General features: G+C 41.1%; 1 protein-coding gene and 1 long non-coding RNA gene across 5 annotated transcripts; one reads left to right on the top strand and one right to left on the bottom strand.

The window, feature by feature from the left end:
• Window positions 1-2,604: 2,604 nt before the first annotated feature.
• On the bottom strand, window positions 2,605-57,718 carry LOC130867326 (uncharacterized). 4 transcript variants are annotated; one of them, XR_009056456.1, is made up of 11 exons: window positions 57,552-57,718; window positions 50,899-51,078; window positions 50,621-50,711; window positions 41,823-41,924; window positions 40,781-40,852; window positions 39,744-39,920; window positions 38,997-39,096; window positions 32,619-32,699; window positions 6,374-6,435; window positions 4,201-4,393; window positions 2,605-3,690 (listed from the first exon to the last, which is right to left on the bottom strand). It is a non-coding gene; the product is annotated as an uncharacterized LOC130867326 (long non-coding RNA). The 4 variants fall into 4 exon arrangements; XR_009056454.1 differs by having other exon boundaries at window positions 6,314-6,435; XR_009056455.1 differs by lacking the exon at window positions 50,899-51,078 and having other exon boundaries at window positions 6,314-6,435.
• An 8,158-nt stretch (window positions 57,719-65,876) lies between these two features.
• Zcchc13 (zinc finger CCHC-type containing 13) lies at window positions 65,877-66,389 on the top strand. The gene has a single exon (XM_057759176.1). It carries the CDS (start codon window positions 65,877-65,879, stop codon window positions 66,387-66,389), a length of 513 nt encoding a protein of 170 aa, XP_057615159.1.
• The last annotated feature ends 5,700 nt before the right edge of the window (window positions 66,390-72,089 follow it).

Raw genomic sequence — 72,089 nt, forward strand, 5'->3', positions numbered from 1 at the left:
ACAGACAAAAGTTTTCTTCAAAGTTGCTTTCAGGCCTGCTGCTTCCAGCAAATGCTGTTACACACACACAGACACACACACACACACACAGTCTCTTTCTCTCTCTGCGTGCAGTATGAAGATCAGGATGCAAGCTCTTAGCTACTACTCCAGTGCCATACCTGTAATGCTTTTCGTTTATTTATTTATTTATTTATTTATTTATTTATTTATTTATTTATTTTTGGTTTTTCGGGACAGGGTTTCTCTGTGGTTTTGGAGCCTGTCCTGGAACTAGCTCTTATAGACCAGGCTGGTCTCGAACTCACAGAGATCTGCCTGCCTCTGCCTCCCAAGTGCTGGGATTAAAGGCGTGTGCCTTTAATAGCCTATGGACATATCCACCTTATATGAAATATTCAATAAGGAAAACCACCTTTTGAATCATTTTTTTTTTTTTTGGTTTTTCGAGACAGGGTTTCTCTGTGGTTTTGGAGCCTGTCCTGTCTGTAGACCAGGCTGGTCTCGAACTCACAGAGATCCGCCTGCCTCTACCTCCCAAGTGCTGGGATTAAAGGCGTGCGCCACCACAGCCCAGCTCACCTTTTGAATCATAAATGAAACCACTATAACAACATAACTAAAAGGTTTTTCTCTGGCAATATCTAACTCAATTTGAAACGAATAGCAGAAGCCAGGTATTGGTGGTGAATACTTTTAATCACAGCGGAGGGCAAGTGGTTCTCTGTCTTTGAAGCAGCCTGGTCTACAGAGTTCCAGGAAAGCCATGGCTACATAGAGAAGCTCCGTCTTGAATACCCTCAAAACCCAAGGGGGGTGGGGGTGGGCGGGCATCAATAGCATAATACACTACAAAGCATCCTATGGGAGAAATTAGAAAATATTTGACTGAATAAAAGGAAAATTTAAGACATAAGTACGTATAACCATGGCAGTCCTTGGAAAACAACTAGTTATAATAGAAAATGAAAGTTTTCCAAAGGATTATATCTTACAATTACTTAAAAGTGCCAGTGCTATCTCGGGGGCAAAGACACTTGCTCTCCAAGACTGACGATCTGTGCCGGATCTCTAGAACTCAAAGTGGAGGCTAAGGCAGAAGGCCTACCGTGAATTACAGAAGAGCATGGATTACACAGTGAGACCATGCCTGAAAACAAAACAGAACCTTGCATGACTTTATTTTTCACTTGGGAGATAGAAGGCAGACCTCTAAGTAGTTAGAGACCAAATTAGTCTACATAGCATGTTCTGGGCCAGCCAAAGCTACGAGGAGAAAAAAATTAAATACAACAAAAACAAAAGACAAATTTAAAGAAAGAAATGAAACTCCAAACAAGCAGACAAAATGACATTAAAAACTATAGCATCAGGCGTCAGAGATACAGCTAGCTCAATTGGTAGAGTATTGGCTTAGCATCAGTGGAATGCTGGGTCTGCTCTCCAGGACTGAATAAACCCATTCTCGTGAGACAGGGGTATTCCCAGCACTAGGGAGATAGAGGCAAAAGGACCAGAAGTGCAGAAGGACCAGAAGTCCTTGCCTGGGATATTTGAATAGAGGTAAGTAATGGCTGCACAGATGCAATCTGAAGCAAATTCCAACACTTCAGCGGAAGACAAGAGCTACGGCCTAGTTAGAGCAATGCGGAATAAATGCTTACATATACACTGTGGAGGCTACTGTCTGTCAAAGAAAGAGCTGACTAAGGGACTTTTGTTTTTCTTTTTTAATTTGTGTTTTGGTTCCTGAGATAGGGGCTTCACTGAAAACCAGCTCTGGCTGTCCTGGAACTGCTGACCCTGAACTCACAGTGCCTCCCAAGTCAAATTATTGCTTAGGCGGCCTAATTAGTTCCAATGACCTTTGTCACACCAAATGGAATCTACTTGAGGGAATCAGGTCATATAGATTACAACTGGCTCCAGAGAGCGGGAAAAATTACTTTGAGGTAAAATTGAGATTGGATCAAAATATCAGAGATGTTCTGAATAGGACGACACAGATAATGCATACAATGGCACACAATGACCAGGTTGTAGGTGAACAGATGCGAATATATCTACTGAACGGGAGCTAGAGATGGAACTCAGAAAGCCAGGTAATACTCTACAACCATGGCACAAGCCCATCCTTATGTCATGTGTACTAATATGAAGAAGATATTAGGCCACAACAATTGGAGCATGGTGCATACAGAGCAAGTTCCACAATAGCCAGGACTACAGAGAAACCCTGTCTCCAAAACCAAACAAACCAACAAGAATAGATTTATAGTCACATGCCTGAACTGTCTCGTATGAAACTTTGCTTAAGAATTCTTACAAGCACACACACACACTCATATAGGCAGAGACACAGAGAAACCCTGACTTGAAAGAAAAACAACACAGGAAAAAGTAGAAGAAATCTTATATGCTGGGATAGTGCCAGGAAAGACTGCAAAGTTAGAGAAAAACCCTGTCAAAAAAAAAAAAAAAAGAAAAAAAAAAAAGGAACCCTTACACAATGAGGACTTTTGGGCCATCAGCCGTTATTTATTGATTTTGACTTTGAAGTTAAAGGTTAATTCAATGAATTTAATGTAATTTTTTTTTCCCTGAGACAAGGTTTCTCTGCTTAACAGTTGCAGCTGTTTCCTCAGGGTATCCCCAAAACTACCAGAGGCCACAATTCGCAGGAAAAAATATATCCACATTCCCAAAATATGGGTTATGGATGTTTATTATTTTTTAATGGCAGGTGGATGGTCAGCAAAAAGGATGAACAAAGGAGATTATAATGGGAGATTTTGTTCTAAAAAAAAAAAAAAGAGAGGGCACAAAAATGATAATAGAGTCTACTTTAATCCAAGTATTTTCTGTTGGTATGACTTTGGCCAGCTAGGACAACCAGGCATACAGAGAAACACAGTCTTGAAAAAACTTACAAAAAGGTTATATTCTAATGGGTTATAGAAATATTCACATTTATTCACTACGAGTAGGGTTATGATTTGTGCAACTGTAATGTGAATAATTAAAAAGCACCTTTATGAAGTCTTCAAATAAACAAATTCCATGGTAGAAGTTAATTTTCAGGAAAATATGATTACAATGTTACATGCTTTAAAAAAATTCACCAGGCCGGGCGATGGTGGCGCACGCCTTTAATCCCAGCACTCGGGAGGCAGAGGTAGGCAGATCTCTGTGAGTTCGAGACCAGCCTGGTCTACAAGAGCTAGTTCCAGGACAGGCTCCAAAGCCACAGAGAAACCCTGTCTCGAAAAACAAAAAAAACAAAAACAAAACAAAACAAAACAAAAAAAATTCACCAGGCCCAAAAAGTAGAGTAATATGGTAATGTCTAAATAAATCCATATCCTATGTAGACTTTATATTGTATTTATCAAAGAACATGACATAGAAATATACTTTTAAATTCTGAAATGATAAAACACCAGAATAAAAATAGAGTAAAACGTATACTGTTATAAAATTCTATTTTACACATTACTTTTCTAAAGAATGGATGGTAAATAGACTCAGATGTTATGACCAGTTATTTCCAGGAAGAAGAAAAAAGAAAAAGCCCAGTCCAATAGAGACAAGTAGTTTTTTCAATGGTCTTCACCCAATATGCCACATTGTTGTCCTCTGGGTGTTGCTTCTCTTGTTCCTTCAGGTACTGCACCCACTGATGAGCGACACCTGCCAATGTGATAAAATGTCATCATGACACCAAATTCAAATGGTCCAGTGAGCTGATAGTGGGAAGAATCCTCAAACCCACAGAGTAATGTGAAACTCGGAGTTCCTGTCCCCTAAACCTCTTCTATAATCCGTCTCCAAAGCAGCAGCTCCTTATATCGTGTCTCTCCCATCACATCATGCATTAGATCCCAGTCTGACATTTATGGCTATGGCAGCTCTGAGGACAAGGTCCCCACATTCTACTTTTTCACTTAGTTAATTAGCCCTTCTTATGCTATCTCCTGTCCTTGAGACTTATAAATCTGGACCCGATTCAACTGAAACTATGGTGTTTGCCAACTGGGTAAGCAGAAATCTCCAAAGAAGCAGTGACATTTAAAATGACACAAGACAAAGATATGTATGAAGCTTCATTATGTGCTCCGCAGAAGAGATATTATTCATTCCCTTTTCCTTCATCACTTTCTCCCTAGGGGACCCTAGTAGTTGCCTTCTAAATTCACTCACAAATATCAGTCTTTTCCCATTGGTAAGAGCTTGGTGGTCCCATATCTGCATAATGTCAAGCATTTGTTCTTTGGACAACCTTCCTCTATATTCTCTTTGTGCGCCACTCCTGCTATTACATCCCGAGAGCATCCTGGATTCCATGCCAACATTCAGCCTCTTTACTCACAATGTCGGTTTCACTGATCCGTTTCTGAACAGGGAAAGGAAGAGAGATTGCTGAAACATATCACGGTGGGGTAACAGAAAGGGGGTGTAAAGAACAAAAATTCTGTTAGGACACGTAAGCTTGACTCAAGGTTACCTTGTGAATTTATTGGGAAAATATTTGAAAGTCACATGTTGTCCATATCTATGACCTATTCCACCTATCCCCAAGACAGAAGAATTAAGCAAGACTCCTAAAGTACAATATTGACTCCTGCAATCTTTGCCCCCAAACAAATTCTAGGTAGTATCTGATGACCAAGCCAAAAGGGAGAGATCAGAGACTGTCGTTTATTGTTGGGTAATGCTTCTCCAGTTGCCAAAATGACATCAGCTGGCTGGTGCCACAGTAATGAACACGAGCATTCAGCAGTGAAGCGGTGACTATGGGAATATTCAGCTTTCATTAGTGAACTGAAAAAGAATTATAAACAGAATCTGCAGCTACGTTCCCCACATCTTTCACATACTTTCTTCTGATACTAGAACCTGGGGATTTTTTACTATGAGTGGTGTATGTAAGTAGTCAATCACACTATAAGGATTTACTATGTAAAGACAGGAATGGTTCACATGCACAAACCAGGAAAAAAGGTTGGTATGTAACTGAAAAAATCCACTTCTTTTCGGGATGGGCTTGTTGTCCTTTTTCCTCTACCTTAAAACAAGGGGTAATTATAAAGCAGGTTTGCGTCTTTGAGGAACTAGTCAGGAGAACAGTGATCATTAAATCTCTGTTAAAATACGATAACACCGAAGAATAGCCATGGATCCTATCCTCAGCAAATAATATTCAAAACAAAAATGAGGCCGGGCGGTGGTGGCGCACGCCTTTAATCCCAGCACTCGGGAGGCAGAGGCAGGCGGATCTCTGTGAGTTCGAGACCAGCCTGGTCTACAAGAGCTAGTTCCAGGACAGGCTCCAAAACCACAGAGAAACCCTGTCTCAAAAAACCAAAAAAAAAAAAAAAAAAGAAAAATGAGATAGGTGGGGTACATTGTGCTCCTGTTACAGGACAGCCAGGGATAAAGAGTGAAACCCTGTGTCCAAGAAAGAGACTTACATGCTGCTTCACAGACAGAGTCTACTCCTGGCCTCAGATCCGTCCAGGGACCACTTAAAACATGTGCTACTCTTGTTAACTTCCCTCTCCTCAACTAAGGAAACCAAATGGTATTCTGCCACAAGACTCGAAAGTCCTGTATTTACTTCCACAGTTTGGTGATTCGTGCCCTACATTCTCCTGCCAACCGTATACTCTAGCATTTGTGCCTGAAGAGACCTTTTCTAAAACTTCTGTCCCGAATCCATACTTTGCAGTTCCCCTTTCAGCAGCTTCACCTCCATAACTGTGTCAGTGGTCAGCGGCCTAGTCACAGTCCATCTCTGAATTTTCACGATTGCCAAGTTGTCTTCTTTTCTTAATAGCTCTGCATCAGTGAAGAGGGAGGTTCTTTCACATAAAATTACTATGTACTAACAAGATGCAGGTTTTACCCTTTGTTGTAGCTCGAAAGAGCACTGTTCCCATAGGCTCATGAGTTTGAACACAGGTAGTGGTACCAGTTGAGGCCTTACTGTTTCCCCAAGCCGGACTACATGGCACACTGCCTGCCGTGGAATGTATGTATGTTTGTATGTGTGTGTGTGTGTGTGTGTGTGTGTGTGCGCGCTTCTGGAGCTGAGAGCAACAAATAAACCCTGTTCTCGAATTTGCATTTGGACATGACATTTTGTTCACAGCCTTAGAAAAGTAACTAGTAAAGGGTGTTGAAGAGGTTGATTAAGGTGTATTCCCTTTCTAATACATTAACAGATTTCACAAGGGATAATAGAGATCAAGTATATAAGAAGGAAAGGAAATATGAGCTCTGGAGTGTGTAGACAGGAAATGTGGAAGCATACCTAGTAATGCAGTTGAGGGGAGAGCTGGACAAGGATGAAAATGAAGAAATCACTACCAACCATAATAGCAGACACCAGAATGCAAGGATGAAGCTTTGACTCAATGATCATTGTGGTCCAACCTAGGGAGTAATTGGTAGCAATTATAGTAACAACATCAGCAATCCAACATCCACAAGCAGCCAATTCCAAACACAGGCATAGAAACGAAATGTTTCATAGGAAACACATTATCAAATATGACATTTAAGGCACTTGGGCTTCTATTTTCCCTTTTATACCCTCAGCATAGATAAGATATGGCTATAGAACGCTTTTCATAAAACAGTCATGAAAAGGTAAAATACAATCACTATAACAGTCCTCATCCTACGACAGGATTCAGAAGGAAGTACGTTGAATAGACCTTGCGCGCTGTAGGCACTGGAGGCAAATGGCAGGAAGAAGCTGAGTCAATGGAGAACACAAAGCAGGCGCCCAATTAATGTCTGTTGATGATTCATTTTTTCATTCAACAAACATTTAATGAGGCCTACAATGTGCACCAGATTAGCCAGTGTGAATACAAAGACGAATACGACACCATCCTTTCCCTGATAGATGAGAGCCATAGACACGGACAATGATAATACAACCTGCTAAGTGCTAGAACACTTAGCAGGTTGTATTATATTCACCCGAGTAGGATTTCTTCAGAGGAGCACCACTCCAGGTTGCTGCTGGATCCTTGAAGTCCTCCTGAGCACGAATGTGTGCTGTTGTTCCTTTCTCTCATGCGTTGACTGTCCCCAAAACTAACAATTAAAGCTTTAATTTAGAATGCCTGATATAATTTACATATATTTTCATGGAAACACTAAAAATTAAACACAGTATGATGGAACAAAGGTTCGGCGTGTTGGACAATAGGCATTAAATAACACATGTACTAAGCGGTTGAAGTTAGGTTTCAAAAATGCTGTGACTATTTCCAAAGCATCCTTTTCTGTGTTTATACAACAGCCTTTATATAAGTGTAACAAAATTCAACAGGTTTTAACTTAAAATAAAGAGTAAAGGCAATATATTACTAATCAGAATACGGATGAAAAATTCATCTAGTTTCCAATATGTACTATAAGAAAAAAATGTGATTTCATACCAGTATATCACTGAAAACAGTTTTTCTCCTAACATCCTGACAATTCAGAACACATAGTGCTATTTATCTTTTCATGGTCCACATAGTAACTGTAACTGACATAGCTTTTGGCATATTTCTGACTGGTTAATACCTCTAATATTCTAAGCAGTCCGATCTACTGGGAAAAAACAGGAAGCAGTCTAAGAACAGCAGGCTAGCTAATGCCAAGACCTAAACCCCAGAGAGCTCAGAGATTCCACTCTGAAATCCTCCCCTGAAGCACTCCAAGTTCATGATTAATACAGGCTTCGGGAAAAGGCCACCTACTACTTCCACGGCTCACAAAGATAATTAGCATACATCTGAAGTGGAAAACATGTCTGGGGGTATTTTGTTTGAGAAGGGCTCTTGTTATGAAACCCAGAATGGCCTCACAGTCAGTGTAATTTTTCTCTGTAAGCATCTCCAGTGCTGGGATTATATGCATATGACTACATGCCAGGCCAGTCAACACTGACTATTTAATTCTTTTACACATTTGTGGTTTGACAGAAAAGCAATAGACAATGCTTTATTGGCAATGGAGCCAATAAAGAAGACTAATTAATTTATTCCTTCAAAATCCTCCATATTTTACTTAAAACAAAAATAAAAATCTAGAGAAAAGGCTGAGAGTGAAAGCAGAGCGGTCAGGATGAGAATGATGAGGAACATCACATTTCACTGTCTCCCTGAGAGTCAACACTGGTTGTGGCTCTTTCCATGAACTCAACGCATTCTGTTGAAGTAGGAGTAGGGGTTTGAAGAAGGGGGTGTACATTTTTCAGTTTACTTTTCTTGCTTGTCTCCTCTAATTTTCTAGTAAGAACCCTCTAGCTGACCTTTTATCAAATACCACAACTTTTTTTATTTTTTAAATTTATTTATTATGTATATAGTGTTCTAGGCACCAGATTTCATTATAGATGGGTGTGAACCATCATGTGGTTGCTGGGAATTGAACTCAGGACCTCCAGAACAACAGTCAGTTCTCTTAAATTCTTCTTCTTTTTTTTTTTTGTTTTGGTTTTTCGAGACAGGGTTTCTCTGTGGTTTTGGAGCCTGTCCTGGAACTAGCTCTTGTAGACCAGGCTGGCCTCGAACTCACAGAGATCCGCCTGCCTCTGCCTCCCGAGTGCTGGGATTAAAGGCGTGCGCCACCACTGCCCGGCAGTTCTCTTAACTTCTGAGCCATCTCTCCAGCCCACAAATACCACAGCTTTTGACCTTAACTATTTGTAACTACCACCAAAATCATCACAAGCATCCCTTTATGGAAAGGCTCATAATAGAAAACAAATTCTACAACATTCAAGCCAAAGCCCTGCTCTTAACAGCAGTTATAGCCTAATGTTGCAAAGTCCATGTCCATGCTTTTGACAGAAAATCTTTCTCCATTGTTTGCCTCTGAATCTCTCTCTCTTTTTTTTTTTTTTTTTTTTTTTTGGTTTTTCGAGACAGGGTTTCTCTGTGGCTTTGGAGCCTGTCCTGGAACTAGCTCTGTAGACCAGGCTGGTCTCGAACTCACAGAGATCCGCCTGCCTCTGCCTCCCGAGTGCTAGGATTAAAGGCGTGCGCCACCACCGCCCGGTTCTGAATCTCATTTTTGTACACCTTTTTCCATTAAGAGTATATATACAAAATTGCATTATTCTTGAATGCTAATAAATGAGTAAACTATAGAGAAATGTATTAAGCTCAACATGGCAAAGATAGCTAAGAGAGGAGTCAGAAGGAGTGGGGGGCAGAGACAGAGACAGTGGGAGGAAACCAGAGACTCTCCCAACCCAATGAAGTGTTTTTTAATGAATTTTAGTTGAGGGTTCAGATTGCCTACTTGAACTAGAAGCTGACAACATGACTTAAAGAAAACAGACATCTCTCTGAGCTGAATAGTAGCTCCCATAGTTCTAGACAATGTCTAAAGCCCGACTCTCATTCATATCGTGAAGAAAACACACGTGCCTCCTAAAAGCAGCTAGCACTGAATCCTGTTAAGACTGTCTGCAGGGGAAAAGAAAAGGTTAACCATGGACAAAAAAGCCTGACTGGGAATACAACAGATAGTTTAAAACTTCTCAGTTGTTTGAATACCTGGCTTGATAATATTTTATCTAAGCTATTAGTGATTGATGGTTTACTTGAAACCCCCATTTAAGAGGTCACATTGCTCTGCCAAGCACTCTCTCAATTGGGAACTGCAGCTGGCTGCTTAAGGCCTTGCCATTGGAATCTTGTTTACTTGTTTTTGTTTTCTTCAAGATGGGATTTCTCGGTAGCACTGTCTATCCTGGAACTCCCTCTGTAGACAAGGGTAGAGATGTGCCCGCCTCTGCCTCTTGAGTTCTGTATTAAAGGTATGCACACCACTGTCCAGCTTCTGTTGTACATTTTTGCGTAGAAAACTTGTTGTTATGCTTCTGTCTCACTCAATAAATCCAGTGAAAACAAAATTGGAGACATTGTTTCCCTAAGCTGTACAAAATGCTAGACTACATAGTGAGACAACAACACAACAACAAAAAAGAAAAAAGAAATAAAAAAGAAAACCCTACAAATAGAAGAGTATATCATGTCTGTTTTTGATAAAAGGTATTACAAACAAACAGAAAAACCACTTAGCAGTACACTGAAACTGTTTAATATACACAGCTTCCTGGACTAAGTAGACAACATATTGTTTAGCATTACACCATTACACATTCTGTCCAGAAAAATATACCTGTTACCATTCAGCATTCCCTTGAACTTTGGTCACTCAATGCCTGATCTCCTGCCAATTATGGAGTTGTCTAAAATCCAGAAGTCATATGCCTGGAATTAAATAAAGCTTCCCTTCTGTATGAAGCTTGTCTATCTCACATTTCATTCCCATAAGATTAATTCTTCCCTACCCTTACCGGGATTGGTAGTAAAGAAGACCAACACCCTTACCAAATCATGGTCATAAGCTCTAACTAATAAAATTATTCCAAGACCAGAAACACACACACACACTTGAGGAAGCATATAGAACACAGTAGTAGGAACAGTACACTGATATATCCTGTGCTTTTTGTATAAGACTACTTTTCTTAGACTGCTTTGTAAGTTTATTACTGTACCAAATATGAGACTAAAGTTATAGCCTTACATATTCAAGATTCCCATTGCTCCTATGGAAATTTCTAAGACACAAATCAGTAATTCTCAGTTCATCAGCCTCAAGTCGACTGAAGCCAAAAACAGTGGCACTTCTGAGTTATCCTACTTCATCTATCCCTAAGGAGATCCTAGCTATCCAGGAGCAGAGCATGTATATTTATCATGAACAACAAAGGAAGTCCCACAATGACCAGAAAACTGTTTTGCTATGAACACCCCTTAAAGCAATAACATCACTCCAATACCATTAATGAGAAACTACCAACATTGCAAGTCAGTCTATTTACCTAATGTAGAAAGTTTGATAGCACGCATCAATATAGCCTTAGGTCACCTTAAACAGTAAATAAATGGGGAAAATGTAACCCAGTTTATGAGCATAATGTTCAAACCACAGCAGAAAATCCATTAATTATTAAAGGAAAGGAAGATTTGAAAATATACGAGGATTTGAAAATAACAAAAAGGCCTTGAGGCTTATCATTTGACCAGTGGGTAAACTGATGTTTCCCAAAGGGCAGGGATCCTGCATATCATACAGAATTGTATCTCAACTTGCGGAGATAACACGTACTTAGAAGATAGGCAGTGACTGTTAGGAATGCCAAAACTTTAAGGAGCGCGTGGCATTTGTGATAAAGTATCTACTTTTGTTGGCTACTTGACCTTAGTCAAATTCCCCTTTTTACTGGAAAATTCTGATTGGTGCAATTACAGGCAGTTCACTGGAAAACATATTAGTGGTAGGATCTATGTAATAGGCGTGGAAGGGAAAACATCAAAAACTGTTTCCAAGGAAAGACAAATGATAGAAAAAACCTTTAAATTCAAATAGAAAAACTTTCTCTGCCACACATGGGGCATGAGGCAGACAAGTAGAGAGACAAATAGAGAAATCCTATCCGCAGACTAAAAGACCGGGAATTGATATTTATTTCTCTTGTCCATCCTCTGTTCAAGCCCCCCTCTTACCGGGACTGACATACACCACACAGGGACATTTTCTCTTAGCAATTTTCCTAGTGCCAGGATAGCTCATGTGGAAGTACCACATCCTGTTTTTAAATCCGTTTCCTACATGTTGAATGGAAGTCAGATAACCTAGGCATAGATTCTTGCTGCCAACATCTTCAAAAACAAAAAGACAGCCTGGTCTACAAGAGCTAGTTTCAGGACAGGAATCGAATGGCTATGGAGAAACCCTGTCTCGAAAATTCAAAAACAAAACAAAACAAAACAAAACCAAAACCAACCAACCAAACAAAAAACCAAAAAGAAACTTCATCCCATGGTCTATTTCCCGGACACAGCTGTGTCTATGACAGGTGTTGGGGCATAAACACTTCCCAGAATTCTAGGGGGAGTTGATCAACATGCTAATGCACCTATGCCTACCTCTGGATGGTACTAATAAATCCTTTTGTACCAGTAACCCTTGGTGTCTTGTATACACTTGCCCTTTCCAAAATCCAACATTTTTTAGGTCACCTATGCATCAAACACAATGCTTTTACTGCCACATAGAATGTTCTAGAATTGAAATATGAAATTCAAGAAGGCATCAAGCATGTGAAAGCAGAGGTAACAAGCATTTAGGAGTAAGCCCAGTTTAAAAGTATTACACTTAATCTGTGTATATGCTGTGTAACTGCAGACACACATGCACCAAAAGGATGGTGAGGGAAGGACTACATGGAAGTATCAATTCTTTTCTCCCATAACACTGGTACCTCAAGCTTAAAGTCCAAGAATTCATTCTTTCTCTTGAATGCTTTTTAATGTGATGGTATTGGGATTTGGAAATGGAAACATTCAGGTTCTTAATCTTGAAGGTCATACTGAAATCACCGCAGCCATCCTATATGACAGTGATCAAAGATGTATTTTCTTCGTGTTCTAACAAACCTTATGACAGTACATCGAAGACAAGCAAAGGACACCACTATATCCAGGCTCCTTCCTTCACCCGTTTATTCTCTTCACTAGAAATCTTCCATTAACATTTTAAAGATTAATGCCCACAAGCTCCTTTCTGGAAATATATCCATCGTATTATAACATTATCTTGAGTTTTCTTAGAACTCTTACTTTCAAGTCTAAGCTCCAGCTTTGCCATTTAGAATAGGTAGTATCCCAGAAATTTAAATTGTAGGATATAGCAGGTCTCCAAGGGAAACATGGGTGATAGCATTTGGATGAACAAAATTCTGTTCTTATTTCATAGAGAAAGCAATCCCTTCTGCACTTTTGTAAAAATGGACACTTGAAATCTCACCAGCACATAGGTGACTAATGGCTTTCCTTTCATAGTATTCTATCTCTGAAGAACAAATAAGGAGTTAGGTTTTTTTTTTTTTTAAAAATCATCTTTCAGTAGCATTGGAATCTTTTCTTAAGAAAACTATCTTCCCCTAACAAAAATATATGGATTAGATCAGTGAACTAATACCCTTAATTGTCAAGTTGCGAGCCCATTAGTGATGGCAACAACTATAATCCCAATATTTGAAAGGTCACTATGCTCTACGTGAGTTCTACGCCAGGCTGGTCTTGCCTTGAGTAAAAAAAAACACTTTTTTGTTTGTTTGTTTGTTATTTAGTAATGCTGAAGCTGGTGGCTTCTAAATCCAAGTACTCACGAGGGTGAGGCTGATCTACATAATTCAAGGCCAGGATCACACACATTAAGACCCTGTTTCAAACAAACAAATAAGCAAGAACTGCTGATAAGATATAAGACAATCCTGAATTCCATTAATACACTACTGGCTATGGAAAGGACATTGAAAATGCACAGTAATGCTGACTGGCATCTTATGGAGGGACAACTTGGGACACAAATACATTTTCCCAAGTCCCCTGAACACAATAGCCATATGCCATTGAAACCCAATTTGGAGAAAGATAGATATTAGGGGGATGGGCAGAGTGCTATGTGCTATTAGTAATGTAATATTAGCTGCTGAGAGTACATTCTCTGTGAAATACTATGCAGCCTTTTTCTTCTTTGAAACGTAGCAAACTGAAGTTCTTTCCTTCGTTTTCCGTGCTCATGCACCCCATACCTAACTCTTGCATTCATAAACTTTGGAACACAATTCTGAATATTAATTACTATCCCACTCGTGGGACTTCCATTTTGATCTTTAATAGATGATAAGTCAAGCTATTAATAAAGCTAGTATTAAGTGTTTGCCTTAGTTTTGAACAAGAGCAGAGAAAGAAGCCTGACTGTGCTCACACACTTAAAAAAAAAAATTCACCGGTGTCTAATCAGTTAATTCGCTACTGAGGGTTCTTTTCTCAAACCACTTATAGGCACAAAAGGACAATAGTAGGCTGTCCCCTGTCTGTATCTAACAGTGCAAGGACTTTGTGTGGATTAACTAAAGGAATCTCTCAGATTCAAACCAAGACATTAAAGACAAAAATGGCACAGTAAAAATGTAACAAGCCTCATTATTAGGAATGGCTCAGTGGACAGGATGAATCCTAGGGAGGTTTAGGGCATACTACTTCCATAGGCGAGTGGTTCTCAACCTTCGTAATGCTGTGGCCACAATCGAGAACAAATGCCCTAGCTAAAGAGAAAAAGAATAACGTGTAGGATAAAGCTAAAAAGTTAAATGGAGGTTACAGATATTAGAGGACTGGGTCCAGAAAAACCATGTAAAGCCTGATTAATGGCACTTGCCTCCAAGAATTTTTGTCTTGGTAGTTTTATAGTGATCAAAAGGCAATGCTGAAAAAGAAAAAACCAAAAGGAAGAAGCCAGATTTCTTGCTCATGACAGCTGCTGTACAAGGCTGGGCAGAAACGAGGAACTCATAAGTAGGGGGATTGCTAAACTTTTCATTAAGGAAACTGGGATGGTAAGATGGGTGCCTGGGTAAATATTCGTGGTGCCAAGCTTGACATTCAGGACCCATATGGTAAAAAGAAGTGTTCTCCAGAAATGCTTGACTCCCTTCAAAATTGAGTTCTCTATTTGGATGGCACTTTTATAGTACCGTGGAAAATATCTCATGCTAATGAGTACCATTTGTAAGATTATCAATTATTAAAAATGACTGATCATGGGAAGAAATACAAAAACATCAAGACTATGAAACACATAGACAACATTACAAAAGAGGTAAAACTGCCAGCAGGCCGCCTATTGCAACATTAGGCTTAGGTTTAGAAACGGCATCTACTTGTTGGCAGAACGTACTCTTTGAGAAAATTCTGGACTTCACTAGTTGAGTTTTCTCTAATAAAATACAATGAAAAGAATAGTACTATTTTGACAGTAACATTAAAGCCATATTAATGGAAGACTATCACCTCTCAGGCAAAATAATACCATTTCCCTCTAGGTGCATGCATGCCATTGTCTGCGCACAAACTAAATCCCAATCGGCAGAGTCAAATACTTGACCAAGTGACTTCCACTCAAGAAGTAGGGAGGTCTGAACCTGTACTGTAGTTATTACAAGTTATTACAAGGTTCAGTTAGGTCTGCTCACCTTTGTAGGTCATATTCAGATTCTTACTAGACAAGTACGGCACCAAATCTGAAGGGCATCTGTTATAAACTTTTCCATTCCATCTTTATTAATAGTCCCTAAAAGTCCCAATGGAGCTTACTATTCTCCATATTTAGCACACTGAGATGGGATATTTGAGAGGAATATATGTCAGCAAGATTACCACCAATTGCCTGATGGGAATCAGACAGTTATTATTTCCTTTCTAAAGGCTAGGGATGTAAGTGTTATAATAAAACATCTGTAGGCGACTCTGACCCTAGGTTACTAAGATAACATCACAAAGTTACCAATTGTTATAAAAAATACTGTCTTAAGAAGACAGTATACTTGCTGAACAGTGGTGGAACATGCTTTAATCTCAGCAATTAGGAGGGAGATGCAGGCAGATCTCTGAGTTTGAAGCCAATCTGGTTTATAAAGCAAGTTCTAGAACCTCAAAGGTTGTTACACGGAGAAACCTTACCTGTATACCTGTTGCTGAAGACCCCACACATACTGGTTATAAAACGTTGACTGAACAGAAAGCTCCGTTCCTGTTGCCTAACTTTCATGGGATTGGTGAGTGTGATACAGGTTGGTAGGGGAAGTCCTTATTCAGGAACTTTATGAACTACTATGACCAACGTGGCAAGATATACCAAGGGGTACAATAGTAGCACGATGTTATCTGATGGCTGAACATTTGTAGTGGATTTAAGCTTGCTCTAAATGGGAAAATACCTGTCTGGTATAATAGGTCAGGCAAAGAAGCTATTGCTGGGGAGCTCCCAAGCTCTACAACCTACTCATCACCTGACCTCTAAGCATACACATTAGTACAGCAGTCAGACATCATTAGAAACTGTGCTTGCATACTGCTTGGTGTAGCTATATAGTAAGACCTAAACAAAACAGGCAAATCAAAACAACAGAAATCAATCCGGGACTGCCACGATTTAAGTTTATAATTTCATTTCAAACACAAACAGATAAAAACCATTGTGGTAGGTATGATGGCAAATGAACATAATCTAAGAACTCAGAAAGTAGAGACAAGAGATGGCCATGTTTATAGAGCAAGATCATACAAAACTGTTAGGAAACACACACACACACACACCTGTTATCTATATTCTTTTAAGAAACACGTTTAGTATTTATAAATTATAAAATATATTTAAAAAATTATTTCTCCAATGAGAGATTTCTATGTACTCAAACTTAAACAGGAAAATACTAAACTTTTCTTTGGTTTTCTGGACTTTTTGAAAAAGGAACTCAGGGGGCTCAAACTTGTTATGGAGCTCAGCCCTGGATCTGCTACTTCAATCTCACAAGGGCTTGTCTTACAAGCCTGTAAATATTCCTGAAAATAAAATTTCCTAGTCAGGGTTTCTCTCTGTAGCTTTGGAGCCTGTCCTGGAACTAGTTCTTGTAGACCAGGCTGGCCTAGGACTCAGAGACACGCTTGCCTCCGCCTCCCAAGTGTTAGAATTAAAGGCATGCGTCACCACCCGGCAATATTTTTTAAGGTTGGTATAATCAACATGGAGATATAATCTCATCATTCAGGAAGGCTGAGAGGCAGGAAGAAAACTGAAAAATTCAGGCTAACTTGGCTACATAGAGCTCTGCCACTCTTCAGATGACATTTATGAGATATGAAAACATTTAGCAAAAGCAATAAGGCATGTTCCAGAGTACAAATAGCACAAGAACAAAATGTAGTACCTTAAAAACAAACAAAAAAATTAAAAAAATAAAAATAAAAAAGAGGGTGTGTACTCAGGATACAGACAGCGATTTCTGTGAATTCCAGACCAGCCCGGTCTACATAGTGCATTACAGGACCTTGAATATTGCAGGCAAGTATACTTTTAACAATATTCCTAGATGTAGAAAATGTCTTGGGAAAGTAGCTAAGAAAAAAGCCTGCACTACAAATAAAAACGATTTTGGTACAGAACACTCAGCATTCAGGAGGATGGAGCAGGAGAATTGCTGTGAGTTTAAGACCTATATTACCTACACAGTGACTTCAAGGTTAGTCAGGAATAACCTAGGAAAACACTGACTTGAAACAACAAAAATACTTCTTAGGTTGGCAATGTAGAAGCAATCTTTAAAAACCCTTCAAAGCCAAATAGAGTTCAAGGTAATCTTAGGCTATATTTGCTATATTATTTGGTCAAGGTAAATTAAGACTAGAGTAACATTAGACCCTGTCTCTCCTTAGAGCCTTGGCTGCCTTCCGTAACATTAATAAATCTGTAACCAAAAAGGGGTAATTTGGGGCAGAGCGGTGGTGGTGCACTCCTTTAATCCCAGTGCTCGGGAGGCAGAGGCAGGCGGATCTCTATGATTTTGACGCCAGCCTGGTCTACGGAACGAGTTCCAGTAGAGCTAGGGCTGTTACACAAAGAAATTCTGTTTCAGAACCACCGCCCCCACCCCCCAAAAAAAAACGGGGGAAAAAAAGGCTGGAGGCAATTGGCATGTGTCCTTGAACCTCAAATCTGAGGTCTTTCTTACATCAGAGCCTGACTCTGTAGCCCCAGAATCCAGGGGAAAAAGGTAAACCAAGAATTGTGTGCTTGGAGGTGGAAAAGGAAGGATCCCTGGGGCGAAATGACCTAGTGAATAAGAGGGACTAAGCAAATTCTATTTAGAAAACCCTTCCTTTAACAGATAAGTCTCCAATCACATGCAAATACACTCACAGACAAATGCAAATACATATCCAAACTAAAGCAGAAATGAATTTCTTTAGATAAATGAGCTCCTGCTGTGCAAAGATTTACACTAAGGAAAGAGGAAACACCTTAGGAGGGAAAAAAAAATCCCATACAGAAAACTCAAGTCATCACTTTAAAACAGGTTTCTGAGACTCTATTAAGTTTTATGTTTCTGAAAATTTCTTTCATCTGTCAAAGTATCACGCACCTAAGACCTCACATTCTAACAAGTATAACAGCCAATAAAAATGAACAGGCTTCTGTTAGTGGTGGAATGCTTTTAAGAATTCAAGCCCAGCCGGGCGGTGGTGGCGCACGCCTTTAATCCCACCACTCGGGAGGCAGAGGCAGGCGGATCTCTGTGAGTTCGAGACCAGCCTGGTCTACAGAGCTAGTTCCAGGACAGGCTCCAAAAAAAACCACAGAGAAACCCTGTCTCGAAAAACCAAAAAAACAAAAACAAATTCAAGCCCAGGGCTGGAGAGATGGCTCAGCGGTTAAGAGCATTGCCTGCTCTTCCAAAGGTCCTGAGTTCAATTCCCGGCAACCACATGGTGGCTCTCAACCATCTGGATTGAGGTCTGGTGCCCTCTTCTGGCCTGCAGACATACACACAGACAGAATATTGTATACATAATAAATAAATAAATATTTAAAGCCCAGCCTTTAATCCCAGCACTCGGGAGGCAGAGGCAGCTGATCTCTGTGAGTTCGAGACCAGCCTGGTCTACAAGAGCTAGTTCCAGGACAGGCTCCAAAACCACAGAGAAACCCTGTCTTGAAAAACCAAAAAAAAAAAAAAAAAAAAAAAATCAAGCCCAAACAGGGTGGTGATGTCACCCGTCTTTAATCCAGCTCTAGGGAGGCAGAGGTGGCACTCAGTTCTGGGGGTGCAAGAGCTGCTACACAGACAAACCCTATCTCCAAAGAATGAAAAAGAATATAAGAACAAATATGAGGGAAATGGAGTGTATAGCAGATGGAAATGAACCTTGAAGGACTGAGTAGGAAAATGTAAGATAACAGCAAAAATCTGAGGCAATAAGTATCTAGAGGTAAAAAAATTGCAGAGGCTTTTCTCTAAAGCCAGCGAGTGATTTGGAACTTAAGAGGGCTAGGGACTGACATCCACAATTATTAGTTGGGAGTAAAGATACTTGGTCTCATGTGCTCTCAGTATAATAGAATGATGGCAGTCCCTATTGGCCTAAAACAAAGTCTCTGACCTGGCATTTAAAGCTACAAAAAACAATGCAGAGGCACATGGCAGCTGAGTCAATGAGCACTCTTAGGCTTCTGCAGGTCTCTGGGGTCTCAGGTCCTCCGTACTCTCCTATATAGTAGCCTAAGAACAATCACAGCATGTACAATGGACGAATAAATGTGGCTAGCTTTAAATTTATTTTTAACTGACAGACACAGAAATGTGAGTTGCCAATTCTCATGCGTTATAAAATATATTTTGGTTCTTCTCATACAATAAAAGGCAAATATTAGTTTATACCCACCAATTATACAAAATAACAAATGTGGTAAACCAGGTACTCAAGATTGGCAGAGTATAGGAGAGATGGCTCAGTGGTTAAGAGCACGGGCTCTTTTTTTTAGAGGACCCTGTTTCAATAATAGCACCCATACGGCAGCTGAAACTGCTTCTAACTCCAAGATTTGACAACCTCATAGAAGCAGCCTGAAAAGGTTATGTGCTATTTTTTCAAAACAATTTTATTTTTATTTACGTGTCTGCTTTTCTTTTTTCTTTTCTTTTTTTTTTTTTTTTTTTTGGTGTTTTTCGAGACAGGGTTTCTCTGTGGTTTTGGAGCCTGTCCTGGAACTAGCTCTTGTAGACCAGGCTGGTCTTGAACTCACAGAGATCCGCCTGCCTCCGTGTGTCTGCTTTTCTTTGTGTTCACCAAAGCACGTACTAATATATTGATTCTATTTAATGAAATACCATACTTTGTTCTATGATAACAAGTACTTAGAATTTGTTTTGCTAAAAGGAAAGGCTCCTCTCTTCACCTTAATCCAGAAGGTCACAAACAAGGACAGAAGCTTTAGTTTCTGTTTCCTTCTTTTTGGATTAGGTGGCTGATGTTAATCATGCAAATCTATATAAAAAAACTGGAGAGGCCTAACCTATCTTATCTTCAAGACTGAAAGCAGGGAATCTCATTGTCAGCTTTTACAATGTCCTGTGACACACCCCTGAAAGGAGCCTGAAAGTCTGTCTCAGGTCTTTGTCCTGAGAGCTAGATGACCCCATGACAACATCACCTTAAGCAGTGACTCAAAAGAATGAATCAGCAGTCCTTTCTACATTGAATGTTAAGCAATAAGGACTTGATAAGAAATTGAAGGGAACCCAATAGAATCAGAACTGAGATCAGCATCATTGGGACCAGTGTTCCAAAGGCCCTGGCAGGAATGCAGAGATATCTAAACTATGACTTAGACTATCACCATCCCTGAAGAATTGAAATTTCCTGAGGAGTCTCATGCTGTGCCAGGGAGTAAAACTGAAGGACATGTGCTAGACAATGACAAACTGCTACCAGGAAGAGATCTCACAGTTCAGACAACATTTCAACCAACGTATGCACATCTTATAATTTTTTGTTGTTATACTTCTTTTTTGTATTGGTGAGGGGTTCTTGTTGAGACAAGGTCTTAAGTATTAATTGTAGGCCTCCCTAAGTAACAGTCTGGACTTAGGCCACCTGACTTAATGTGGGTGGTATTATAAAGCAATGCTGGGAAAAGTGTGTCCCAGGACCCCCCTTTTATGATTTGTTCTATAAACCTGTATCAACAGTATAGAGAGAATGTAGGCGTGTTTGCCTCCCTTGTTAGGCCAACCTGTAAATAAGTTCATTTCCCCCCACTGATTTCTAATTTCTTTCTTTTTTTTTTTTTTTTGGTTTTTTCGAGACAGGGTTTCTCTGTGGTTTTGGAGCCTGTCCTGGAACTAGCTCTTGTAGACCAGGCTGGTCTTGAACTCACAGAGATCAGCTGCCTCTGCCTCCCGAGTGCTGGGATTAAAGGCGTGCGCCCCTACCGCCCGGCTCTTTCTAATTTTTTAAGGGAAAAAGAAGTATGTTGGAAAATGGTGCAGTAAATTCCAACACTTTATATGTTAACTAGAAAAATCAAAGTGCTGTCCAAGAATAGTTCATCCATGGATGACCTAAGCTATTATTTTCATGTCAGTGCCTAAATACAGGCCAAAATTTCAATCCTAAATTCAATTTTTACTTCCTTGAATGGCCACTTTTATTAAAATCCTATCCATCCCTTTTATTCTATTTTTTTTCCTGGGGGTGAGGGTGGATCAGAGGCATTTGACAAGGTAGGACCTTAGTAGTCAGGCCTAGCCTAATACTATTTACATCTTAACTCTCCTAACCATTTTATGAAAGCAGTTAAATGGTATTAATACAGCCATGTATTATTATGCTCCTTTCTGCAGAATTTTTAAATTTTGTAAACGTGACACTGAATATCCTGTCACAACCAGTATTCTACTGATTATGAACTGAGGTCATGTATCATTCCTTTATACTAACCAATATGCCAAAAAATTTTGGAATGCAAAGTGTTACATGGTTTTATGCATTTAGAGTCAGGTGACTATGCTAGAGAGCCTACACAGAAAAATCAGCACTGGCCTATGTTGCTTTAGGTTATTTAAGCACTAGCTCTCTCTCTCTTTCTCTCTTTCTCCCCCCTTTTCTTTTTGGCACAGGGTCTCTCTACAGGAGCCTAGGCTGGCCTCAAACTCACAAATATCCTCTTCAGGGCTGGGATTCGTGGTCTGTGTATCTATGCCTGGCTAAGAAAACAAAGACAAAAACAAACTCATTATTTTTTTTTTTTTTTTTTTTTTGGTTTTTCGAGACAGGGTTTCTCTGTAGCTTTGGTGTTATTTTTCATTTTTAAAGGAAAAATCAGAATTGCACAAAATTCCTACTCAGCATAAAGTCCACGAAGGCATTTCAACAGCAAATCAAAAGAAAACAGAGCGCACATATCATATAACCCTAAGTGAAAAGATCAAGCCAGAAATAGATGAGGTAAATGGAGGTGTTTTCCCCCTCATTACCGGAAAATGTGAAGCAGAAAGTAAAGAATCAGGAAAATGCTGACAAAAGCAAAGTAGTAAAGTTTTCTCAAAATAAAGGGTATGAGCGATTTATATTCAAACTTTAGAAGCAGAATCTACGCAAAACCATTAGTATAAAAGGCCATAAAGATAGACTAAAATACTGTTTCTGGCAATGATCTAAAGATTATCACTCTGGAACTATAAAACCTTTAGCTAATATTATAAAATATTTGTGGGTGAAACAGGACAGAAAAGGGAAAGAAGGCCGGGGGTGGGGGTGGAGGGGCACATGGCTTTTTAATCCTGGCATTCGTGAGGCAGATGCAGGCGGGGTTCCAGGACAGCCAGGGTTTTTATACAGATAAACCCTGTATTGGGGAGCGAGGGATGAGAAAGGGACTAAGTAATAGTCAAAGACTTCAACACAGCCAATAAATCCAAACTACATCTCAAAAATGATGTGACAAAGAATGAACGAGCTATGCTTGCCGAGGACCAAGAACGTTTGCAACTTTCAGTTTTATCTCATAAAACCCTTTTATAATTTTACTTACAAAAGAAAATCCTCAAAGGTATGAAACAAGTATACCAGATCAACTACTTTTACTAAACTTTTAAGCTTGAAAATTTAAGCTTTGATTAATTTTTAACTTTTATTGAAATCCTTTGTGACATGTAATTAAAAAGCTGCAGGACCATAAACAAAGAAACTGTAAATACACCTAACTTCAACTCAAGAAGCCTTGAAATTATGCATATCGTCCTTGTCCTCCCCATTTACTTAATAAGCGTACTAAGCTTCACCATGATCACACTGAAAAAAAAAAAAAATCAATCATCTAAGTTATCTGCATAACATTCTCTCAGTGGAAAGAGACCTCCTCAGGCTGCAGGGTTACGTCTCCCTCCTGTCAGACATCGGGCCATTTTTAACTGCCTCATTGAGGAATCAACTATTAACATTCGGGGGAAGGCAACTTAAAAAGAGGGCTTAAGGACATGTCTCAGAACACTTACCTAGCCTTGTTAAGCTCTAATGGGCTTGGATGCAAATAGCTCAGTCAGTAGTAGGTTGTTTTCCTAGTATGTTTGGTGCACGGTCCTGGGTTCAATTCTTAGCATCACAAGAAAACAAAACACCCTTGGTTCAAAAGGTAAAAAAATCTGCCACAAAACATGAGAAGCTGAGTATAATCCCTGAGATGAACAAGGTAGAGAAAATTGCCCCTGCCTGTTGTCCTCTGATCCCACACCCTGCTATGGCCCTCACACATATGAACACAAAAACAAATAGCTATGCTCCCATGTGCATGTTCTTCGCCCTCACTGCTTCCCCTCCCTACCTTCTAGTACATAAATATAGGGTTAACAACTTGAGGCTGAAGAGATGACTCAGTGGACAAAGCACTTTCTGGTAAAATTTTAGAACCCAGGTTGGAATCCCCAGCACAAGCTGAAAGCTCCATAGTGTTCATGTTGGCAGGACAGCACGTTTCCAATCCCAGTGCTTGGGAGGCGGAAACAGGGATTGCCGGGAGCAAGCTGTCTGAGTAGACAAAATTGGAGGCTTTTGGGTTCACAGAGAGACTTTGATTGTAAGGTAGTGAGTATATGAGGAAGACAATTGATAGGCATACCCACACACATGGAAACACCAACACATGCACGACACACGCACACATATATATAGCACAAAAAATGCAAAATGCTTGATTAGCTGTGTAACATGAGAAAGGAAAAGTGTAGCATAGAATATGGCTTGCCCTCAGTAAAAACAGTCCACATAAGGCCTGTTTTCTTGCTTCACCCCCACCCCAGCTCCCATCACCACATCGTACTGGCTCAAACTCAGGGCTTCACGTAATGTGTAAGTCCTACTTGCTGATTTTGCCAGGCATGATGGCAAAAGCTTATAATCCCAGCACCTGTGAGACACAGGAAGGAGGATCGGGAGTTCAGAGCCATCTTGATGACAGAGCAAACTCAAGACCATATGATGCATATGGGGGTAGATGGGCATGCGTACAGTGGGTGCGGTGAGCTATGGTTGCTGGTCATTGAACCGGGTGGAACTGGAGCTCCGCAGGCAGTTGTGAGCCGCCTGATTGGGTACTATGAAATTACTCAAGTTACCACACGTCTGTGTTGTATTGTTAAGCATAAAACCTCTGTAGCCCCAGAATGTCACCTGATTTTCACTAAATATTGGATCGCTAAGGAGACATGTATACAAGGAATGGTAGTTTGTTCATGGCATGTCAATCAGTATCTAGTAAAGTCATTTAACTCACAGAAAACAATTACATTAAACCAAAGATACAAACATAGTTAGGACAAACAAAAAATTTACAACAATATTTAATTTTGCTTACTAGATAGGGCTCCTGTTTTGCTGTTTTTATGTCCATATAATGGTCTATTAATTCCTAGATTATCTCAGTCTAATTTATACAAATGTACCCAAAATTGTAGTCCAGTTCTACTTTTACGCCAAGAAACGTGCCCCAAGCTGGACTGAACAGGAATTGCTCTACATACCCTTATTTTGTAACATAATACACAACAGTAGCACAATTACAAAGAAGCAGGCGCCGCTGTAAGATTATTAAAGCACTTATAAACATACTCTGCTGCCCTGAAGAACTAAAATCAAAACCCTTTTTTTCAAGCTACTCAAGTTTCCTTGTAGAGAGGCCTGAAATTCTGGCAATGTTGGATTGACCTTTCCAGACAATTAGCAGTAAGCAAGTATTAGTCTGTCCTTTCCCTTTAGATGCATTGTGCACATTGGGTTGGTCATGTTCTGAAACACTCCCCCATCCTCTCAGAATCACTTGCCCCTTGGCATCCAGTACTCTCTATGATAAGTTAAAGGACAGCAAAGGAAAAACACCGCGAAAACTAGCTTTTCAAGAAAAAAGAGAGTGATACCAGGAACCATGTCACACATGTTCCCCATCTGGATCCTGCAGGCATTTGCAACTGAAACCCCTGAAACAGAGGATGGGAGAAGTCAGTTCTTAACTGTACATTAGAAACAAGCAGAGGCATCATCATATAAAGCAAGCTGAATTGGGTATTTACAGGAATCAATAAACAGAGGTGAAGGAGAAAGATGCATTGCAAGCCAACATGCAACACAAAGATGAGGCCATGAGAGCCTACACTAGTGTGAAAGCATAAGGAAGCAAAACAAGAGAAAGAAGAAGCAAAAGGGAAAGCTATCCAAATACATGAACAAGAGAAAAACAGAAGTGGATGGGAAAGCTGTTGCCTAACGGGAGGCATAAAACACGAACACTAAGCAGAGTGACTGGGCAGCTCAGCCAGCTACATGAACGGCACAGGTCAGCATAAACACGTGCATCCTTCTGATGTTCATTGCAGTGGAAATTTAGACTCATTTTCTGATAGTCTTTCATTTAAAAAAATATATATTTTGCCATGGAAGGAAGGGGGAGGAGAAAGGAAAATTGAGAAAGCAAACTGTGAGCCTGTGTTACCAAGAGCCCATGAGAAGACAACTCAAGACAGTTTATACCCAACTGAAAGTCTTTATTCCAGCTGGCTGGAACTAAACCCAAGTATTTGGACACCTAGTAACAACAGCCTGAGTGTCCAGAGCACAAGGTTTTTGAAATTAAAATCTAAACTGGCATTTCAGTTGTCAGCTACAGGGGAGATTCACAGAAGCAGAGAGTTTAAAAGTGACTATTAAGTGGTCACCTGGAAGGGGGCCTGCACAGCAGAAGGCAGTTTAAAAGTCACTAAGATAAGTACTTACCTGGAGGGGGTCCTGCACAGGCAAGGAGTTTAGGTCACTAAGATAAGCAGTTACCTGGAGGGGGTCCTGCACAGGCAGGGAGCTCATCAATGCACTAAGATAAGCTCTTACCAGAAGGGGGTCCTGCACAGGCAGGGAGCTCATCAATGCACTAAGATAAGCTGTTACCAGGTGGGGGTCCTGCACAAAAGGCAGATGAATACTCACTAAGATAAGCAGTGACCTGGAGGGGGTCCTGCAGAGGCAGGGAGTTTAATAGTCATTAAAATAAGCAGTTATCTGGAGGGGGTTCCTGCAGAGGCAGGCAGTTAACAGTCATTAAGATAAGCAGTGACCTGGAGGGGGTCCTGCACAAAGAGGCAGCTGGAGGGAAGGAAAGATAAGTTAGCTAGGACGTACTGACCTTAGGTTTCTAGAACAGAGTTGGGTAGTTTTCCATGAGACTCTCCATCAAGGAAATCAGATTCTGCTTAAACCTGAATGGCCTCAGCAGGAATACAAGATGGAGGAACTTTTGTTCTGTTTTTCTCTGTCACACACAGTGGTGTATGCCTATAATGCCAGCATCCCAGCACTCAGAAGACTAAGGACAGCAATCGATATACATGATTATGATTAAGGCTAGTGTGGTCAAAACCATACATAAAACAAAGCAAAATAAAACAATAAGATTTTATGCCCACTAGAAAATGAGTCTGGAGCTGAAGAGATGGCTCAGCGGTTTAAGAGCACTGAGTGTTCTTACTGAGGACCCGGGTTCAATTCCGAGCACCCACATGGCAGCTCACAACTGTCTTAAAAACCAGTTCCAGAGGATCTGACACCTTCACACCAATGCACATAAAATAAAGTTAAATAAACGATAAAAAAATTTAAAAGAAAGAAAATGAGTCTGAGAGAGACTTGGAAATTACTGAATTAAGTTCATCTAATCAATCAGATTTAAATCAATTCAGAATTCAATAAACAGTATCAATCCCACACACACTCAAATTATTTCTTAAGGAAACTTGAAAAGACAATCAAATAAGCAAGGCTAAGAAAGCATTCTTGATACTACGTATACTCCAAAACCACAACTACTAAGCCATCCCCAAGCCCTACCCCCCCAAAAGGATCAGATTCAAGGGCTTTAGGACATCTCCTGATAAACTGGCCAAAATCCCAAGACTTGTCATAACACAAAAGTTTTCCTCAAAATGATAAGGTGACAAAATTCTATATAATTCAAAATTTTGAAAAACAAGATCTTGGAGTATTGTTCAGTGGTAAAACACTTGTCTAGCATGTGTGAGAGAGACCCTAGCTTCAATCCTTAGCACTACTGAATAAATACAGAGACACGAGAATCAGGATGACAGTCTAGACTCAGCTACCATGGCAACTATGATGTCAGCTTGTGTCTCAAAAATAGCTACGTCTCAAAAATAAAATAGATTAAAAACAAAGAAACTAAGTCAGATAAAGGAGTAAACAAACTTATGGAAGAAAATACTACCGTCCATGGAAGAATCAGGAAAGACTTAAGATACAGTTATGAACCAATTTGCAAAAGAATGATTCAAAAGCAATAAATAAACAGAAGCTATTCATCTGCAGTACGGCAAACAAGATGAGGAAGTTAGTTAGCAGAAGGGAAAAAGCAAGAAAATGCTAGGAGAACGGCGTTGTAGAGCTACCTGTGAGACTGACAGAGTTTACCAGAGACGCTGTCAAGCTCCAAAGATAGTCAGATATGATATCACTTTGATGCTAGCTTGCCTTTCAAGTTTCAAAGCAATTAAATAATACTGGTTATACTTACATTAGCTGGATTGATTTAGGGTGATGAAATTTTGATTTACACATAGGGTGAAAAGACATTCACATATAACTAACAATAGTAGAAAATGGCCTAGACCTGATAAATAGTCCATACATACAAAGAAAGATGCAGGTAGAAAGGCCATGCCCACAAATCCAAAAACCTCAAGTTAAGAGTGATGGAAGTCTTAAGGAGAGAGGAGATTAAGGAGACCGTCTAAGCATTCCTGTCCTCAACAAAAGCAAGGTGACATGAACAAAGAACCAGAGATAAGCTACAGCAGTCATGATACTCCACTAGAGACAAGTTTTAGAAACTTAAAAATGTTCATACAATGAAATATGGATTGAGAGGAATACTCTTCCAGATGGTGATAGCTACTTTTAATTTTTAAAACACACCTGGGAAGCTGGAACCTGAATTGAGGAACTGTCTTCATTAGATTGGCCTAGGGCCATATCTGGGGGAATTTTCTTGATTGCTGTGGGTTGCAGGGGCCCAACCCATTAGTCATGCTACTGCTAGGCAGGTGAGCCTGGGCTGTATGTGAGAGATAGCTGAGCAATGCAGAGAAACAAGGCAGCTAGCATTCCTCCATGGTCTCTACAGTTCCTACCTTAAGGTCCCTGCCTTGGCCTAGCACAATGACATGCTTTCCTTCTCCAAATTTTTGTCAGTCAGTGTTTAACCACTATAAGAGTAAGCAAATTACGGCAAAAAGGAATGCAGCTACTTGGCATTCTAATAAAACAAATCAATTTTACAGCATAACACACAATAGTGATGACAGAAGTACGGAGCTTAGCTAATCTCTGTGTTCTTTGGAATGAAAAAAACTGTGGTATGCAAACATGTCGTCAGCAGCAACAAACTGGATGCTTAAAAATCACAGTTGAGCATGGTGACACCTCGAACTCTGGTTGATTATTGACAATCGCTGCAGGGTAGGAGTCAATCAGAGCTCCACAGGGAGATTTACAGGACTGGGTTAAACTAAAACAAAAATCTTCCAAGATTTTACAAAGGAGGGACTGGAAAGATGGCTCAGCACGAAGAGCATATTCTGTTCTTACAAATGATCCAGGTTCTGTACCTTCAGGTCTAGGGGTCTGTAATCCCTTTTCTGACTTCTGTGGGCACTACACACGTGACAAACTTACATACATGCATGTAAGACAGTAATAGAAAACAAAAGAATCTTAAAAGGATATACCTGAGGATTAAAGTCATAAACATTAGAAGTAAAACGTAATAAAGCAGGTATGGGCAAACTGCAGCTTCCACACAAACACAGCTCACTCACTTTTTTTTTTTTTTTTTTTTTGGTTTTTTTTGAGACAGGGTTTCTCTGTAGCTTTGGAGCCTGTCCTGGAACTAGCTCTTGTAGACCAGGCTGGTATCGAACTCACAGAGATCCGCCGGCCTCTGGCTCCCAAGTGCTGGGATTAAAGGCGTGTACCACCACCGCCCGGCAGCTCACTCACTTTTTATGAAATGGTTTTGTTGGAACACAAATGCACTTCTTTTTATATACTGCCTATATTTGTTTTCATTCAACAACAGCAAAACCCATACAGCCCATAAAAATGAAACTATCATACATAATATGAAAACATTGCAAATTAGCATGGGAGTATAAGCCAGTGGTGGCAAAGCTGAGTGGATACTCACAGAGGAGCTGCGAGAATAGTATATTATGTTAGAAGCAGAATACTGGAAAAGGATTTTGAAAATTATTTCCCCGAAATCCTTACAGATACCCATAGTATACCTCCCAGCCCTGAATGTGCAAGATAGTACGAATACTAACTTTTTTTTTTTTTTTTGATTTTTCGAGACAGGGTTTCTCTGAAGCTTTTGGTTCCTGTCCTGGAACTAGCTCTTGTAGACCAGGCTGGCCTCGAACTCACAGAGATCCGCCTGCCTCTGCCTCCCGAGTGCTGGGATTAAAGGAGAGCGCCACCACCATCTGGCTACGAATACTAATTATAGGTGGGTTGAGAGCTAGCTGAGCACTGCCAATTCTCCCAGCACCCACATGGAGGCTCACAGCCATCTGCAGCTCCAGTTCCAAGGAATCCAACATCTTCTTTCCTCCAAAAGGACCAAGGCACACATGAGATGTGCACACACATATATGTATGCTAACTACTAATACATATAAAATAACTTTTTAAAAAGAGAAAATCCAAGCCGGGCGGTGGTGGCGCACGCCTTTAATCCCAACACTCGGGAGGCAGAGGCAGGCGGATCTCTGTGAGTTCGAGGCCAGCCTGGTCTACAAAGGGAGTTCCAGGACAGGAACCAAAAGCTACGGAGAAACCCTGTCTCGAAAAATCAAAAAAAAAAAAAAAGAAAGAAAATAAATCTTTAAAAAATTGTAAAAATGAATGAATTATAGACGATAGGAAATTATCCTTATGCTCATCTTATGAAAAGTGGAAACTAGGTGTATTATTCGTGTCACATGTCTGTGATTGTGAATTTGAGATTGGGCAGGATTAAAAAAAAAACAAACAAAAATACTAAATACATATATAATAGGTCAAAGAAAAGGAAACTTGAAGTTGGGCAGTGGTGTCACACGCCTTTAATCCCAGAACTTGGGAGGCAGTGGCAGGCATATTTTTATGAGTTCGGGGCCTGGTTTACAGAGCGAGTTCCAGGACCGGCCCCAAAGCTAAAGAGAAACTGTCTCAAAGAAGAAAGAAAGAAAGAAAGAAAGAAAGAAAGAAAGAAAGAAAGAAAGAAAGAAAGAAAGAAAGAAAGAAAGAGAGAGATACTTGAACTCTCTACACATGTAATTTTAGGTTAGGCCAGACAAAATATCTGAAATATGGTATAATAAATTTCAATATGTGATCAAGCCTGGTTGCTCAAGCCTTAATTCCAGACTTTAGGAAACTAAGTTAAGAGAATTGCCTTGAGTTTGTGGCCAGCCTGAATACATAGAGAGATTCAAGACTCCCTAGGCTATATATAATACCTTGCCTTAGAATCAAACCAATTGTCTTTAAAGCTAATATGTTCCATCCCATGTCTTGAACCATAACAAAAGTCAAATTCACAAAAAACAAACAGACATCAAAGTTGCAATTCAGTGTAAGAAACTCACACCTAGTCAGGTAGGTAGGTGGTGGCTCATGCCTTTACCCTTGCACTCAGGAGGAAGAGGTTGGGGTTTAAAGCCAATAATGCAAGTTCCAGGACAGTATGAAGTACAGAGAAACCCTGTCTTGTGAAATCAAACCAGCCAGAGCACCAACAAAAAAAAAACTCAAATTGTCTAATGTATTTGAGATTGCTGGCTCTATTCCCAGCACTGCAATCGTGAAGGAGGGTCAGGGAGATGGCTCAGTGGAGAAAGACAGATTTGGCGGGACCCAACTGTAAGCCAACACTCCTACAGTGAGATGGAAAGTACAATGAAATTACCGAAGCTGAGGCAAATTAGCAAGGAGTGCAGAGCACTACGATACAAGCGCAAGCAGAAACAAGAGAAACTGGCTCAGGGAGACAGAAGGAAAGGCTTGAAAGCTGTCCTTTCTCCACACACTGCATACAAGTGAGCACCTGGACTCACTAACCCACTTACAAATACAAACAATAAAGAAAAGAATTAAACAAAAGTAAAATGGAAGCTGGGCGGGATGTCACACACCTTAATTTCCCACACTTGGGAGGCAGAAGCAAGACTGGTCTATAGAGCTACTTCTAGGACAGCCAAGGAGAAACTGGCTCAAAAAACCGCAACAACTAAAACAGGAAATAAAACTCAAAAAGCCAAGAAATAACCTGTTTTATATCATTAGGAATCAAAAATACACAAAATAAAATATTAAAGGAGAATATGTTTTGCTTTCACAAACATTAAAATTGTTTTTCTTTCCTTTTTTTGGTGATATTTGAGAATAGAATTACATAATATGTAGTACATGCTGGCAGCCATCTTGTAGTGATGTTCCAGCCTCAGCCTTCCAACTGCTGAAATTACAGGCATGAGCCACTATATTCATCTTGCAATTGGTGAATTTTTTAAAAAAATTCTTACTATAGTTTACAAGTATCAATGTGTGATGTGTGAAAATGGCTAGTCTTATAGTCACTACAAGAACTGTCCACTTCATGCAATATTAGGAAATCAGCATGATAGTTAACAACTGACCTACAACTACAAGCATGCTAACTTTAATTTTCTCTATGTAGATATAATTAAAAGAGCAGTTTGGGCTGGTGGGTAGCTCCCTGGAAGTGTGCTTGCCTAGCCTGTAACACTCCTGGGTTCTAGCCTCCAGCACAGCAGAAAAAGGCAGAAGGGAGAACAGTAACTGGGATGAGTCTAAATAGCAACTGTAAAACAATGGCCTCTATTCAAACCTTGGAATACTGTGTTCCAGTTTGAAAATGGTGCCACTTGCCGGGCGTTGGTGGCGCACACCTTTAATCCCAGCACTCGGGAGGCAGAGGCAGGTGGATCTCTGTGAGTTCGAGACCAGCCTGGTCTACAAGAGCTAGTTCCAGGACAGGCTCCAAAACCACAGAGAAACTCTGTCTCGAAAAAACCAAAAAAAAAAAAAAAAAAAAAAAAAAAAAACTCAAAAAAAAAAACCCCCCCCCAAAAAAAAATGGTGCCACTAAAGCATATTTAATTGCATGTCATATGTTTGAGATCTCCTTAGTTGGAAAAAGCAGGCAAAAAAAACCTATCATTAGTGAGTCCATCAACAAATGACAAAGCCTGTCAATATCCCCTACTCAAAATTTGAACCCAGAAAGAAAACACTAATGAATTAAACAAAGAATAAAATTATAAATAGCAAATTTACCAAACTGAACTCAATGTCCTTGGGAGTATGGAGTTTTTTTTCACAAATGTAAGGCAAGCTCAGTCTTAGAAAAGCTATTGAATGCAACAAATAACAGAAAATGGCCAAAGGGGAAAGAGTTGTATTTTTTTGTTGTTGCTGTTGAGATAAGTCTTATTATACAGCCCTGACTGAGCACTAGCTCAGTCTCCAAACTGCTGGCCTTCCAGAAATAAGCCTTCAACAATTGCTTACCTAATAGAGTTAGATACCTGTTCCTTTCTTTGTTCATCTGTCCTTCGGAGATATTGATAGAAGCATTAATTACTCAGAAGCCTGAAAGTCAAATAGAAGAACTGACATAGTAAATCATGAAACCTATAGTTTTTAACTTGGCTATTAGGACCGTGTTATAACCAAAGGAAAAATTATACATAGAAGACAAATGTTCTGCACAGGCTCATGTGTTTGAAGACTTTGGCCCAAGTCACGGGTGCCTTGGTATTCATTGAATCTTTGATAAGGGCAGTCTGGTTGACAGAAGTGGGTTAGGGCAAAAAGAGCTTTGAGCAAAATAGCCACCCAGCCTTACTAGTGCCCCATTCTCCCTCAGAATGCTAGAATAGCCAAAAGTTGCCACAGCAATGGTGGGAGCATCCCCATCCACACTATGATGGACGGTATTTTCTTTTCTTTCTTCTTTTTTTTTTTTTTTGGTTTTTCAAGACAGGGTTTCTCCGTAGCTTTGGAGCCCGTCCCGGAACTAGCTCTTGTAGACCAGGCTGGCCTCAAACTCACAGAGATCCGCCTGCCTCTGCCTCCCAAGTGCTGGGATTAAAGGCGTGCGCCACCACTGCCCGGCTTGGACGGTATTTTCTGAAACTGTAAGCCAAACAACAAAGCCATGGGCTGGCAAGATGCTTCAGTGCTTTCAAGGCTAACCATCCAAGTCCCATCCTTGGGACTCATTTGGTAAAGAAAAGAACCAACTTCTTATTTATTATAAAATAAGTCAATATGTATCTTAAGTTTTACCTCAAGATTGTAAAAAATTCCTTTGTTCAGACCTAATGCTTTGTGCCCCTACCATAAAAAGGTGGGTTCAGAAAACGGCCTTTTGCCACAGTCTAACCAAAAAAAAAATCTCTGGCTGTGGTCTCAGCTAGCTGATAAGCTTTTTGTGCACCATGGAGATTTTTTATTTTTATTTTTTTCCTGGATTCTGGTTTCTGGAATAAAGTTTGCTTCTGGTTTATTAAACTTTGGTGGTTTGTCAACATCTTTGTGTGACCTTCCCCTGCCAGACCCACAAAGGGGAGAAAAGAAAGGAGGATATGATAAAATATTATATACTAAAGGAAAAGAAAGCAGAAAATGAGGGTGTGATGTTTCACACCTAGACCTTACTCATAGTACTGAGGAGATACAGGAATATTTGCAATTTACAAAATCCTTGATCACATAACAAGATTCTGCCATAAAAAACAAAATAAAACAAAACACAACCAACCAACCAAACCAACAAAAAACAAATAAAACATGGGAGCTTGGAGATGGCTCAGTTGTTAAGGGCTCTGACCACTATTCCAAATGATCAGGGTTTAATTCACAGCATCCACAGCCATTTGTAACTGCAATTCTCAAGAATCAGATATACTCTTCTACCCTTCGTGACCAAACATGTACATGGTACAAACGTGTGCAAAAACTCATTCACATTGAAAAAAATCTTAAAAAAATAACAAAAAAAGCTGTTTATTATGGACCATGCCTATAACTCTCACACTGGGGATGTAAAGGCCTGACTGAGGATGTGTCAAGGCCAGCCTAAGACACACAGTGAGACAGTCTTTAAATTTTTTTAATTAAATTAAAAAAATAAATAAATAAAAATAGAACCAGACATAATGACTTATGTCTTTAATCCCAGCACTTGGGAGGCAGAGGCAGAGGCAGAGGCAGAGGCAGAGGCAGGGGCAGAGGCAGAGGCAGAGGCAGAGGCAGAGGCAGAGGCAGGCCTCTAGAGTTAGAGGCAGAGGCAGAGGCAGGCCTCTAGAGTTAGAGGCCAGCCTGGTCTACAGAGTTCGTTCCAGGACCTCCAGGGCTGTTACACAGAGAAACCCTGTCTTGAGAACTTAAAATAAATAAATAAAATGATAAAAAGTGAAAAAAGAGGTTTTCAATGTCAATTTGGCTCCATTACATAGCTAGACCATGTCTCAAGAAAACCAAAGAGGGGAGGATCTCAAAGAATGCAAGGACTTATTTTACTATATTACTGTAGAGGCAGAGTCTACAATTCTAGTTGTAGTAGACCATCCCTGACTGACTGTACTCTTTCAGTTGGAAAAGCTGATGAGTGTTATTCCTGGTGTTATAGGAGAGCACAGTCAAGAAAGCTGTGTAACACTAGCATGGTGGCCCAAACTGATAATCCCAGTACTTAGAAATCGGAGACACAAGGATTACAATCAGTTTAAAACCACACTTAGTTTTCAGAATATAACTGCCTTAAGATAGGTGGTAGTTGAGATCACCTTTAATCCCATCATTCGGGAGACAGAGGCAGATGGATCTCTGTGAGTTCAAGGACAGCTTGGCTACAGAGCACTTTACCTGAAAGTCAAGGCTACAAGCCTTTCTACACACACACACACACACACACACACACACACTAAAAATTAGCATCAAAAATTCAAAATGGGGCCGGGCGGTGGTGGCGCACGCCTTTAATCCCAGCACTCGGGCGGCAGAGGCAGGCGGATCTCTGTGAGTTCGAGACCAGCCTGGTCTACAAGAGCTAGTTCCAGGACAGGAACCAAAAAAGCTACAGAGAAACCCTGTCTTGAAAAAAATTCAAATAAATAAAAAAGAAAGAAAGAAAGAAAGAAAGAAAGAAAGAAAGAAAGAAAGAAAGAAAGAAAGAAAGAAAGAAAGAAAGAAAGAATTCAAACTGGGGAATCAGCATAGATACAAATTGTCCCTTTGAATGTGACAGTTGCATGACTGGGGCAGACTGAGGGGGTCACTGGCAGCGGCACCAGGATTTTTCCCTACTGCTTTTATGTAGTTTTTGGGAAGCTACTCCTTGGATGGATACCTTGCTTAGCCTAGATATAGCCTTGGACCTTCCACAAAGCAATGTGCACTCTCTGAGGAATGGATGGGGGTGGGGTGGAGGCGGTATATGGAGGAAATGGGAGGGAAGAGGGAGTAGGAACTGGGATTGGTATGTAAAATGAAAATATAGTTTCCTTTTTCAAAAAAAATTAAATTAAAAATAATTAGTCACCTATTATAATAAAAAAAAATTCAAAGTGGGGCTAGGGAGATGGAGGTAAAAGCACTTGCACGCCAAGCCTGAGGACCCAAGTCTGAATCCCCAGGACCAAAGTTAAAGCTGAGTCTGTACCGTGAGCATCTGTAATCCCAGTGCTCCTATGAGAATGGAAGCTGAAGGTGTTTCTGATGTACAGAGGTAAATAACAGAGATCCTGTTTCAAACCAGGTAGAAGGCAAAGATGCCACTCTAGATTTACCTCTGACCTGCATTTGTACCCACAGAACACACACAAAAAAAATCTAACAGTGAGAAAAATTTAGTTCTAGAGACAGGGTAAAAGGATTTTAAAAAAATCTGTCTGGTGGCTGAAAGAGCATAAGAGATGAGTTTAAGGCCAGGCTGGTAAATAGTGAAACCCTGTTTCTTAACAAAAAGAAACACACAAATGAAAGCTGTACAGAGATAGATAACTTTTTTTTATGAATGAAAAATACAGCCAGGTGGTGGTCACATGCACCTGTGATACCAGCCCTTAGAAGGCGGATACAGGCAGATCTCAGTGAATTTGAGGCCAGCTTTGTCTACAAACTAGCGAGGATAGCCATGGCTACACAGATAAACCCTGTATTGCCAAACTAAACCAACCTCCCACCACACAAATAAAAAAAAAATGCCATGCTGTCTTGGAAATTCTTTCGGGGACATGAATTTGGCTGTCTTAAACCAATGAGGTATTCTGCTTTCACGACGTCTTTTCATGATTCATTTTTTTTTAACATTTTAAAATTATGTTACTTATTTGTGTGTGTGTGTTTATGACATGTGCCACAGTGTGGGTGAAATGTAAAAGGAAATTTTTGGGCACTGATTCTCTCCTCCAGTTGTATAGGTTTCAGGGGACTGGACTCAGGTTGTCAGGTTGTTTGGTGGGTGACAAGCATCAACACTGACCCACCTTATGGAGGAAAATTGTATTTAAGATCTTGCTACAAAAATATTGTCATTTATGTAAGATCCTGAAATCGATGCAACTGAGCATAAATACATAAAGCTGTCACCTCTCTTGAAAAGATAACGACCGGGGTCTCTAGAGTTGGCTCAGTAGTTAATGGCACTGACTGCTCTTATGAAGGACACAGGTTCAAGTCCCAGCAACAACACCACAGCTTACAATTGTCTGCATTCCAGTTCCAGGGGATGAATCTAACCTTCATGGACACTACACATACCTAAATGTGGGAAAATGTTCACACTATAAAGATGAATAAAGAAATAAGGAGAGGAAGAAAAGTGTTGGAAAGTGTCCACATAGTTGTGCTTGACACAAGGTAGGATGGAAGAGAAACTGCTCTGAAAGATGTTAGTCTGAAGAACACGATCACTTCACTCCTCACTATTGGCCAGGGGAGGACAAAGGCACCTTGAGGCCAAATTATAATGCATATATTTGTGTGTGTTTGTGTGTAGGAAGTTAAGGCCTAAGAGGCCAAACAGAACCACCTGGCATCTGCCTGGCACTGTCACAGGTCCTGATCATGCCTTGCCAATGATGGAGCACGTGATGTTTCCTGAAGAGCTAGAAACAGGCATTATCAGAGGTCCTGATGATGCCTAGCCAAGGAGGGGTGATGATGCTATGTCAACGGTCAAAGGATCTAAAGCCCTGGGTGTTGGGTGGGGGTTGTAAGTTTTTTCCATTGTTAACTGAATGAGTCTGCCCTCTCCCTTTCACCACTCTCAGCATCTATGATTGTTGATGCTTCGCCTTCTTATCTCCTCACCGAAGGAAGACATTAGGGCCAAGCTATATGTGTGTATACCTTTGTCTACTTTATCCTTTTGGCACGGGATCTTTTATTGAAACTGGAACAGACTTGGAGGCATCAAGCCCCACTGGTCCTCATGTTTCTGTCACTCACAGCACTTGAGTTACATGTGTTTGCGTACATACACTTGGGTGTGTGCATTCATGAGTGAGAAAAAGGTAATAGATCCCCTGGAGCTGGAGTTATAGGATGCCTAACATGGATATCAGGCCCGAACTAGCATGCTTTGAAAGAGCAGCAAGCCTTTTTTAACATGCTGAGTCATCTCTATAGGTCCCACACCCAGCTTTTTATGCAGGTGTTGAGAAGTATTGAGGAGTATAGCAACTGTTCTTATCCACTGAGCCATTTTCCCAGCCATCAGATTCTAATACTTTAAAATGTAAAAACAGGGCTGGTGTCCAGTGGTAGAGTGCTTACATAGCAATGTGTAACATCCTAGGTCCCAACCACAGCACTGTCAACAACAAGGAAATTAAAAATGTTAACTTGTCAAGCCTGGTGGCAAAGGTCCATCGCCTGTAACTACTTGGAAGACTGGGGCAGGAAACCACACATTTAAGTTTGGAGGGGCTACTGAGTAAATTTAATATCAGCCTGGACAATTATGTGACATCCCTCTCTCAAAATAAAAATAGATAAATAAATGGATTACTGGTACAGTACTTGCTTACCATGCATAAGGCCTCAGGGTCAATGTGTAGTAACACACACACATACATGTATGCGCATGTATGCAAACAAACACATACAAGCAATCAGATAAACAAACCAAAAAACCTTAAATAGAAAATGGGGAGCAGGCCAGTGCTGGCCCACCCCTTTAATCCCAGCACTTGGGAGGCAGAGGCAGGTGGATCTCTGTGAGTTCGAGGCCTGCCTGGACTACAAGAGCTAGTTCCAGGACAGGCTCCAAAGCTACAGAGAAACCCTGTCTCGAAAAACAACAATAAAAACGCAAAAAACAAAAAAACAACAAAAAAAAATGGGGCAGGGGTTGGGGGTGCTAAAAATGGCTCATTTGTTAAGCTGTTCTTCCTGAGGTTTTAGTTCCCAACACCGTGTGGTTGCTTAGAACTGTCTTAACACCAGACTCCAGCCACTTTCCTGGACTCTACATGTATGCAGTACACAAAATACCCGTACACACATATAAAACAATAAAAAAATTAAAGAAAATTAGAGGGTTGTATGAGTGGCTCAGGGGGAAAATTGGCTGTGGCTGTGAGGTCATGTTGTGGTTAAATTAACAGCATTGTGCGAGGTGGGAGGGCAATGCAATGTGAATTGTGCTTTTAAGTCCTAATTTTTAGAAACCTGTCTTTGTTTATTAACCTCACTGTCTCTGTGACAAAATACCAGAGACAAAACAACTTAAGAGGAGGAAAAAGCTTATTGAGTCACAGCTTCAAATGTTTCAGTCCATGGCCCACTGGCCCTGTTCCCTCAGCCTGTGCCTTTGATAGCCTGATCATCCTGAAGCCATACCCTGGATGCTGAGACTACAGAAGCTCATCAACATACCCTGTTGCGTCCATGCACGCTCTTGTTCTTCATTTTCCTGGGCAGAAATTCAGATGCAAACCTATATCAATTTGTAGGATCAGCTGTAAAAGCAAGTCTCCTAGAAATAAAAAGAAAAGAGGATTTAACTTACAGTGGGAATGGCCAGACCTCCTGAAGAGGCCTAATGCTAATATTTCAGGCTCTACAGACCATACAGCCTATATACCACTCAATTACGCTGCAGCACTAAAGTCCACAGACAGTAATGAGTGTAGAGGACTATGTTCCAACAAAACCTTCTATCAAGCAGGAGCTTGCGGGGCTGGTAGTACAACTCAGTGGTAGAGCACACATGAGCGTTAGGTACATCCCTGACACAAAACCAATCCAAAAGCTTCTGTCACCTAGCTCACTTGCCTTAGTTGTCATTTCTGGTCTTCTGGCCCTCAACAGCGCTGACGAGACTGGGAAGCATATGGTCCACTCAAACCATTCAGAAGGATACATAGTTATGTCAGATAAGCTATGCTTAGAAATGGCATTTCAGTCAGGTGGTGGTGCACCTTCATCCAAGCACAGGGGGAGGCAAAGACAGGTGTATCTTTGTGTGTAATCGAGGCCAACCTCGTCTACAGAACAACTTCTAGGAGACCCACAGTTACAGAGAAACCCTGTTTCAATCCCCGCCTCAAAAGAAAAATGACATTTTAACTATTCTCCCTAGCCAGAAGTGAGAACAAAGCCAGCCTTTATTTCCCTACTGACCTTATGTACTGTGTGCCATTATCACTAGGGGAGTCCCCTCCTCTTCTCTTCTGAGATCACTCACTCATAGGATCCAGCAAACTGCACAGCATATTTTAAAAGTTATCTTCCTCAGAGCCAGAGATATAGTTCACTGGTACAACAACTGTTAGTATGTCTAAGATCCTGGGTTTGAGTCTGAGCATGAGGGGAGAGAGAGAGAGAGAGAGAGAGAGAGAGAGAGAGAGAGAGAGAGAGAGAGAGAGAGAGAGAGTTATAATCTAGCCGAAAGAAGAGCAACAAAAGACTCTCTGCCACTGTCTGCGATCTCCAACGATCAGCTGGATCAGCCTTCATTTCGTAAAGAGGCAATGGCAGGTGTAAACAGTGGCAGAGACCTGTAATCCCAGCACTCAGGTAGCGGTAGTCAGAGATTGCCAACTTGCAGATTATGCTGGACCAAAGCTCCTGGTTAACCTGGGCTAAAGGGACCCTGTCAAATCTTTAAAAACAAAGAGAAAAGAGAGTGGGGAGAAGAGAGGAAAACACAAGATACTGCTTGGTTTAATTCAATCATCTTTTCTTGTTGTTATTGTAGCCTATGATGGCCTCAAACTAGTAATCTTCCTACCTGAATCCTACTGGGACTACAGCCCTCTACAGCCCTCTACTTGGCTGGGCGGTGGTGGTGCATGCTTTTAATCACAGCAGTCAGATCTCTGTGACTTTGGGGCCACCCTAGTCTAAAGAATGAGTTCCAGAGAAGAAACCTTGTTGACAAACCAACATAAACAAAGAAATAAAATAAAAATAAAGCAGAAAATCAAATAACATTTATGATACATTATACTTTTATTATTTAGCCATTTAACCTACCTCTCAAAAAGGAAAAGTCTGTTAAGAGCATGGCCTTATTAACACCTAGAATAATCTCTCGGGTACTTAGTTAAGTACTTACTACCCATCGAAGAAGCCAGAAATGCCACATGGTGAACACTTTCTTTTTGTTACCAAATGAGAAACCTCACGAAAAGCATTAACAACTTACTAAGGCTTACCAGCTGCCTCCCAAGGCATCCGTGGAAACAGTGATTCATCCTGGTGGGCTGGTGAATCTTGAACAGGAAAGCCTGAGGGGCAGACCTTAGAAGTTTATCTTGATCAATGACAAAATTTAGCTCCCCAGCAATCTGCACGTTAAACAGGCATCCCAGGTGATTTGATATGTAATCATATATACATATACACACATACACACTTTTTTGTTTGATTTTCGAGACAAGGTTTTTCTGTGTAACAGCCCTAGCTGTACTGGAATTAGCTCTGTATACCAGGCTGAACTCGAACTCAGAGATCGGCCTGCCTCTGCATCCCAAGTAAGAACTGGTGTGCCACCACTGCCCAGCCTATAATCATATTTCCTATCATGTTAATTATCATCAGATAAGTGAGATCTGACACTGTAATACCCTTATGGCTAATGCTTTTACCAGTTATACGGAGACTGAGGCAAAACGATTGCCATATCTTAGACCAGGCTGAGCTACATACTGAATTCTTCAGCACCGCCCAACCCAAACCCAAGGTAATTAATCATCTTTAAAATGATAAAAAAAAAAGGCTTTTAGTGGGCATCAAAATTTATTTTTATGTAGATAGATTTAAATTCAAATCTACTCCCACAACTAATCTTAGAATATTTCCAATTTCACCATCTATAAAAACAAAAAATGACAAAAGGAGGTTAGGTTCTTTTTTTTTTTTTTTAAATATTTATTTATTACGTATACAATATTCTGTCTGTGTGTCTGCAGGCCAGAAGAGGGCACCAGACCCCATTACAGATGGTTGTGAGCCACCATGTGGTTGTCGGGAATTGAACTCAGGACCTTTGGAAGAACAGGCAGTGCTCTTAACCTCTGAGCCATCCCTCCAGCCCCCTGGAGGTTAGGTTCTTCATTCTTTAGTATAGCTTGAATATTTTAATCTATTTTCACATAATGGGTAAATGTGAAGTAATTGTCTGATGCCTTGTAAGACCACCTTCCCTGTTCCTTTTCATTAACTTGGCAAGCCCAGTAGAGACAATGAATCACTTACCAAGATTTTACCATGATTTTAAAACTATATTCTTAATAATCTCACTGGTCCAAAAGAGCTCAATTTTTCTCTTCACAGGGAACATATTTCTGACAGCATCATCTGGAAATAGGTAAAGAAACAAATTAAGATGGAACAGTCAGCTGGGTGGTGGTAGCACACACCTTTAATCCCAGTACTTGGGAGGCAGAGGCAGGAGGATCTCTGAGTTTGAAGCCAGTCTAGTCTACAAGAGCTAGTTCCAGGACAGGCTCCAAAAGTTAGAGAAACCCTGGCTTGAAAAACAAAAACAAAAACAAACAAAAAAAAAAAAACAAAAAAAAAAAAAACCAAACCAAAACAAAACAAATTAATAAATAAAGATTGAACAGTCAAGGAATGAAATCAAGCTTTATTTTCTTTCTGCTTTTCCTCCTTTGCCATCCATGTAGTCATAACACAGACATCTCATTTTTCCCTTCCTCTACTTTATCTCTCCAGGGTAGTTCTAAACATTAGCTTACTCCCTGGCACAACAAATAAATGAATAATATATTTATGTTTATAACTAAAACCAGTATTTTACTCTTGCCATATACCCATTTTTGCTTTATAAAAATATATATATATATATATATATATATATATATATATATATATTTGTTTTGTTTTGTTTTGTTTTGTTTTCGAGACAGGGTTTCTCTGTAGCTTTGGAGCCTGTCCTGGAACTAGCTCTTGTAGACCAGGCTGGTCTCGAACTCACAGAGATCTGCCTGCCTCTGCCTCCCAAGTGCTGGGATTAAAGGCATGCGCCACCACCGCCCGGCTTAAAAAATATATTTTTTAAAAATTTTATGTGCATTGGTGTTTTTTTTCTCCATGTATGTCTCACAGAGTTACTGACAGTTGTGAGCTGCCAAGTGGGTGCTGGGAATTGAATCAGGGTCCTTTGCAAAAGCAGTCAGGGTTGTTCTCTCTCTCTCTCTCTCTCTCTCTCTCTCTCTGTGTTTCTATGTGCAGCACTGGTTGTGCTACAACTAGTCTACAACTAGGCTGGCCTTGAACTCAAAGAGTTCTCTGGTATGATTAAAGGTGTCCTGGCACTGCCTGACAAAATCAGTGCTCTTAACCACTGAGCCATCTCTCCAGTCCATTTTTGCTTTTCAAAAAATCTAACCCCTTGACACTATCATGCACATATACAATATATTTTGATCACACTGTCCCGTTACCTTCTCTTCTTCCTTCTATGCTCCCTGTATTCCTTCTTTTCTGAAAAGCCCTTCTTCCTTCTAAAGTTAACTTTGGATAAGCAAGGTAGCATAAGCCTGTAATCCAAGCATTCTGGAGACTGCGGCATAAGGATTACATAAAAGGCCAGCATGAGCTATGAAGCAAGAATGTCTCAACAAAAATAAACAAAAAAACCTCTAAAGGCTATAGGATTGAGTGCAGGGGTAGACATCTTGCCAAGCATACACAACCTGAATGACTCCTAGCTCTCAACAAAAAACGTTAGTTTGGGTAGAGATACCAAGTAACTATACAAAATTCTCAAATATATATGAACTCTAGACCTTAATTACATTCCAATCTTTCCCCTGAGGCTTCATTAGCCTTATCTTTGAATGTAGGACAGGTTGGACTCCTTGACCAGCTTTTATGTCTGGCAGTCTTATGAAGCTACATTCCCTATTTCTGACCAGGATAGCCCAACACAACATGTGATGGTATATGCTATCTCCAGCGCACAAAGGCTGAGGCAAAAAGACTGAAACCTCAGTTCAACCTTAGCAAACTCATCTCAAAGGAAGAGAGACCCTCAAAGGTAACCAATCCTTCGTTTAGTCATCATCAGGAGATAGCATGTGACTCACAAAACTCTTGGTTCTGAATAAATAAATAAATAAGTAAGTAAATAAATAAATAAATAAATCACAGTCAGTTATTCAGTAGCAAATAAAATACAGCTGCTGCTCTTGTTATCAATAGTGGCTAGTCTCTTAATCTCCAAGACTTCTCAGTGGTGGAATAACTTGGAGGTAAGATGTCAGAGGAAAAGCCAAAGGCCTCAAGTATTCCTTGGTTCTAAGGGGGCATCCTATTGCTTGTATGTTTACAGTCGCTAGGTGCTTACCATAAAAAGTAACCCAAAAATCTAGCAATTCAGCAATGAACCAAAAAACCCAGGCTATTAACCTGCCATTAGATGTTACTGGTACCAGCTAAAACTGCTAGGCTTCCTGTGTCTTCGTGACTCATAAGTAATCATCAACCTAAACCTCAGAAAGACTAAGGATCTGATTCCTAGGGCTCAAGTTGCATAGTTTCAATCACCACCAAAACCAGCCAATCACCATCAGTTCTCTGGTCTATTAGTGGCCAGAAAAGCTCTCTCACTATACGTGGGGAAAGTCTGGTGCCTAGCCGACTTGTGGAGAGAGCAGACACCTTAAGGGAATTTGATTTCTCCTTTTATTGGGGGGAAACTAAATGTGGAATTTACTAGATTAAGATCTGCACAGCCATGAGCAGCTGCTGCCACTCCCTATTTTAAAATGTGTTTAACCCATAGAGCCAAAAGTGGGAAAAGGAATGTGGACATGACCTAACAGGGAAATAAATGGTAAGTATGAACCGTGGTCTGTAAAATGCCTGCACTTGCCTGGTTGGCAGTTCCTTTCTCTGGGTGGAAAAAAAGAAGCTTATTACCACAGCTCCCTGCTGTCTTGATGCAGACTCGCTCTTTTCTAAATGAATGTCTTAGCTTCCAAGTCCTGCTCTATTTACTTCTGTTAAGGTTACTGCATTGAAGAGGAAAAGAACTTTGTCAGATGCAAAAACCCTAAAACCCTTCAGGGAACAGATCTTTGTATCTGAATCCACTCAAGTCCAAGGCCCTGAGTTAAGATGCCTAGTATTGCCAACCAATAATAAAACCTCAACTCAGTGGGAGTAGACTGACGAGACGAGCTGCATCGGTGTTCAGAGTGCCATGCTGAATGAATTCAAGGCCTTGCTCAACCCCTTGCAAAGTAAGAAAAAAATCCCCACAATTTCTATTAAGGACAAAAACGAAGCCATCCAGGCTAACAAGTGAGGTATATTTCTCCTAACTTTCATGTGTAAGGATAAACAGGAGGGGCTGGAGAGATGGCTCAGAGGTTAAGAGCACTGGCTGCTCTTCCAGAGATCCAGAGTTCAATTCCCAGCAACCACATGGTGGCTCACAACCATCTGTACTGATATCTGGCGCCCTCCTCTGGCGTGTGGGAGCACATTGAGGCAGAATGTTGTATACATAATAAATAAATCTTAAAAAAAAAAAGGATAAACAGGAGCTCTGAATTTATCAAAGTTATAGCAACCATTTTCTTAAATTTCTATAATGCAATCTAAGTCAAATATTCATCCATAAGAATAAAACAAAAATGTAGATTCCAAAAATAAAAATGTAAAAATAAAGAAATATAAAGTTAGAAGTCTAGGAGAAAGAGAACAGACTATCAGCAGCTTTCTCAGCAGATCAAGGATCATTCATTTACAGTGAGCTATTTTCTCAGATGCTTGGGAAGCGTAGGTCATTTTATAATTGGCTGTTTTATTTACAAGGCAAGAGCTTCTCCCTACAAATTGAGAGTAGTGTCCTGACCATCCTTGAAAAACGACAGATATGAACTGAGTTAACCTTTAGGAGACAGAGATATGTGATCTCTGGGTTAGACACTGTCTCCGTTATGAAAAACTGGCGCCACCAGAGGAGAGGCATAAGACTCCAGTTTACACCTGGAGGTACAGGAGACAGTGGAACAAATACAGTGGTTTAACTGATGAACTCTGCTAATGGAGGTTGTACAGTATGACAGTCAGTATCTGAGTTTTACCTCGAGATAATATGAAAAGCTTTCTGCTATCTCCTAAATTCTCAGCCTAAGAACCAGTTAATCCTAATTTATTAACCTTCTAGTATTACTAGCAGTCTTTCTGACTAATTGCTAAAGACATCTGTTTTCTTGCAATTAGTGACCTTTGTTGTAATCTCCTCTGAAACATATTTCATAATGACTGCCTAGTTACTCATTGACATTAGCACTCACTCTCCTCTTTAGGGTCTCTGCTGATTAACCCAAGGGTCAGGCAAGGTTGTAAGAATTCCTTTGTTCAGAGCTAATGCCTGGTGTCCCTACTATAAAAAGTGGGTTCATAAACCGGCCTTTTGCCACAGCCTAACAAACACCATCTCTGGCTGATAACCTTCTGTGCCCCGCGGTGTTTTCACTTTTAAGTTTGCTTCTGGTTTTCCTAGGATCTGGTTTCTAGAATAAAGTTTGCTTCTAGTTTATTAGACTTGGTGGTATTCTCATCTTTGCGCGACCCCCCTGGACCCACAAGACAATTATTTTGTTTTGAGCCAGGGTCTCAGTTAACTCAGGCGAGCCTTAAACTCTATATAGCAAAGATGACTCTAAACTGATTATGCTGCCTCAGCTTCCCAGGGGCAAGAATTACAGGACTAGGTCACCATATTCACCTTATTGCTGTCTTTTTATTTTGCCACATCCCTTTTCCCAGTGACAAATCACCCCACACACTTAAGAAATTAATAAAGGAAAAAACTCTCTAATAATGCTCATCCAGTTCTGCCTAATGCTCAGAGAGGAGCCTGCCTTGAATAGAGTTAACTGCCTTACCTACACCTTAGGCTTATGCATTCTGCATATGCTGTCATCCTTAAACCTCTACTGTCTTGAGGTTACACTTTGAACAATATAAACGGACACTGGAGATTCAGCCTGGCCACTTGGACAATGGGAGATTTAAATAACAAAGAGAGTGCCATGATTATTTTTTTCTCTTTTTTGGGTGGTGGCGTTCTTGAGGTTCAGGCTGGCCTTGAATTCAGCGAATTGCTTGCCTCTATCACCTTAGTGCTGGGACGAGGGGTGTGTGCCACCATTGTCTACTTAGCCAGAATTCCTTTTTATTTTTCTTTTCAGAATTTTTCTTAAATACACGAATGTTTTCTTTTCAAATAGTTGTTACTCAGGATGATATTCTATCTGGCAGAATTAAGCTTTTCCCAAAAGAGAACCTGGGGCTTTACAGAAAGGCAGGCCTTGATCCTGGCTGTGAAACTACACTGCCCCCTTGCGCTGCCAGTTAGAAGCATATTCTCTGGGAGTGTTCTAATGTCTGGTTAAATCAGGATTGTCTCCTTTGTTATGGGAATGGGCCTTAAAGGATGGTCAAACATGATGAATAAACATTTTACACCCTAGTACCCTAAATTTCTTTTAATCTCTAATAGGCCTGCCTTGCTGTCTATCTTTTTGAGGTAGAGCTCCCCTAGCCAATTCTACTTTGTGCTAATTCTACTAAGCAAATCTATTAGTAAATCTTTCATTTATTTATTTATTTTTCTTTTGAGAGAGAGTTTCTCTGTAGCTTTGGAGCCCGTCCTGGAACTAGCTCTTATAGACCAGGCTGGGCTAGAACTCACAGAGATCTGCCTTCCTCTGTCTCCCGAGTGCTGGGATTAAAGGCGTACGCCACCATCGTCCAAGTAAATCGTTTATAACATTAATTTTATAACACTGAAGTCGGATGATGGTGGGGCACACCTTTAATCCCAGCACTTGGGAGACAGAGGCAGGCGGATCTCAATGAGTCTAAGGCTTGCCTGGTCTATAAAGCAAGTTCCAGGACAGCCATGGCTACACAGAAAAGTCCTGTCTTGAAAAACAAAATAAAGAAATAAAAAAAATAGATTGCTGTTTTGAGTTTCTTCTACATTGATTTGTTTTTGAGACAGGTTGTGCTACCACGCCCAGCTTGCGCTTCTATTGTGCACAAATAGAAAAATTTTATTTAACAGAATTCCTACTCATGAATAGGTTTCCCATTATTTACTGCGATCAAAACCGTGGACATGCCCACCCTTAAACCTTTTTTATATATCCCTAAGTACATATTTGGGGATACATACACCTAGCAATGAACATAAACCTTTATTAGAAGAGAAATAAAGAGCCAGGCAGTAATGGCGCATGCCTCGAGGTCAGTCTGGTCTAGAGGAGCTAGTTCCAGGACAGGCCTCAAAGTCACAGGAAACCATCTTGAAAAACCAGAATAAAAAACAAAACAAAAAACCCTGAGAAATAAAAAGAGGACTATGAGATGGTTTCTACCCTTTCATTTAAATTGTTTAACAGAGGTACCCCAGAGTGACAGGGTTTCTCTGTAGCTTCGGAGCCTGTCCTGGAACTTGCCCTGTAGACCAGACTGGCCTCAAACTCAGAGATCCGCGAGTCTTTGCCTCCTGCAAGCTGGGATTAAAGCAGTGTGCCACTCCTGTCCGGTTTCTTTTTGTTTGACTTGTTTTGTTTTTAGAGACGTGGGGTCCCTACTTAGGGATTAAAGCAGTGTGCCACACCTGTCCGGTTCCTTTTTGTTCGTCTTGTTTTGTTTTTAGGGAAGTGGGGTCCCTGCTTAGCCTCCTGTTGCGTGACCTTTTGGCCTGAACACAGAGATCTACCTGTCTCTGCCTGCCTGGGAGTAAAGCCGGGCATTACCTCACCACCTGCTGGCTTTGAACTCTTTTCTCATTGTCAAAGAAAAACTCAGTGGGAGGCAGTGGCAGGTGAATCTCTGTGAGTTCGAGACCAGCCTGGTCTACAAGAGCTAGTTCCAGGGGCTGGAGAGATGGCTCAGAGGTTAAGAGCATTGCCTGTTCTTCCAAAGGTCCTGAGTTCAATTCCCAGCAACCACATGGTGGCTCACAACCATCTGTAATGGGGTCTGGTGCTCTCTGCTGGCCCGCAGGCACACATGCAGACAGAATATTGTATACATAATAAATATTAAAAAAAAAAAATTCAAAAAAAAAAAAAAAAAAAAAGAGCTAGTTCCAGGACAGGCTCCAAAGCCAGAGAAACCCTGTCTCGAAAAACCAAAAAAAAAAAAAAAAAAAAAAGAAAGAAAGAAAGAAAAAGAAAAACTCAGTAGCAGGGTAAATTTAAAATCCTGTGAGTGGGATTTCAAATGCTACAGAGAAACCCGGTTACTGTCTCAAAAAACAAAATAAAACAAAACAGATAAAAAAAAAAAGCTGTTCCTCTACACCCTGATGATAAAACAGAATGTTTTTGTTTTGTTAAGACGGGGTTTCCGAGTAACAGTCCTGGTTGTTTTGGAACTAGCTCTGTAGACCAGGCTGACTGTGAACTCACTGAGACCCCACTGCTTCTGCCTCCCAAATGAGGGGGATTAAAAGCATTTGCCTCCCCTGGCCGGCACAACAAAAAGATTTTTAAGACCCAATAATCGGGGCCCTATGGATGGGTGATCTACTGAGGCGGCAGGGTGAGGGACGGCCACAATTGCGGTCGAGCCGGCGACAACAAAAAGTGCACGGGCGCAGGAACGTGGGGCTGCCTGGCCTGGGCCTCGCGGCAGCGCTCAATACCTGGCCCGGCTCTGCCCGGCGCACCTGCCACCTGCGGGGATGTCGTACTGACTGCGCACATGCCCGCCGCCGCCTACATGACGGAAGTATCCACTCGCCTTCTTCTAGTATGGCGACATCGTCCCAGTATCGCCAGCTGCTGAGTGACTATGGGCCACCATCACTAGGCTACACCCAGGGAACTGGAAATAGCCAGGTGCTTCAGAGTAAATACGCAGAGCTGCTGGCCATCATTGAAGAGTTGGGGGAAAGAGATCAGACCCACGTACGCAGGGTGATAATCAAAGTCCAGGCCTTGGACTCCCATAAATTTATACCCTGAAGCAGAGTTTATGCTTCTTACCTTCCTTACATCTATCTGACTTATAGCCCTTTAACTTTTCAGTGTAGCAAAATGAATCACCAGACTCTTAGGGAGACCACCAAAACAGTGAGCTTTTGTCTTGGGTCAGGGGTAGGCTCTAAACTCTTATCAATACCCTAGTTGGCTAGCAGAATACATCTGAGTAAATGAATTACTTCGTACTCCTGGCTTCTCTGGTGAAAAATCAGAAGCTTAGATCAGGCCTCCTCCTAGCACACCGGCTGCTCTTTCCACTCCCGAATTGTTCCTGTGCTACAAATGAATTCAGTTTTTGCACCAGCTTTTCCAAGAAGAGACACACCTTGAAGTGCAGCCAGGAGCGCTTCTACGAAAAGGCCTCGTGCAAGCGCAGCTCTTGCCCCAGAAGCAGAGCCATCTCTGCACCAGATGTATAGCCCTGTGGTTTTAGATTTTTGATTTTTTCAACCATTACCCATTCTCCACACCTCTTTCTACAAAGCATATAACTGATAACAAATGGCCTGACTTAATTTAAAAATTAGTGCATTAAAAAAATTGAGGGACTAGAGAGATGGCTCTGGCAGTTAAGAGCATCGGCTGCTCTTCCCAATACCCAAACTGGTGGTTCTCAACCCAGTATAACTCCAGTTCCAAGTGATCCAGTATGTTCTTCTGGGGGACAAGAGAACACTAGTCTGAGGGCACTGCATGCACAGGGCACACACATGCCTGCAGGCAAAACATGCATATTCACAAAAATAAAGGCTAAAAAACAAAAGTAACACTATTAATTGCCAGGTCAAATAGCACACACCTGCAATCCTAGCACTTTGGAGACTGAGACAGGAGGTGAGAAGTTTGAGGCCAGACTGGTCTACATGAGACACTATCTCAAAAAAGTAAGTGAGTTCTTTTTTTAAAAGTCAGGGGTGGGGTTGGTGGTAGTGATAATATAGATGAGTTGGTAAAGTATTCATTTAATACGCAGGAAGCACTAGGTTGCATTACTAGCCTTGAATAAAAACAAACCTGTAATCCCAGCACTCGCGCAGAGGCCTCGTATAAATTCAGTCATCCTCAGGTATATATGCCAGACAGCTAGGGTTCTAAGAAATCAGACCTAAACAAAACAAAGCACAAGTTTAGTGCCCACCCCAAACAGGAGATACTGTTGTAATTCACTGGGACAGCACTTAGCTAGCATATCTAGTATGTACAGGGTTTTAACATGTTCCAGCTACTGGCATCGCCAAAAATAAACAAAACCAAGCATAGGGACCAAAGTCTAAATATTTGCCTCAGCATACCTCTCTGCCTCAATCCAAAGCTCTGCAGTCTCACTGCAAATATTCATGGTGTGGGCAGGGAAGCAAGTGGCAAGGCGTCTAGGTTTACCATGTCCACATCCTTCAAGTCATTATTACGGGTATTTTTGAAAGGGGAAGCAGGCCATCCTCTCTTGCAGTGCACTAAATAAACTATTCTTTCTGGAAGAACACAAAAATAAAAATGATTGTCTAGAGTTAATGCTCAAAAATAGATCCTGAAAGACAATTAGTAATCATAAGACCCTTAAAACTTAAAAGCTTCTAGCATATCTGATAAAACAAGAGTTGCCAAAAGTAATACCAGCCTTTTGGGGGGGAGTAAAGGGAGGAGAGAGGGGCTATCCTATATGTATCTCACGTTACCTTCAAACTCATTTGCGATCCTCCTGCCTAAACTTTCAAATGCTGTGCCTACCATAGGCTGCTGAATGAGTTTCTAAAATGCTAAATGGATCCTAGGTGCATGAAGTGGGGTAATGTAAAGGTTTTGCCAGAGTATCTGGAGGTAAAAGTGTTCTGAATTGAGCATGGCTCATTTCCAACAGAAACGTATTTACATGGGATCCTGGGGCTACATGACTTCATACTACATGACTCCAGTAGTGGTGAAGGTGGGGTAGAAAGGAGTGAAAAAAAAAGAGCATCAGGCAAACACTGGGCCATTCGGATGAGGCTCAGCTCTAACAAATAGTACCCAGGCCCCACCACGGAAGTAAATGTCAGCAGTACCAACAGCAGAAACGTGTAAATACCAAGGCCTCAAATACAAACGCAAAAATCCCAGAGAAAATAAATGACTAGAAAAAGTGTCTCATCATTTTGAAGAAACACTTGACAGTCAAGAACCTGTAGAGATCACTTTAGCAGGCACACAAAGGTTTGTCGATGACTAATTCATTTATTCATCCAATAAATATTACTGAGGCCTACTAATATGCCAGAATGAGCTTTGGAAATGAAATCTGCCCTGGCCTCATGGATCCTACAGTTTAGAACATAGGAAAACAGGCATGTAAACTGTCAGAACACAATCTGATAGGTGCTGTAAGACTTAATACTATAATGGCTGATGTAAAATTTCTTCCCAGGGTGGGCTTCTCTAGGCTGCTGGGGGTTAACAACTGCAGGAGAAAAACCAGTTGCACAAATTAAGGGTTAAATACATTTTAAAACTGTTTGGCCTTCTCATATAATTAGCATTTTCCTTAATTTCCGATCCCAGTTAGATTGGAGAAGCAGATGCTGGCATGGGGTGGAAAGACACAGTGCTCCAAAAAGGATGTGTTCAACCATAGTCCTTCCAACTTACCACATACAAGCCTTATTTAATACCATCTACAGCTAGAAAAATGCTGAAAAATAAGATGTTACAACTAACTAGGGTAAAGTCAGAGTAACTAAGTAGTCAAAAGCGATTAAACCTACTTGGCTCCTTTAAACCCCCAAATCCACAATCTATTCTGATAATAAAAAAAAAGTTCCCTTTGTCAGGGCTATAATCCTGGTCTAGGGAAGGACGATCTCCACATACTGGCAGCCAGCATGCATTATACAGGGAGCATCAGACTAGCCTGAGCCCCATCTGTGAGACTGCTTCAAAAATAAGGAAAAAAAAATGTAAATAATAACTAAAAACAAGACTTAGCAATGCCACCCACAATCCCAGCACTGGGGTACTGGAGGCAGGAGGATCTTAAACAACATGAGATATCTCCCCTCACACACACACACAAAGATAAAAAATAGACTATTAAATGCAAAATAGATGAGACATGAATATGGGATCGAAATGTTAGACTGCCAGGCGGTGGTCGCACATGTCTTTAATCCCAGCACTTGGGAGTCAGAGACTCTGTGAGAGTTCGAGGCCATCCTGGTCTACAGAGTGAGTTCCAGGGTAGGTAGGGCTGTCTCGGGGGGGAAAAAAAACCGGAGGGGAGAGAGAGGGAGGGAGGGAGGGAGGGAGGGAGGGAGGGAGAGAGAGAGAGAGAGAGAGAGAGAGAGAGAGAGAGAGAGAGAGAGAGAGAGATTAGACCACTGTATGACAGGCACCAAAGCTGAAGAGAAACCTTGTTTCAAAAAACAAAACAAACAAACAAACAAACAAACAAAAACCAAAGCGTATATACCAGGAGTAACCGGTTTCAGGTATCAAAGAACACCCTTCCCCACGTCTGAGAACACCTGATTCACTTGCACATTAAAAAACATAATGAAACATTTTCACTCCTTTTTTCAAAACTGTGCAACAGTGGGAGTCTCTTTGAAGAGAGATTACCACTGTAAAAATTTATCCGGAAATCCCACCATCTGGCAAAGGCACAGCAGGAAGCGCTGCAGGGAGAGCGGCAGGCGCCTGTGCTCCAGTTACCGCCCCCCCCCCCCGTCCTCCACTCACCGCGGCACGTAGCACGTAACTTCCGTTTCTGCCACCCGCGCTCCGCGCGCGAAAAAATGCTTCCTTAGGACGGGGGGGGGGGGGGGGCGTGTGGGGTGGGTGGAGTAGGCTCAGACTGTGCACGATCTGAGCCTACATTTCCCAAGGGGCTGTGGTGCCTGCAGCAATAGACACGATATCACCCGGAAATGGATGCTGAGCCTTCCACGCGTACGAGGGAAGAGCCAACAAGATGGTTAAGCACTTCACTAGGGATCTTTAGGGAAAGCCTGAGGTTGCTGGCTGAACAGCTTTCCGGCTTTAAACCAGAATCATATGAGAAAAATATTTAGGAGGTGATGTGAGTCTATCTAGCGTTCACATCCTTCTCGCCTACGTAAGGAACTGGAAGTCAGCCAAGGCTCCAGCAGCCCCAGCGGCATAACCTTACGCGGGGGGGGGGGGGGTCACGGACGTGGGGACGGACAATGCCCGAGAACAAAGAGTTACTTTCACGTGGTCACTGCTGACCATCAGAATTCCCTTTTGGGGGAAGGGAGTTTAAACCTGAAATACCCAGAATTGGCAGCATCTTAAGTGTATTTCATGACCAAGTTGTGTATTTTAATGTAGACAAATTGAGAAAATGTTTGCATTTTGAAAGACACGCTGTAACCAGTACTGCACACCCACAGTTCTGCAGGGCTTTTTAAAATATGCTCCTAATCCAGAGGATCCATCAGCAAAAAAAATGCAGCATCATTTAGGCTTTTGCACAACTTTTACAGCAGTGACTCTGTTTTTCATTATTTCCCCTATTGTGGTTTAAGAATAATAAATTGTCAGGATGAACGTCAGGGATGATGTGTTTTCTGCCCTTCTTTATGGTGCTTTACTTACATGTTTTAAAAACATATAACCAGTTCTTTAAAATATTCTCTTCTAGTAATGTCTAAGTGTTTAGACGCTGTCGGTAACCAAACAGACTGATCCCAAACCAGAAAATAAACCCCACAGGCCTTACTATGAAATGTAGATTACTCCCTTCAAAAAACAAAAATTATTTTTGGTGATAATTTTGTATGACTTGTCTGGTACAGCAAATCTTATGTTTTATTAAAATTGTTTTCTGAAACATACAAAAAAAAAAGTCCCTTGGTTCAGATGGTTTCACCAAGACAAGATGTAATTTTTCTGTGTCCCTTAATGGATTTTTGTTATTGTTTTATGAGACAGGATTTTCTATGTAGCACTTATAGCAATCCTCCTGCCTCGTTCTCCCAAATACTGGGGTTATAAAAATCGGAGTAACAGAACACTAATAGGCAATGCGCAATAAAGTTAAAATTTCAACAGGTATTAAGATATAAAATATCACACGATTAAAAATAAAACTGAGAAACATACAAAGAAAAAAATTAACCTAAGAAAAAGGAAATAAGATGCTGTTTTTTAAACAATTTATCTAAATACACAACACAGTACTTCTGAGTGAAAAAAAAAATGGCACAACCTTTTGGGGAAGAATTTGGCAAATTTTATTTGACCAAGTGTTAAAATGATCATACTATTTGATATAACAATTCCATATACGTGGACCTATTCTAACAATTTTAACTTGTATTTTTTTTTATATTACCAGCAAAAGTTAATCTACACTATTAGACATTAGAGCCAACACAACAAATTAGCAATAAAATGTCTTTTAAAAATATGCAGCAAAGTCTGGTCGCCTTAAACCCTTGGAACAAATAATAAATCAAGCAAAAACAAGGGTGTGTCCAGCGAGCTGCAGTCGGCCATTTTATGGCCTCTGCAGAACGACAAATACAAAAGACAACTGTACATAGAGAGTCACGTCACGCCCAGAGGTGCCAAATCAAATTCACTTTTGCCTTTCATTCTTTTAAGCAAATACTTACTATGCACTGAGGTAAAAACAGTAAACAGTCTCCTCTCTTAATGTTTTGTTTAAGGTTTATGATTTCAGACAAAAATTGAAATAATTCCCTTAAACATGTCCTTCGTTCTAAGGGATAAGGAATGCTTAAGAGCACAGGATTATGCTCAACAATAAATCGTGGAGAAGTACCCAGGCTCGACCATTCAACTACCTATAAAACCTTAGGCAAATTAATCAGTGTTCCCCAAAGTTCTCAACTGTAATAAAATGAGTAATACTACAGCTATCCCATAGCATTATATAAAACCTTTAGACTGGTATCTTGTGCTAGTAAGTACTATAGACCTGTACATATTAGATACAGGCCCAAAGATTGAAATAGGAACAGCAAAAGATTGAGAGGATTAACAGAAATCTCATTCTAAAACTCTGTACCCTTTCCTATATCTGAAAGCTAAAAGATCAGTTTTGGAAATTAACTATATTTTCACTAGCAATCCTCAGAGGCACAAAAGGTCAGCAGACAAACAAAATGAAACAACCAACCTCCAATTTCCCAACTTTACCTCAGATCAAACCATGCAGAAAGTTCTACATTAGGAATAGATAGATAGATAGATAGATAGATAGATAGATAGATAGATAGATAGATAGATAGATAGATAGATAGATAGGGAGGAAAAGGGCGTGAGCTCGGGATTCTTTCATATTCCCACTGCTTTTACTTTGTGTCTGCGTGTCAGTAAGTTTCAGATGATAGTTTGCCCAGATCTTAGGTTTCAAAGTTATTGCGTTTAGAACTAGCCAAATTCTCTCGTGTATACTCTGTAGGGGAGATAGCTGCACGCGCTTTAGGCAGACATCGTAGTCCCTGCGTTCGGCTACTCTGTTGGGATAAATCCGAGGATCAAGATCGGCCAGGATGATTAAGGAGTCTTGCGAATAGGCTTTGTCTGGACGTGGGTGGATAGTTAAGTACAACATGCTGCGGCAGCAACATTTTACAGTCTCACTACTCTGCATTTTAAAATTCTCATTATCAGACTGACCAGGGAGAGACTTAAGATTTCTTGAATGATTTTCATTGGGTTTGGCCGTAGCCTCCAACTCCGGCTGATCCCTTCAACAAGTAGAAAACTAGATTTGCCTCTCCTAGCCTAAAATGGCGATTTGGACAAAGGACAACTTACCGAACCCCTCGCTATTTCGCAATCATAATTACCAGAACGTTGCGCGCCTCCCGCCCTCCCAGCCAAGCCATTGGCAACACGCAAGCGCACTTCTCCATCCCTAGCGATGAACTCAAAACGGTCAGCGTGCTCCCTTACGCACGCGCGCTTTGATTCCCGCGTAGACTCGTTTGCTTGCGATGAGCATGCGTGGTTACACCTTCTCGACTCTACCCCACCCTGACCGAACGCTACACGATCGCCCGTGCCAGTGGAGCCCCTCCCTTTATCTCAGATTTTTCTCAAAAGTACTTGAGCGCCACCACTTGGTACTACGATTCCTCACTTGGGATCTAAAAGTCCACGCCAAGCGTGCCTGTCTTTGCTAGTCTATTACCCCTCCCTGTGTCTGTGAATAACCATATTTATATAACCGGTGCATCTGCACGCGTTTCTCGCCAGTGTTGTGCCCTGGTGTCTAAAGGGTATCATTAACGACATAACCTAGCATGGTTAACTGTGATAAACCAGCTAAATTGCATATGGGGAAAAAAGGCATCGTAGGTGATAAAGCGCATCCCAAATCTAGATGCAATCCGCCAGCATCATAAGGGAGAGGTTATGGAGTTCGCGGGTTCCCTTAATATAGTAAAAACCCTCCAACCTAAACAAAAGCAAGGAAACATCGTGTGCTAAAGCACTGAATCAGCCGGGCGTGGCAATTTACGCCTTTAATCCCAGTTTTAGTATGATGGCTGCGAGTTCGAAGCCCGCATCCCTCAGTCTCAATACGAGAGCGCGCGCGCGCGCACACACACACACACACACACACACGGGCGGGGGTGGGGTACAACGACCAAAAATCAACCAATTAAACAAACAGATAAAGCCTCATCCTTTTGATAAACTCGCAACAAATAAAGAACTTGAAAGTTTTGTTTTCAATAGGATGTCAAGGGAAGCAGTGATGCTCAGGTGCCCCAAACGTGCTTAGAAGATTGTCTAAGAAATCTTTTTCATAATATTAAGTAAATGGTCAACATCCTTTTGGAGGGCTGGGGCTCTATTGGCCTCCATTTTTCCCTCCCGTCAAAGGGAAGAGTGCACAAATTAAGAATCTTCCTGACCCACGTTCCCTCTGCCGCCCTCCATGTTATATTTTTGCCCTTCGTCGTTCCTTTACCTCTTGCTGAAGGGAGTGTCGTAGTAGCAAAAATCATTACTTCTGGCAGTGCGGAGAGCGTGGAGGGAGCGGCGGGACAGAGAGACGTGCCTAGGTGACAGCAGCCTTGAATTAACGGCGGTGAGCGCCAGGTACGAAACCTGCTGTACTCGCAGCCTCTGTGTTGATGCCACAAATCCCACAGCCTCTCCGGGAGCGCAGCAGAGCGCTCCGACGCATGCGCCCCGCTCCATGCACCCCCCGTCCCCCCGCCCCCCCACCCGCCTCAGAGTGCCCCTCTAAAACCTACAGCAGCCCACAGAGCCTTCACTCCTTGCCCCGGACCCAGGGCCTTAGCCCACCCTGCTTTTCCCATCTCTCTGCTCCCACCCGGCGTCCACCACCCACCCCTTCCTCAGCTCACTCTTCTGTCAATACTTTCCTCATTCTTCTAAATGTACCATTCCATTAACAAGTCTCTCGACGTGTTCCCTTCCTGACCTACCCCCCAAGCCTTCTCTGCCTCTCTGGAGCTCTGCTAACTAAGCCCCTGAGTGTTTCCTGTTGTGCCTAATATTCCAGTTGCTTAAAAAAAAAAAAAAAAAAGAAAAGAAAAAAAAAGGCTGACCATGATGATGAATGCCTGAGAAGAAAGACGAGAGTTCAACCTCACCTACAAATTCTGGGCCAGAAAAGATCCTGGAGAGCAAACAAAACAAAAACAAAAGCCCTCACTTTTCAAAAAAGAAAAATATGTATGTAGATTTAGTTGTAGGCCCAAGTTACAGAAACTGGGAGATAAACCTTTTCCTAATCCCTGGAACCAGGGCACTTGGGACAGGCTCTTCTCACTCCCAGCATGCTGTTTCTTGTTGGGAATCTTAGTTTTTAAGGGTCTCCTTAATATTACGCCCCCCTTTCTTATTTCTGAATCATGAGTGATTAGGAAAACTAATCTGACTGGCGCCTGTCTATCTAGTACTTCATTAGCATGTGGATTTTCACGGAGAGCACCACAAACATACAAGTAAAAAAAGAGAGGAGAGAGACTGCGGGTAGGGGGACAGACTATAGCAGCAGGCTGGTACCTGAAACAAATACCATGAACAGAACAGAGTAGGTCGAACAATAAGATATATTGCGTCACCTAGTGGACAGATAGGTAACATGCAAAAGAATTGGTATGATGGCTTTGACAATTCCCTCTTTCATTTCTGAAAGAGCTTTTTCTCTGAGAGGAGTGTGATGGAAAAGCCCCTTTTAGTCAAATCTGAACAATAGAAGAGGACTTGAAGCTAAATTTACCTGGAGTTCACGGTGAAAGTGTTAATATCTCAGAACAAAAGTTGTACTCGATTAGGCTGTACAGAATTGAGACAGACTGCAGTTACAAAGCTCAGACTAATATTTTTCTGTAAAAGTAGCTTGGTTCTGTCTGAATATTACATTTAAGAGCATTCCTCTAGGTTACCATTAGGGAAAACAACTTTTTAAAAATAATTTACTTAATGTTCATTGATGTTTTTTCTGCATGTATATCTGTGTGAGGGTGTCAGAAGCCCTGGAATTGGAGTTACAGACAACTGTTAGCTGCCATGTGGATGCCTAGAATTGAACCTAGGACCTGTGGAAGACCAGCCAGTGCTCTTAACTACTGAGCCATCTCTCGAGCCCTAAAACAACACATTTTTACATCTGAAAAATTATAAACATAATTAGAAATGTTAGAAATCATCTCTAAAGTGCCAAAATATTTCTTTTCTGTAATTTCATTTCTCTGATATTTCTAATCATAAGGGATGTCAAAAACTGTATTTAGGACTGAGGATGTAGCTTAGTTGGTAGACTGTTTGCCTAGCCTGGGCAAAGCCCTGACTTCAGATCCTCAGCATTATTTCAACCTGTATTGTTGCACATATCTGTAAGGCTGGCACTCAGAAAGTAGAGGCAAGGCCGGGCGGTGGTGGTGCACGCCTTTAATCCCAGCACTCGGGAGGCAGAGGCAGGCGGATCTCTGTGAGTTCGAGGCCAGCCTGGTCTACAAGAGCTAGTTCCAGGACAGGCTCCAAAACCACAGAGAAATCCTGTCTCGAAAAACCAAAAAAAAAAAAAAAAAAAAAAAAAAAGAAAGTAGAGGCAAAATTATCAGAATTTCAAGGTCATCTTCAGCTGCATAGAAAGTTCAAGGCCAGCCTGGGACATGTAAGACCCTGAGATAGATAGATGATAGATAGATAGATAGATAGATAGATAGATAGATAGATAGATAGATAGATACCACAAATATACAAAAGACAGCTTTAAGGCTAGGGATATAAGTCTGAAGATCAGTAGTAGAGTGCCAGTCTAGCGTGTTTGAGACCCCATAACCCCAGCACTTGGGAAATGAGACCAAAGGATCATTGATTTTAAGTCAGTGTAGGCTACATAACAAATTTCATGCCTGCCTGAGCTACAGAATAAAACCCTCTTTCTTTCTTTCTTTCTTTCTTTCTTTCTTTCTTTCTTTCTTCCTTTTTTTTTTTTTTTTTTTTGGCCTTTCAAGACAGAATTTCACTGTAGTTTTAGAGCCTGTCAAACTCACAGAGATCCGCCTGCCTCTGCTTCCTGAGTGCTGGGATTAAAGGCCTGCTCCCCCACTGCCCAGCGGAACCCTGTTTTAAAAAGAAAAAAGAAGCCATGCCTAATGGCACATGCCTTTAATCCCAGCACTCAGGAGCAGAGACAGACGCAACTCTGTGGGTTACAGGTTAGCCTGGTCTACATCGAGGCCAGTTGAGGCTACATAATAAGATCCTGTCCCCACCACCACCCCCCCAAAAAAAGGAAGGAAAAGAAAAGAGTTTGTTTTCAGATATGACATCTGTAGATTTTCAACATTTTTGACTAATTAATATCTGTACTTCAGACAAATTGTACTATGTACAGATAGAAGCACATTCATTAAAATTGCAGCAGGTCTTGGATGAGAAAACATGAAGGTTTTGTTTCAAAATTTTATAAGGTTTTCAGCAAATACTTTTAACATTACCCCTTTTTCTCTGCTTGGGATCAAACACAGGGCCTTATGTACGCTAAACCAGTGTTCTATCGCCAGCACCTGCAAATTTATTTAAAATATAATTTGTGTGTATATATGTCTGTATAGGTGTACATGTGGGGTGGGACATGCATGTGTATGCACAGATTTGTATATATGTGTGTGTGTAGGACAGACTTTGACTTTAAGTATCTTCCTATTAAGCTCTCCACAATTTTTCAGATAGGGTCACTCAGTAACGTAAAACTCATGGATTACCCTAGGCTGCCTATCTAGTGAGTCCCCAGGAATCTTCTCATCTTAGTCCCCACCCTTTGCCAGTGTTGGATTATAGGGAGGCATTCTCTTCTTTTTCCCTTGGCTTGCTTTCCTTCCTTCCTTCCTGTCTGTCTGTCTTTTTATAGCAAATAGTTTAATGGTAAATTAAGTGTTTCAAGTGCCATAATAAGTTCATTGAAAAGGAGACAATAACCAAATTAAAAGGATAAATGCTTGCCAATCATCAGAAATCTGTAGCCATTTGAGCATGCTGATAGAGTGCAGAGAATAATTATTATTTTTATTTTATATTTTTTTATTAAAACTTTCCATCTCCTCCCCTCCTCCCACTTCCCTTCCCTCCCCCCACCCTCCCTCACCCTCCATCTCCAGTTCAAAGAGCAGTTAGGGTTCCCTGCCCTATGGGAAGTCCAAGGTCCTCCCTTCTCCCCACAGGTCCAGAAAGGTGAGCATCCAAACAGACTAGGCTCCCACAAAGCCAGTCCATGCAGTAGAATCAAAACCCAGTGCCATTGTCCTTGGCTTCTCAGTCAACCCTCCTTGTCAGCCACATTCAGAGAGTCCGGTTTGATCAAATGCTCCATCAGTCCCAGTCCAGCTTCCTTTGGTGAGTTCCCATTAGATCAGCTCCTCCGTCTCAGTGGGTGGGCGCACCCCTCGCAGTCCTGACTTCCTTGCTCATGTTCTCCCTCCTTCTGCTCCTCATTTGGACCTTGGGAGCTCAGTCCAATGCTCCAATGTGGGCTTCTGTCTCTATCTCCATCCATTGCCAGATGAAGGTTCTATGGTGATATGCAAGATATTCATTAGTGTGGCTATAGGATAGGGTCATTTCAGGTTCCCTCTCCTCCGTTGCCCAAGGTACTAGCTGGGGACATCTCCTTGGACACCTGGGAACCCCTCTAGAGCCAAGTCTCTTGCCACCCCTAAAATGGCTCCCTTAATTAAGATATCTTCTTCCCTGCTCTCATATCCACCCTTCCTCCATCTCAACCATCCCATCCCCAATCCTCTCCCCAATCCTCCCTTCTCCCTTCTCTCTCACCCTCTCCCCTTACCCCACCCCACTCCCACTCCTGCGCTCCAAACTTTTGCCCAGCGATCTTGTCTACTCCCAATATCCAGGAGGATAACCATATGTTTTTCTTTGGGTTCACCTTCTATTTTAGCTTCTCTAGGATCACGAATTATAGGCTCAATGTCCTTTATAAATGACTAGAATCCACTTATGAGTGAGTACATACCATATTCATCTTTTTGGGTCTGGGTTATCTCACTCAATATAGTGTTTTCTATTTCCATCCATTTGCATGCAAAATTCAAGATATCATTGCTTTTTTACCGCTGAGTAAAACTCTAAAGTATATATGTGCCACACCTTCTTTATCCATTCTTCTATTGAGGGGCACCTAGGCTGTTTCCAGGGAGAACAATTTTTATAACCATAGTGCAGCAAGCCCCTTCCTCTTTTTCTCTTTTTGGTTTTTCTTTAAGATTTATTTATTTATTAATTATGTATACAGCGTTTTCCCTACATATACGCTGTAGACCAGAAGAGGGCACCAGATCTCATTACAGATGGTTGTAAGCCACCATGTGGTTGTTGGGAATTGAACTCAGGCCCTCTGGAAGAACAGTCAGTGCTCTTAACCTCTGAGCCATCTCTCCAGCCCTCTTTTTGGTTTTTCTTTTTCTTTTTTTTTTTTAATGTTTTCTTTATTATTTATTATCTATACAGTATTCTGCCTGCATGTACACATGCAGACCAGAAGAGGGCATCAGATCTCATTACAGATGGTTGTGAGCCACCATGTGGTTGCTGGGAATTGAACTCAGGACCTTTGGAAGAACAGTCAGTGATCTTAACCTCTGAGCCATCTCTCCAGCCCCTCTTTTTGGTTTTTCAAGACAGAGTTCTCTGTGTGTATCTCTGGCTGTCCTGGAACAGCTGTAGCCCAGGCCCACCTCAAAATCACAGAAATCCCTCTGCCTCTGCCTCCTAAGTGCTGGGACTAAAGGCTCGGCCACCACTGCCCAGCAGAGTAATTTGTCTTTTTCTCAACAAAAAACATGAATATGTTCATCTCTGATTTGCAGTCGAGTTATTTTAAACTTATCAGTTGCATGACCTTGCAGGCAAACTTGACTGTTAGCAATTTCCATTTTAAACTTTTAGCTGGGGAGAGAGTGCTAAACTAGCAGATTAGGGGAGGGTAGCTAGTTTAGCAGGCTCCAACTCCTAGAGGCCCAGTGTTTCCTGTTCCTCCCTAGTTCTACCTAAACTGACTCACTTAGCATGTTACTTTGAAAATGACCCAGCAGATATTATTTCTTACACATACATGCATGCATGCATTTATACATCTATCCATAAAATAAAGAAGGTCAAGAGGGCAGAGTAGCATGTGCTTGTAGTTTAGCTACCGGAAAGACTGGGGCAGAAATATCATTTGAAACTAGTTCTAGGGGGCTGGAGAGATGGCTCAGTGGTTAAGAGCATTGCCTGCTCTTCCAAAAGTCCTGAGTTCAATTCCCAGCAACCACATGGTGGCTCACAACCATCTGTAAAGAGGTCTGGCGCCCTCTTCTGGCCTTCAGGCATACACACAGACAGAATATTGTATACATAATAAATAAATATTAAAAAAAAATAGAAAAAAAAACAAAAAAAAAACAAAAAAAAAACAAAAAAAAAAAGAAAAAGAAACTAGCTCTAGCCACACAATCTAGTAAAACACCAAAGAAGAGAGATACCATAAGGACTAGATATAGCCCAGTGGTAGAGTGCTTTCCTAACATGTGTGAGAGCCCAAGCTAGATTAGACCTCCTGCATATCTCTCTCTCTCTCTCTCTCTCTCTCTCTCTCTCTCACACACACACACACACACACACACATACACACACACACACACACATAGTAAAAGTAAAAGTGAGGGGCTGGAGAGATGGCTCAGTGGTTAAGAGCACTGACTGCTCTTCCAGAGGACCCAGGTTCAGTTCCCAGCACCCACATGGCAGCTCACAACTGTCTGAAGATCTAGTTCCAGGGGATCTGACACCTTCACACCAGTGCACATAAAATAAAGTAAATAAACAATAAGAAAATTAAAAAAAAAAAAAAAGTAAAAGTGAGTGTGGTATTACATGCCTATAATCCCAGCACTGGGAGGCACCAACAGGAGGATAAAGTTGAAGACCACCTTCAGCTATATGAGACCCTTCAAAAAAACAAACAATAAAAGAGAAAAATAAGATAGCTATAGCTACATCAGCCGGGCGGTGGTGGCGCACGCCTTTAATCCCAGCACTCGGGAGGCAGAGGCAGGCAGATCTCTGTGAGTTCGAGACCAGCCTGGTCTACAAGAGCTAGTGCCAGGACAGGCTCCAAAGTCACAGAGAAACCCTGTCTCAAAAAACCAAAAAAACAAAAAAAAAGAAAAAGACGGCTAACAATTCTTAGCCCTAACAATTCTGTATTTGTTGACATGTACAATGTATAAACAATTTGGAAAACACCTATGTGAAAATAAATCCAATATTTGAATGCATTTATAAACATTTCGTTCTGGTTGGGATCAGACCCATGGCCTAAGAAAGTGCTATACATGTCAGCTGTATACCCAACTCCTCTTAATTGTATTTATTTTCCAAGCAATAGCATTGTTTTTATATTGAATGCTTCAATTTTGTTCTTTAATAATATAAATAGTGCTTTTATGGTAAAAGTTAAGATTAAATCGGCAATGGCAGCCCACTTGTATAATCCTAATACTTTGTAGGTATAGGCGGGTGGATCAGAAGTTTATCCTGAGTTATCTCAAGGCAAGCTGGGCTACTTGAAACTGCCCCCCATTCCCACCAAATGGAAAGTTAAGTTTGCACCATCAAAACAATAAAACGTTCTAAATTGTGAGCAAATCTCACTGTAGGTTTTTAATCTCAGCACTCTGGAGGCAGAGGCAAGAGTATCTCTGTGAGTCTGAAGCCAAGCTGGTCTACAGAGTTAGTTTCAGGATGGCCAGGGCTACACAGAGAAACCCTGTCTTGAAAAATAAAACCAAATAAACAAGTGAAAAATACTTATCTCTCTGATTTGTTGTTTTAAGCACTGGAGATGGAATATAAGATCTGTATATGCAAGGCAAGTGGACATATTTTTATAAACATAACTTATTTAAAAACACACACTAGTGATCGAAGCTGGATATAGCATACATGAGTAAACACAGTACTCAGGAGGGTTCTACCAATTTTGAGGCCTGTTTGTGGTAAATAGTGAGTTCCAGGTAATCCAGAGCTACACAGCAAGACACTGCCTCGAAATAATTAATTAATTAAAATAACACAGGAAGTAAGGAGATGACTTTCTCTGTGATCCAGTAAGTAATCAAGTTTTCTTATGTACCCAAGGCTGGTGTAGAACTCACAATGTTGTGCAGACCTCCTGAGCCTGGGATCACAGGCCTGTACCATCACATATAGAGAGAATAACTAAATTATGAAACATTCTACAGATCAGAATTTCTGAACAGAAAGGGATTCAGACTCAAATTTAACAACACAAGTGTTAAAAACCATCACCAGCAACAAAAAAGGTTAGGGCCATGTAGTCAGTGGTACTTATCTAAAGTCTCAGTGCTCCTGAGGCCAAGGCAAAGGATCTTGAGTTTAAGACCAAACTGGAGTAGGTGATGAGATGATGTTAGAATGTCCGGGAAAACTAAAACTAAAACAAACTAAACTAAATTAAAATAAAAGTAAACACACACACATGCGCGCACGCACACAAACACACAAACACACACACACACACACACACACACACGCACGCACGCACATGCACGCATGCACAGACACCAAAATGCCTCTGACGCCAGGCCATTGAAGTCGTGTGCAAAGCTCATGCAACGTCATAGAAGGCAACTAGGAAAACCTGCCATTTTCATCTAAGCCATCTAGGGGGGTAGCCTCGGGACTCCGTGGTGGCGGTGTGAGGGCCTGCTCACCGGAAGATCTCACCGTAGCCATGAGCAGTAAAAGCTGCTTCAAGTGTGGACGCCCTGGCCACTGGGCCCGGGATTGTCCTAAAGGTGGAACTCGAGGGCGAACACCAAGAAGTCGTGGCAAAGGTCCTCAGTGTAGCTCCACCAGCCAGTCCGACATCTGCTATCGCTGTGGCGAAACTGGTCATTACGCCAAGGACTGCGATCTTCTCCAGGACACCTGCTATAACTGCGGGAAAAGAGGTCACATCGCTAAAGACTGTACCCAGCCGAAACGAGAGAGGGAGCAGTGCTGTTACATCTGCAGCCGACCTGGTCATCTGGCTCGTGAGTGCGACCGGCAGGAAGAGCAAAAATGCTACAATTGCGGCGAACTTGGGCACATCCAAAAAGACTGTACCCAAATCAAGTGCTACAGATGTGGTGAGAATGGCCACATGGCGGTGAACTGCAGCAAGGCAAACGAAGTCAACTGCTACCGCTGTGGCGAGCCTGGACATTTAGCCCGGGAATGCCCCATTGAGGCTACCGCTTAGTATTCTCCCCTAGGCCCCTCTTCTTTACTACTTAGTTATGTTGTTTCTAAAATTTCCTTAATAAGCAGAAGGGTGATAGATGGAAGCTACTCCTAAGCCACTATAATTACCATCTTAAATCAGGAAAAGACATGGGGTGGGGGAACCCGTTAAAAATATTATCATCAATATGCTGTTTGGTTGTCACGAGGAAATTCAGATAGGGCACAGTCATTTTGAGTGGGAGACAGCTGGTGGACTCTGAGTATGTTTCGTTTTGACACACTTAATTAGGAATTGACAGTGAAAAAAAATCAGAACAAGTTTGGAACATCGCCTTGGAATTTACGAACAAATAACATGTCTGTGTGTCAGATGAAGGTAAACTGCCATGAAGCAAGAGAAAACCAACTAAAAAGACGAGAAGAGAAACTGTACTCATTTGGAGGTGGGGGGCCAGAACAGCTTGAAGACTACCATTCCCTCAGAATTTGTTCTTTAGTGCAAATAAAACTTCTTGAAAATATCTATGACTTTGACAAGTTTTTAAATTTAATTTTATTATATTGATAGCTTTCAACAATTTCTCTTTGTCAGCTTTTTGGTCGTTTGCTTTTATTCTAAAGGGTTTTTTTGTTTGTTTGTTTTTGTTTTTTGGTGTTTTTAGTCAAGAGCTTAAGTATCCCAGGTGTGGCCCCCAAACATACACTTGTTCTTCCTTAGCTTTGCAAGTGCTGAGATTATTGATGTGAGCCACCCCACCCAGCTTTGATCTTGTTAGCTTTTAATTAATATTCAAAGACATCTTGGGCCAGTGAACTGGCTCAGCAGGTAAAGGTGCTTGCCACTTGATGGTGCAACACCTGATACATGCATAAAAAAGAAAGTAGAGAGCCAGTTCCACAAAGCTGTCTTCTTTAGACACACAAGGCACACAGGCATACACAGACAGACAGACAGACAGACAGAAAGACAGACAGACAGAAAGACAGACAGACAGACAGACTGAAAGACACGCACAATGCTAATAATAAGAACTAAACATTTTAGTTTTTCCTTTTAATTTTTTTGAGACAGAGTCTTTTTATGTAGCCCTGCCTATCTTGGAACTTGCTATGTAGACCAAGCCGGCCTCTGCCTCCTAAGTTCTATGTTTGAAGGTATATGCCACCAAGCCCAGGAGGAACTAGAAATTGTAAAAAGACACCCCTTGCCAGGTAGTGGTGGCTCACGCCTTTAATTCCAACACTTGGGAGGAAGAGGCAGGTGAGTCTCAGTGAGATTGAGGCCAGCCTGTTCTACAAAGCGAGGTCTAGGACAGCCAAAGTTGTTGCTCAGAGAAACCCTGTCTCCAAAAAAAAAGACACCTTTTACCTTTCATGTAGTGTATAGCAGTGTATATACAGATATAACCCAGAAAATACGTATAATATGTATGGGACATTTTGAAAAAGATAAAAGCAAAAGAAACATTTTATTTATTTATTTAATATAGTTTTAATGCATTTATTTATTCTATACGTAACGGGTGTTTTACCTGTGTGTATAGTTGTACCACATGCATAAAGTATCCATGGAAGCCAGAAAAGGACATCTGATCCCCTAGGATTAGAGTTTCAGACTGTGAGCTGCCATTGATGTGGGTGCTGAGAATCGAATCTGGGTCCTCTAGAAAAGCAGCAAGTAGGGCTGGAGAGATGGCTCAGTGGTTAAGAGCATTGCCTGCTCTTCCAAAGGTCCTGAGTTCAATTCCCAGCAACCACATGGTGGCTCACAACCATCTGTAATAAGGTCTGGTACCCTCTTCTGGCCTGCAGGCATACACACAGATAGACTATTGTATATGTAACAAAATAAATAAATAAATATTTTTTAAAAAAAAAAGAAAAGAAAAGCAGCCAGTATTCCTAACCACCGATTCATCTCCAGCTCTTTTCTTTTTTTGATATTTCTTAAAATTTGAATTATGCAGATGGATGTGGCCCACAAGAGTGCCGGTGCCCTCAGAGCCCCTGGAGCGCCAATATAGGTGGCTTTGAAGTGCCCAACAAGGGTGATAGGGACTCCTTCGACAGTGGTTTTAACTGCCAAGTCATCTGTCCAGTTCCTTAGCAAAAACCTTTAACAGCATATTATGGACTTGCAGAAATTGATAACGCAGTTTGGATTTACATATCTTTGCATATAAATGAAAATATAATCATTAAGAGGAAGTATAGTTTGAAGCCTCTGTAATATCAGAACTATTCTTCTGAAGGCAGTCTAATGAATCACAGCCAGGCAGGGTCACACCAGCCTACCCACTTTAAGTGTAACTTTTCCTTTACTTCTCTTTTTAACACATGCTTTTCTTAACACCGTCTTATAGTGCCTTCATGCCCCATCCTCCATCTTGTGGCTGTTTGTCCTCTTGTCTGATCAATCTCCATAGACAGCTTTAGCAGCACGGTTCCCCAAGTCACCCCTTTTCTCTCCTCCATTCACCAGGTGCCCACTGAGGTTTGCCAGCTTGCCTGCCCTGAGGTTTTTGGTTGGCTTTTGTTGTTTGTTTCCCCTCTGATAAAATTGTCTCTGTGCTTCCAAAAATATAGTTCAGAAATCAAATACTACTTACAATTAGGAGCTCCTGAAAAACATACTTTCACAGACCTGAAAAAGTAGAATTTGGGACTGGGAGTGTAGCTCAGTGGTAGAGTTTTGCCTAGCCTGTTTGTGCAAGGTACCGGATTCCACCCCCAGAGCTACAAAACAAACAACAGCAGCAACAACAACAACATGACCCAGAATGGAGAATTAACTGTGACAAGACAAAGTGAAAGTTGCAATGGGAACTGATCAGAAAAGAATAAAGGCAATATTTTATGTCAAACCTTAGCTAAGACTGTGTTTGTAATAGAAAGATTAGTGAGCTTTTGTGGCTTTTTGTTTCATAAGCAGAAGTTCTCAGGAAAATGCAACTCATTTTTACAGTGGAAACCACAATTTTATCTTTTGTGAACCTCACAGAGACAAACATGATCACTTTCAACTGAAGGACCCTTTCGTCTCAACTGAGTATCATTCCACTTCTGTGGCTCTCTTGGCTTCTAGACTTGATTTTTGTCACTCTACGTTGTCTCATTAAGATAAATTTAGGCACAGTGGCGTAGTCCTGCCCCTAAATAAGACAATCTCAGTCCATTCTCCCAAAACACATGAAACTCCTACATCACACTGATGCAAACACCTTTAGATGTCTCACTTGAAATGACTGTATCTAAAAAGATGGAAACACTATTCTGTTTCTCTCATCTTTCTCCCAAGTACGGGAATCACACCCAGGGTCTAGACATACAGGATATTATCACTGAACTTTCTGCCCAGCCCTGAATTCTGCATTTGCATCCCTTCAAATAATTTGGAATTTCCTCTCTCTCTCTACCTGTCTCTGTCTGTCTCTCTCTAAACAAACAAAGAAATAAATACTCATCAATGGCTGTGGTATACATAAAATCAAAGCAGCTGTGGTTGCCTGCACAAGACCAAGCCAATCAAAATCCCATCATGGGAAGAGTGGCTGTTGAGAACCCATCCATAGGGAAATAGCTGTTGACAGTTGATTAGTTGATTAACTGTTGAGGAATGGAGAGTCTCAAAGTTGAACAGGAAAAACAGATCTTGCCTTTTATTAAGGTATATTCAATATTTGAGTCTTTATTTCTTCACTTAGGTAATTTCTTCTACTCAGAGGAAGCACACCTTATTTTGACTCATTAGTATTCCTATGCCAGAAAACAGAGAAGCAGCTTCCCAAACAAGGTTCTTCACCTGCACATTGTTTTGCAGTGTTTGTGAATTAGATGCCAACATTTACAAAGTGGAGAGCCTAGGATGTAGCTCCATGGAGGGTAGAGAGCTTGCTTAGCATTCTTGAGGCCCTGGGTTTAATCCCGAGTACTGGGGGAAGGAGGGTATTGTGGTGCAGGCCTGTAATCTCCATGCTTTGGAGGCAGAATCAAGACTAGGAATTTAAAGCCAAACTGGGCTACATAGTGAGCTGTAGGTCAGTCTGGGCTACATGAGACCCTACCGTAAACAATGAAACAAACAAACAAAAAAAGTAGGCCATTTCTCATAAAATACTTATTTTTAGTCTCTCCGGGAAGAAGGTAAAGATGAGAAACTACAAACACACATTCCTCTGGAGAAGCATGAAGATGCAAATGTGGAGTGCTGTACTCTTACAGACAAATTCACAGGATCCTTTAGCAATCCCTATCCCTACGACTCACAAGAGTCTCAGGCAAAATTTAAAACAGTTTTTTACCTATTAAGCAATGTTTTATTGTTTTAAATCTTCATACATGGATACAATGTATTCTGATCATGTCCATCCCCCAGGACCCTCTAACCAGTCTCCCTCCAAATTTATGTCTTCTTTATATTTTTATTATTAAAAACCATCTGTATTTGATAAATGCCAATCATACATGAATGGATGTAGGACCATTCACTAGGGCTCGGGCAACCTACCAACAGCCCCAAGCCCAAAGAAAAATGACTCTCCATCCTCAACAGTTAATCAACTAATCAACTGTCAACAGCTATTTCCCTACGGATGGGTTCTCAACAGTCACTCTTCCCATGATGGAATTTTGATTGGCTTGGTCTTGTGCAGGCAACTACAGTTGCCTTGAGTTTATGTATACCACAACCATTGATGAGTATTATACATTTATTGTTTGGAGAGAGAGAGAGAGAGAGAGAGAGAGAGAAAGAGAGAGAGAGAGAGAGAAAGAGAGAGAGAGAGAATGAATGCCACAACTCTCCTGTGGAAGGCAGAAAATCTTGTAGGTGTTGGTTCTTCTACTTACCTTGCCTGTCTGTCCTGGGGATCAAACTCAGGTCATCAATCTTGGTGGCAAGCATCTTTACCTGCAGAACCATCTGGTCACACTCTTCCTATCTTCTTTACATGTTTACATAAAGTAGCTTGTACACATTGTATATTATCATCATAGTAATGGATGAAAACAGAGGCTGGGGGTTTGTCTTCATAGACATACACGCTATTCTATTTGTGATTAATTCGAAGGCCTCGATTTTCGATGGTGTTGGGTATGAAACCCAGGGCCTCACACAAGTTAGAACGTACTTGCAGAGTTTTAAGGACCTTCTATTTTTACAGTACAAGTCATTGTGTTAAGCAACTGCAGATTTAAAAAGTTAAACACAAAACAACTAACAATTTAAAAAAAATGAAACCAGTTTTCCCCGTCAACACTTCTTGAATCCATCCAAAACTGGGGGTGGCATGGGGCAGGGGGCAGGCTATAACAATGAGACTAGAAAAAGACTCAAGACATCAGCATTAATTTCTAAAGCAAAAGTGAATTAACTGCCTGGGTGACATCAACTCTTGTAATCATTAGCACTTGAGGCAGGAGGATGGTTTGTCATCTGGTTCTGGGCTATGTGACAGACATCACCCCCAACTCCTGCTCAACCAATAAACAAAACAGTGAATTAGCTTGAGCCCAGTGCAGGGAAGAAACAGGATATGCAGCTGCTGCTCTGAGCTTAGACCAGTTTGCAGGTGTGGACTCCAGTAGGGAAGCAGAGCCTCAAAAAAGCAGGTGATGGAGGGACCAGCGCCAAGAAGGCTGGAGAGCTCGCTTTGAAGTCTGGGGATTGTTTCTTAAGTAACCAGGGCACTTGCCTGGGTAACTCTCCCTAAGCCTT

Source organism: Chionomys nivalis, chromosome X (assembly GCF_950005125.1).
Source record: "Chionomys nivalis chromosome X, mChiNiv1.1, whole genome shotgun sequence".
In the NCBI taxonomy this organism is placed as follows: Eukaryota; Metazoa; Chordata; class Mammalia; order Rodentia; family Cricetidae; genus Chionomys; species Chionomys nivalis.

Excerpts from the sequence above, each read along its gene's own strand:
- Zcchc13 (XM_057759176.1), top strand. The coding sequence starts at position 65,877 with ATGAGCAGTAAAAGCTGCTTCAAGTGTGGACGCCCTGGCCACTGGGCC.